The sequence below is a fragment of the Macrotis lagotis genome, chromosome X, assembly GCF_037893015.1.
Source record: "Macrotis lagotis isolate mMagLag1 chromosome X, bilby.v1.9.chrom.fasta, whole genome shotgun sequence".
NCBI lineage: Eukaryota > Metazoa > Chordata > Mammalia > Peramelemorphia > Peramelidae > Macrotis > Macrotis lagotis.
In genome coordinates, this window is record NC_133666.1 from 67,209,776 (window position 1) to 67,270,723 (window position 60,948).

Sequence of the window (60,948 nt, forward strand, 5' to 3'; positions counted from 1 at the left end):
GATCTTAGAAGTCATCTAAGTCCCTCATTTTATAGAGGAGAAAACCAAAGCCAAGAAAAGCACAGTGACTTTCCCAAGGTCACAGAGATGGGTAGTAAGGAGCTCTAAGTATTCAATCAGGTGATTCAGTGGATGTTACCCTGGATTTGGAGTAAGGAAGATCTGGATTCAACTCCTGCCTCAGACAATGACTAGTTGTGTGTCTTTGCATAAGTAATTTCATAGCTGTCAGTCTCAGTTTCCCCATCCTGTAAAGTTAGAGGAATGAAGTCACTCTTGCAGTTCTAAATCTATGATCCTACAAAACCCCAACTTCTTTCTACAGCACCACTCTGTCTCCCATTGTTACCAACCCTACTGCAGAGTCAGCAACTACCAACACGGCAACAGAGTGATGAAGGGAGACAGTCACAGAAGTAGCTCCAACAAAGAATATTCCCAGAGAAACTTTGAAAATCATTGCGATCTGCTGAGCTTAGCACCGTTGCCACTTTCCAATAATATTTATCTGCAAGGTGTCCAAGCAGGGTGCATTGCCAAACATGCCGGAAAACTCATTCTCCAGGAGAATGAAATTCGAAACGTCTCCAGTCCAATTTCAGAGTCTTCCTCCGATGATTGAAAATGCAGCCTGTACTTTCCTGGGGCCCAGGTAGGCAGCCCTCCAACATCCATCCCCTGGTCTCTAACCTCATTTTTCCATGCACCAATCCATCAACAGCGGTACTGATGAAACACCACTCCGGGGCAGTGGCGGTGAAGTTTATCTCAGGGACTGAGAGTATTTCTAACACAAATTCTACCCTGTTGGGAGACCTGACAAGGCTGAATCTGAGCTGGATGCTTCTCCTACCTCCTCCCCCCACCACCCCCCCAGGTCCAGCTGACAGAGAGCTCGATTTGTTACTCTGGGTAGAGGTTTCTCTTTTCTCAAGCTGGCTGTGGAGCTGAAACCAAGGACATATTTATAGCTAGGAGCAAATACCAAGCCTAATGTCACCAACCAGCTCAGACTTCCTTAGTTAACTCCATGCCTGCCATAGATCTTGGACTGCCTTTTTTCTTCCCTTTCTGCCTCCCAGTAGACCTTGCCCATTTGCTTGGGGAAAAAAAAATCTCCTTCTGGTGAGACCAGTCTCACCCCTCCCCAAAGGAGGAGTCATTCCAAGAATGTTTGTGATGCCCTTACTGTGTATGCAGGAAGGCCCCCTGCTAGCCACCATGGAAAGGGAGGGAGAAGGGGAAAGAAAACTGCTTCAGACCCAGGCTCTTGTTTTTTCAACTTCATCAGTCTCTTTTCAGGCTCCAAATAATCCCTGTTATAGCAAACTCTTCCAACTTGTTTCTCTACTTGAGTTGAGGACAAACTGACCGGGTTAAACTAACAGAATGATGCAGACATCTGCAGACACCAAAAAGTCAGGCCAGATCTGGCTGTCATTGAAGAAGATGCCATTCAAAAGTCATGCCGGCCTTCCTGAGGACACATTTTCACAGGTTCAGAAAAGACAAGTGTGCTGAAAGCTGATGGCCAGAGGCCCCATAATAGCACAGTGTAGAGTCAGACTGTAGTCATATTTCTTAACTAGCTCATTCTCGGGAACTGATCATTATAGTGGAAGAAGCATAGCAAGTGGAGTCAAGGAACCTGGGATGAAGGCCCAGATCTGCCATTTATTCCCTGGGAACCATTAGAGAACACCCTTTCCCACTCTAGATCTCACTTTTCTCAACAGTAAAAAGGAGAAGTTGGATTGGATGGCCTCTCATGTTCCATGATCTGTGATCCTGTGAAGGTAAGGGACTTGAGGAAGGCTTCCACAGTAAGGAAAATAGAGCCCAGCAAAGAATTAGGAGTAGCAAAGAAGGCTGAATAGGAACAATCAATAGTTTTCAGGGATTCAAAGGTTTTAGTGGGAATGGGGAATCATTTATTCTCCTTTCTCCCTACTGGAGTCAAAGGAGAGGAAGGAAACTTAGTCTGTGACAAATGAGAAGTTCACTTAGCTCTAAGGAAATTCTTTCAGGCTTCAAGACGCTGAAATAAGTTATCAAGGGACACTGTGAAATCTTGGTTCACTGGAGAGTCTTAAAAAGCGGTAGCTCCCCCTTCAGAAAGCTTTAGGTGATGCCTACCTGGAGGAATTGATCAACTAAATGAACTTGATAGGTCCACCGATCAGGGGAACAATAAATATTCCACAAGGGGGCATCATTTTACAGCCTCATTGGTCTTTTTCAAGGTGTTTTAATATTTAGTCAAGGTCTACAAACAGAGCTCCTGAAACTCAGCTGCCAATTTCTCAGCTTCTAGAGAGCCTGCCATTTAGCTTTATGATCTCAAAGCCCCTCCGTTGGCTTACAGAGTCACAGAATTAGCAGGAGCGAGCTATCAATTATAACTCATCATCACCTGGAGCCTTGGAAGAAACCAAGGAGAAAAGGTAAATGCACCTTAAATGGTATCAAAGTCAAAAAGAGAATGTTCTGAGTATCTCAGAGCTGGTTTTCCTCTGTATTCCCCCAGATCTATGATGTAGAGCATACATTCTTCAGCAATGGGGAGAAGAAAAAGATCTTGATGGAAATTGACCCTATAACCAAGACAGAGATATTCCGAAGTGGAAATGGCAGTGATGAGACATTGGAAATCCATGACTTTAAGAATGTAAGTTGGCTATTCCCCACCACACATAATCCCACCCCACCCCCCCGCCTCCATCCTAGTTTGTCTATTAGAAGCCAGAGTTTTTGAGCTGAAGTAGCAGAGCCTTTGGTGCTACTAATTAATTTTTTAAGCCACAACTTTGAGTTTGAACTAAAGGAAAAAGCTCCCTTTGGTTACCAAGTTCTATCTCAGGGAATGTGATTTTGCCTCTTTTTAGGGCTACACTGGTATCTTCTTTGCTGAGCTCCAAAAATGCTTCCTGAAAACACAGATTAAAGTCATTCCTGATTTCGATGAAACTGAGATGGAAGATGCTGAGGTAAGTGAGCCACTGTTTCTCTCACGCCTGCAGCACGGAAACTTTGACCTCTGTGGTCCAGCTCTGGGCATATGCTGTCATCCCCATATACAAGCCTACTACTTCAGCTGAGCATTTAAGAAAAAAGGGACAAGGCATCGACAGGACCTCAAAGAGATAACTCCTTCCTCTGTGAAGGTTCTCTTCTCCACCAACACAGAGAGCAAACCTGCCATGACACAGAGTGTGATGTAGCAAACAGCACTGGTTTGGGAGTCTGGGGGATTCCATTCTTTTATTTACTACCCCGTAAACCAAGGGCAAGTCATTTACCTTCTCTGCGCCTCAGTTTCCTCATCTGTAAAATGAGGGGCTTGGACTACATGTTACTAATACTTTTAAGAAAACAGGCCCTTATTTGTAGCATTTCCCAAGGTATAAATACTCACAGTGAAAATATCACAATTGGCTGTCCCTCAGAAACTAATTTGTGCTGGCTCCAACCCACTCTTGCTAAAGGTCCTTTCAACTCTAGATCTAGGATACTGTGATCCTGTCTGGGCAAGGGGAACGGATGAGGCACCAAACACCATTATACTTGCAGTCAAGCAAGTGACGACACTCTCTTCCTAGGACTAACTGAGCAAACCCACATATTCAATCCATCCCCAGACCCAAACTGGAAGTCTTTCAAGCTTGGTAGGCTCTGCTGGCAGAGTCCAGGATCTCCTTCATGCCACCATGAGGTATCAGAAAAGACCTTTAGCAGAGAAAATGAGGAATGCTTTCAAGGAAAACCAAGTCATCCCTGCCCCAAAGAAAAGGCCATAGAAAAGTTCAGGCAGTCAAGGGTAACAATTCACTTGCCAATGCCAATCTCTTGCCACATATTGCCTTGCCACTCTGACCTTTATTTCATGCTCTCCATTCCTTTGTACTCTCCTTTTCATGGAATTTCTAATGTCATAGTCAGTCCTACCTGGGCCTCTTGGAGAAGAAAAGGTCAAGACAAAGCAAAGGGAAGTCAGCTCTGATGCAGTAAGAAGACTGAGTAGTTCATCTCTCAAAAGGCTATTTGTTCTTTCCAGCTGCTTTGCTTGCAGCTAGACAAGCACACCTAAGCAGAAATCAACAACCTATGATTACAAAAACTGGCAGACTGTAAAGGGAATGGGCACAGGGTCCCCTTCTCTCCACTCCACCCCAACTCTGCCTTTCATTCCTCACCTTCCCCAGCAACCCAGTCTTTTTCCTGACTATTTTTCCTAACCTGCTGTCTGATTTAATAAACCTTCCAAGGATTCCACTGGCCCCACTGGTCATGCTGGTAGCTCACTGAATTAAAGGTGGTTGATTCCTGTCTGTAAAAAGGATGATTACAGAGAGATAAAAAGATACTGCTTTGACCTTAAGGTCTGTGGCCAGAACATTCTGGAAGTATTTGTAAAGATACAAATCGATACAAAAAAACAGGGTAGTAATTACTAAAGAAAGGACAATCAAAGGGGGAAGAGGCAGCTGAATCAACAGAGATACTAAGCCTCATGCACCAGCCACCAGACCTGTAACTTGTCTGCAATTTCTAGTCTCAGAAAGGTAATGACATCTCAAGCCTCCACAGCCACAGGTAGGTCCACATGACTCTGAGCCAGTCTCCTGTCTGCTAAACACACTGTCTCTTCAGCATTCCCTTCTGTAAGAAAATGATTCTGTGCCCATATAGCTGGGTACAGACAGGTTGCAAGGTATTTTCCTGGTACATCAAGGAGTCAAAAAGGCATAAACCCTCTTTCTGAGATAGAAATCTGCACGTAAAATGTACCAAATATCAATGGGGAAACAGGCTGAGTCTTGCTAATGACTCTATTCAGTATGACAACTTCAGCTTGTTGCAGGCAGCTCCTTTCATGGCATCACAAGGTCCTAATAGACTATGAAGCACAAGACAGCATAGGGTTTAGTTTTATAAATTACTTGGAAAAAACATGCAAAGGCATTCTACAGAGAATAAATTAGAGAGCTAAAATCATAAAGCTTGGGAAAAGAGAAAATGAAATTGAGAGATCTCATCATTGGAAGGGTGAGGAGTAGGGAATGTCTTAAGGCAAGAAGACAAGTCAATAAGGAGGCTTGAATGCAGGAATAACAACCTCCCACAGCCCAAGAAACAGGAATAGTGATCAGGTATCTCCAAAAGCAGCATTGCTTTCCACTGCCCAGTATAGCTATAGCCCTGGGTGTAAGACAACTATTACAAGACTAACCTTACAGATGTTCACTGCCTCCATGATCTGAGTCTGAGGCAGAGCAGAGGGGACCTACCTATCAGGTGGTGACAGAGACCTCCAACACAGAGAAAGAGATCCCTAGTCTACATTTACCCAGGAGCCAGCACTGTGCTGAGTGAGCATGATCCCTACAATGTACTAAGGACAGGGACCAGATTGGCCATAGGTCTTTGAAAAGGTGGCTAAGAGCATTATTCTTAGATATCCAGATGCCTCTAAGTCCCAGGGTAATAAAATGAAGGCATCAAAAGCCTGTTATTGGGTTTCATGTGGTATTAAAAACCTTACTCTGAACCTCTCTTGGTTTCCTTCTCTGTAAAACAAGGGATTTGAATTAAATGACCTCAAAGTTTCTTTCCAGTTCTAAATCTGTGACTCCTTGGAATAAGCTCTAACATCCTCAAATCTTCCTAAGTACCTAGCTGGGCCAATTTGTAGAAGGCTAGTGTTAGAAGCAGGAAGACATGAGTTCAAACTTGCCTTAGACACTATCTATGTGACCCTGGGCAAGTCATTTAATCTCATTCACTCTGAATTCTCTCATTCGTGAAAAAGAGGAATAATAATAGCACTGATGTTAACAGATTGTTGTGAGGCTCAAATGAGATAACATACATTAAAGTGTTTTGCAAACTTTAAAATGCTATATTGAAGGGGCAGCTAGGTGGCATAGTGGATAAAGCACCGGCCTTGGAGTCAGAAGTACCTGGGTTCAAATCTGGTCTCAGACACTTACTAATTACCTAGCTGTGTGGCTTTGGGCAAGCCACTTAACCCCATTTGCCTTGCAAAAACCTAAAAGAAATGCTATATTGATGCTAGGTGGTGTGGTTGTTGGCTCAACCTAGATCTTGCTGAAATATCAAAGGTCCCTGCAAGGTTATTGGATTTTGGTTTCTCTCCCCCACCTTCCACTCATCCCAACTACATTCTCTTCTAGAATGATGAAATCACAACAACCTACTTTGAGCAATCTATGGTTTGGATTCCTGGAGAAAAACCTATTGAAAACAAAGACTTCCTGAAAGGTTCCAAAATCTTTGAAGTCTGCCAGAATGTGAGCATACATTGGATCCATCCCACACTACTAACAGGTATGAAGTTACCCTCCCTCAACATACTGGGTTAACAAACTCAGGATCTGGAGGCAGTCTTTCTTGTAAAGTGAATTCTATCTTCCTAAATGAGACAGGATATGCTAACTGCCAGCAAAGAGGGGATTTTCATAGCCAAGTGATAAATCAGATAAATTTATGCTGACAGGCTCTTAAATATACCAGTAAGGGTAACACCACCCTAATGTGACTAGTGATAGCAAAGAGGCAATCTGTCTTTCATTACACATCTGTATTCATTCCACCTGACAAATCAGCTCATTGCTCAAAGCTCTGTAGGTCCAATGTTAGATCAAAGACCAGGCCAAAAATGGGCCTCCACAGTGGGGCACAGGCTCATGGCCGATGAGGAGATACCTGCTGCATGTCTGCTTCTCCAGTGGCAGAGTGGAGAAGGTCAAGAAGATAGCTTGGCAAAGCTAAGGATCATGGACACCTCCTATCAACTATGGTCAGACCAGGTTGTCAGATGCCTTGGTAACCCCATTTCAAGACATCCCAGAATAAAGTTATAACTAGGAATGTTTTATCCCCTAGGGCAAAAATAGTTTGGGGAAGAATATTTTCTAGTGACTATATCAGTAACAACATCTGTGCTTGGGTAAGCTGGTAGACTCCTAGCTTTGAAAATATCTTTTTAGTATATCAGCTAAAGGATGTAAGTAATTTACCCCTAATCTCCAAGCAGACCCTTCTACTGCTGAGACCCCATTGAGCTTGTATATAGAAATTGAGAATGTGACTTTGGCACAATACTAATATTTGTTGTCTTAGCTTCTGAATTTCAGGATTTTGAGGGAGGAAATGAAAATGTCCACTTTCTCACAAATCGAAAAAGTGGGATTGACCTCAATGAGCAGTGGATGGACCCAGAAGTGAAACCTGGGAAGAAACGCCAGAGTCGCCAGCTAGCTGAAGAGGATCTCCCAGTGAACGACTATGTAAATTTGGGGGTTAGGTAACGACCAGCTCTTTCATGATGTGCTCAGACCTTAGATCTGGACTTTCTAAAATGGTTCCAACAATCCATGTGGTTTAGTTCATCCCAAAGCTTTCCCACCACAGTTCTGATAAATGGCTCTTAACCACTCGATTTTGGGGTAACCTATTCATAGACCTCCCCCACTAAATCTTTTGTTAGAAGGAAAGAAAAGGGAATAACTACAAAGTCATGGGGAGCCTCCAAAAATATCCCTATTTTAACACCATTTCAAGTCTCATTCATTAGAATGGAAATGACAACAAAATAGATTGTCTTATAAACTTAGATGGTACCATAGAGAGAAACTAATTTTATAGCTCACTATTGGCTTAAGAAAATTACCAATGATGCTGTTGACCAGGGAACTTAATTACCTATCTAATTTTCCCTCCAAGTAACCTGTAGCTCTCTCATGTTGGGTGGGACTTCTGTATAGTAGGCCTAACCTCTTCAAGACAACTTCTTTATTTTTCTTACAGACGGAAAATGGAGTCGAATTTGACCCCATGCTGGATGAAAGAGGTTATTGTTGTATTTACTGTCGTCGGGGTAACCGCTATTGCCGCCGGGTGTGTGAGCCTTTACTGGGCTTCTATCCCTACCCGTACTGCTACCAAGGAGGGAGGGTCATCTGTCGGGTTATCATGCCTTGTAACTGGTGGGTGGCACGCATGTTGGGGAGGGTCTAGTGCCAAACTTAGGCACCATGCAAGTAAGCCAATCCATGATATCCATGTGTAAACCAGTGAATTTATGCCTGTGAGGCTCTTGGCTACTTGCCCTCTCTGGCTATTATGGAGTTACTTTCTTATTACTCTTACGTAAATGCATGTGTCACCAGTGGCCTGGTTCTTGCCAAACACTTCCCATGCATCAAGGCAACACGATCTCTCTGACCACTTTCTCATCCCAAATGGTTCAAGTTCAGCAGAACCCCTGCAGATAAGATGGAACTTGCAACCAACTGAGGAGAGGAGGGAGGGCAGGCAGAATGCCCAAATATTGCCTTTTATGATGCTGTATAGAGAACGTGGAAATGAAAAGCTGATAATAAAATATTACTGTAGCTGACTTCATAAAAACGTTCATTCTCCTTCATAATGAATTATCTGAAAGTTAGACTATAGATTCATCTGAACAGCTAAGAAAACCTTGGTCTGGCAGGGAGACTCTCAACAATTTTCTACTAACAGACTCAACAAAGTAGAAAGTGAGACCACATAGAGTGTCAAGTGTTGTCCTCATCTTGCAAGTGTGAACTTCCCTCCTCTTGGTCAAAGAACTGATCTTTTTTTTAAATGAGCACTTACTTAGGGACTGTTCACAATTGTCTGGGGAATTGGGATCATAAGTATCATTCAACCTGAACACAGGGGCTTTTATAAGTTCTGAAGTGAGACAGGAAAACAGTGTGGTTCCCTAAATTTTAGGGGACTAGCACTCTTTACCTTCTGAAAGGGAGGCCCAGGCCAAGTTTCTGGTTACCTGGTACTTTAGCCAAGAATGATGAGGAAAGGGACAGTTTACCTTCTGATTTCAGTAATTGTAGTGTACTAATCTAAGTGACCCCTCTACTTCCATTTGGAAAGAGGCCTATCTGCTCCATAACCTCAAAGTTATTGTGTCATGAAAATAACTAGCATTTTCCATCTTCAAAGCATTTATAAATACTAAATAGCTACCAAGATACCTGGCAGACAGGAATCATTTTCTCTTTTTCATGAATGAAAATGAAAAAGCAAAGATTTGAGGATTTACAAGCTGAATTAAAATCAATCAGCCAATCCTTGTTTCTTGAGCACTGGAGGATAAAATAAGTGCAAAGATGTCTGCCCTACCAATCAGTCATTTATACATCCAGTCATTCATTCAAGCAGGTGTTTCTAAAGCCCCTCCTTTGGACCAGGAGTTCTACTAGGGCCTTTTGTTAGTGTTGAGTTGTATTTTAGTCATGTCCAAGTCTTTATGACCCCCTTTGGAGATTTCTTAGCAAAGATATTGGAGTGATTGACCATTTCCTTCTCCAGCTCACTTTACAGGTGAGGAACTAAGGCAAACAGGATAAAGTGACTTGCCCAGGGTCACACAGCTAGGAAGTGTCTGAACCCAGATTTGAACTCATGAAGATAAGTCTTCCCAACTTTAAGCCCAGTGCTTTATCCACTGCACCACCTAGCCAACACTACTAGGGGCTGGGAATACAGAAATAAAGTCTCTGCACTCGAGGAAGTTACATTTTGTGGGAAACAGCATGAATGTATATAGTAAATACAAAAAGGGGAACTGGGGGGTATCAAGAAAAGGCCAAAAGTAAATAGCAGTACTGAAAGGTAGCTTTATAGCAAGTTAGGGGTAGGGACGTTATTATCCTAAGTGAGGAATAAGGCACAAGCACACACATGACAAACCTCAGTTGTACAGCTATGCTATATACACAGACATACATATTAATATATGTATACACACATGTCTGCTTATACATTTAGGCAAGCATACATGAACATAGACATGAATGATGATTAAGATCATAAATTCCCAGGTGCCATTCAAGGTTGATTTTCTACCTACATTTTTCTTAGTCACAGAGTGCTCTTGGCTCAAATGAAATACTCCTGTCTAAATCCTAAAGAGGCTTTTACACTGGAAGACAGTGAATCTCTTCAATCCCTCTGAACTCAGAAGAAAATATAAGTGCTTGTCCAGCAACCTCTGATGCCTCTTAAAAAGGTATCACAATGCTCTTGGACATAGCAAAAAACACAACAAAACTTTTCAGGGCAGATACATCATTGGTTCACCTAAGATGAAATCTAGAGCAAGGGGAGAAAGTGGAAAGGATGGTATCTCCCACCATCTTTCTACCCATTTAAGGAAGAAGAGAACTTTGTCTCTCTAATTTTTCCTATATTGAGTCTTTATAAGTTATCTGTGCTCAGATGTCCCCAGAAGCCAACCAGACCCAACCGCATTGATGAACAATGTTTATTTTCTTTCCATCATCCTTCCCCAGGTTGGCTTCCCCACACAAGAGAATTTCTGTTCTGTCATACAAGAGAGCTCCAACGACCTCTAGCCCATCCCCATTTTGCATTCTAAATTATTTCCAAATCCCACCACTTTAACTGTCACCAAAAAACTCCTTAGTTCATCATTAATGAGCTCAACTTTCATTAAGTACCCATTACCTGTAGAAGCCCTGGGAGAGATACAAAGCTTAATTATCCAATTCCTACCTTCATATCTACTAGGAAAAAAAGACACAAATACAATCAAGTTGTTATTTTACAGAACATACTATATATGCAGGCATAGACAAAAACCCCTGCCCTCAAGGACATACCTTCTATAGGAGACAACAGCCTGTATACATATGAAAGGATATATTTCTTAAACCACAAGGAAATTGATGGGTGGCAGGGGAAATGGCAGCTGTTAATCTATTGATTGGAATAAAACTTCACACACAGATGGTGCTTAATCTTTGGAGGAAACTACATATTCTAAGAGATAGAGGTGAGGAATATGTTCATTCTAGACATGAGCTACAGCCTCTGCAAAGGCATGGAGATAGAAAATGGAATATCATTTGTGAGGAGCAACAAGAAACCCAGTTTGGCTGAACCAAAGAGTACAAGAAAGAGTAATACATAATCAGGTCAGAAAGGTAGATGGGGTCAAGTTGAATGTCAAACAGAAATGTCAAACAGAAGAATTAGTGTTTGGTCACAGAGAGAGTTGAGAGCCATCAGAGTTTACTGAAAAGGAAAGTACCATGGTCAGATCTGTGCTTTAGGAATATCACTTGGCAGTTGTGTAGAGAATAGGCTAGAAAGGGTAGAGATTTGAGATAGGGAGACAAATTAGGAGACTATCATAATAATCCAGGCAAGGAGGGATAAGGTAACAATTTAAGTAAAGAGAACAGGCTTGCTATGGTGGTAGAAATCACAAGACTTGGCAACTGCTAAAATGAAGGAGAGTCGGGAGTCAAAACTAGAAAGATGATGCCTTCAACTGAAACTGGAAAGGTAAAAAGAGAAGAGGAGGGGCAGCTAGGTGGTGCAGTGGATAGAGCACCAGCCCTGGAGTCAGGAGTACCTGAGTTCAAATCTGGTCTCAGACACTTAATAATTACCTAGCTGTGTGGCCTTGGGCAAGCCACTTAACCCCCATTGCCTTGCAAAAAACAAAAAAAAGAGAAGAGGATTTGGAAGAAAGATAATGAATTCTGTTTGGGACATGCACCAGGCAGTTGATGGGCATGATGGGCACTTAGGATAAAGTCATCTACATGGAGAGCCACAAGGGATCTCTAAGAGAGTATCAGGAGAGAAGAGGGCCTGGTACAGAATCTGTCTCTAAGTGAAAGCAGGATATGAAAGAAGATCCAGCAAAGAAGCCTGAGGAGGTGTACTCAGAATGGAAGGAAGAGAACCAACTGAGAGCAGTGTTGTGAAGGGAAAAAGAAAAACATTTCTCTAACACCTACAATGTGCCAGGCACTGTGCTATGCTCTCATTTGATCATGAAGACCCAAAGAGGAGAGTATCAAAGAAGGATACCCAAGGAATGGGTGGTTAGCAGCTGCAAGAGCTGCAGATAGTACAAGAAGGGTGAGGACTGAGGAAAAGTCATCGGGTTTAGCAAATAAGAGGTCACTAGAAACTTTGGAGGAAGTAGTTTCTATTGAGTGATGAGATCAGAAGCCATATTGCAATGGGTTATGAAATGAGTGAGAAGAAAGGAAATGGGGGCACTAAGCTTAGACAGATAGCTTTTCCTCAGAGTTTAGTTATTAAAAGGAAAAGAGTTATAAAATGATAGTTTGCAGAGATGTCAGTGTCAAGTGAGAGATTTTTAAGCATAGAAAAGAATGTATTTGTAGGCCTCAAGGAAGAGGGTCAAGGAAGAGATTAGAGAGAAAGGAAGCGATAGGATAGAATGAGATCAAGGGTCTAATGTCAACAAGCATGACTTTTATACAAGAAATGACAGAATGAAAATGTCTAATAGGCAGTCACTTGGTCCAAATGAACTACATCCTTGGGTCCTACAGAAGCAGGAGGGGCTGTGATGGCTGAGCCACTGGAATGACATCTGAAAGATCATGGAAAATGGGAGAGGTGCCATGAGATTGGAGAAGGAGAAATGTCCTCATTTTCAAAAAAGGGATGAGAATGGAGCAAATAATTGTGCCCCCTGGACTAAGAATGCAGCATCCCTGAATCTCCTCCTCAAAATAATAAGAGCTCAAATATATATTATATTTGAAGTTTTCAAAGCACTTTGCATGGATTGCTTCATTTGACTGGACCAACAACTTTGTGAGGTAGATGCTCTCACTATTCTTATTTTACTGGTGAAGACAATAAAGGTCGGGGGGGGGGAGATTGTACAATTCAGAGCCTTGCAAAAAATGATGGGTACATATTACTACTATACATAATTGGAAAATAAATAAAATTTAAAAATTTAAAAAAAATTCCAAAAAAAGACAATAAAGGTCAGAGAAGTGCCATGATCTACTTGTGTTGGCAAAGCAGGATTTGGGCTTGCACTTGCTGTCCCCAGATCCAACACTTTCATCACGTTGCATTGCCTCTTGCCCCTAATGTGAATAGACTTCTGGGCTTCTACCTAGCATTAATACCTGCCTTAATTCTAGTGTCCATTCAATTGCTTGTGCATCCTTCACATTTACTCATCAGTGGCATCTTAACTTGGCAGGGATGACCTCATTTAAACCCACTTTGTGGGGGCAGCTAGGTGGCACAGTGGAGAAAGCACTGGTCCTGGAGTCAGGAGTACCTGGGTTCAAATCCAGTCTCAGACACTTAATAATTACCTAGCTGTGTGGCCTTGGGCAAGCCACTTAATCCTGTTTGCCTTGCAAAAGCCTAAAAAAACCCACTTTGTTCAGTCTCTGAAAAGAGCAGGTGAGGAGAAGGAAGAAGTTATACAGTTAAGTTTTAAGAAAAATTCAAGACCTTTGGTAGAACCACTAGTAGAAGGCTAGGCTCATGCTTTGTTTGAACCTGGGATAAAAAGTTTCTATTCTACTCATGAATCATTTAAGCTGCTGCCATCATATTTCTCCAGTTGATTTCTGAGTATGTGAGCAGTTCCTCTCACCCCAGAAGGATCAAAAGCATTGATGAGTGCCTGTAGCCTGATTATCTATTTCCATTATACAAATGCAAGGCTTTTTCATCTCAATTTCTAATAACTCTGGTTGGAAGAGGAGGGGAAAACCAACAGTACATCTGCCATGAAATCACAAGAAATATTCTATTACTGTTCAAACTCATTTTTGATATACCTATGCAAGAAAACCCTGACGGGGCTGAGCCATCCTTTGTTCCCACTCTGCATTAGTCTGTTCATCCCCTTCTGGCCACACACCTTCAAATGGCTCTTTGGCATTACTAGGGGCAAAGGAAATCTATTTTTGAATTTTTATATATAAGGCACAGTGTCTGGCTACATCCTCCAGTCTAATGCTGAAAGCTTACATGGATAAATATGGATCACTAATTGTCAGGAAAAATGGCAGGCTATTTTATTTATACCCTGAAAAAATCATTTAATTTGGCCTTTCTTTAAAAATATAGAATCATTGTGAGGCTCAGTTTTGCTGCCAATAGAGTCATCACTTAGCAAGCAATCAAGATAGGTCTGGATGTACAAAAATCTATCTCATGGTATCTTCCAAGGGCCAACTCCTATGACTATCAGGTATGTGGGAATCTGAAATCAGTTTGCCTGAAAGCTACTTCCACTGATTGCATTGATTGCTTATTTATATTGCTGTTCAATTGTGGCACTCCCAGAAACCCTTACAGAGAGCCAGTCTGCTCACTGTCTGCTTGCCTGCCCAGTTCAATCTCATTGTATCAAGACCTCACCTTTCCCTCCATGCCTCCTTCTGGTTCACTTGACTCTTGGTAGTTCCTGTACTTACCAAGACATCACAGGAAGAAAAGGACAGAAGCAAGGGAAACAAATCCAAGCCACAATAAAAGCCTAAATGGCAACAAGATGGTAACAGCCTCAGGATGTCGACATGATGACTGTCAGACAAGGAGGGATATTAATATATTCAGTATATATTTATCTTTCCTTGCTGATGTTATCATTTCTCATTTGGCACTTTTCACTGACAATAACACTTATGTTTGCTTTGTTTCCAGAAGTGAAGGCTTGTGTGACACCATTCACACTCATATCTATAGCTCCCATGGGCAAGTGAACACTAAGACACCTGCCCTAGAATGGGGTGCATTCGTCAGAAACACATCAGTTCTAGAAGCAGAGAGAAAACAGAAACAGTGTGCAGTGGCAAAGGTCTGTCTTCCTGATTTTGGGGTCCAGTAGAAGATGATGATGACAATCAAGATGGAGTAATTTTTTATAGGAATTGCTTCCATAGAAGGCAAAGACATTTTCTTCTTTGAGCATCAGGCCAAACCTGTGACAGAAGAAGTACGGCACAATGCCCCCATTAAAACCTCTAGGCAGGACTGGTCAATATTTAACTTTACATCTCCAGCACCTAACACAATGCCTACCACAGTGCCTGGGGCAGAGCAGATAGGTGCTTAGTAAATGCATAGTGAATGAAGAGAGCCCAGATTCTCTGGAGACCTTGGACAGCAGCTAGACTGGGATACTCACATCCAGATTCAAATCTGCATCTAGCACAGGCTATCTGGGAGATCTGAGGAAAGTCACTTCTGACCCCTAGACCTCCTCTATAAAGAAGAAGACTTGGATCAGGTAGTCTCTGCCTTCCTTCTAGATCTTGATCCCAATGATCTGGCATCTCGATGCTGTGGGACAGAACCCCTGCATCTATAACTGTTAATTATGCCACTATGGTCTATTAAGGGTACCACCACCACTAGCCTGCCAATCAGTCACATTATCAGCTCTTCCTTATCTATTTCCAAGTTTCATCAATTCTGGAGCAATAACAACTCTCAGCTATATTCCCTTGTGTCCCCTGACATGGCCACCACCCTGGGGCAGGACCTTGTTACCTCTCACCTGAACTACTACAATAGCCTCCCCATATGTCTCCCTGCCTCCAATCTTTCCATGACACTACACCTAAAATAATCTTCTCAAAGAATGGGTTTAACCATTTCACTCCCCTGTTTAGGAATCTGCAGTGGTTCCCTATGGTCCCAAAAAGAAAATTCTGACTCCTGCATTGAGAGCCCTTCCCAGTCTGATCCCAACTCACCTTTCCAACCTTTTTATCACTTGTCTTTAGAGAGTGTCTCTGCCTGGATTCAATTCTATTCCTGGAATGCACTACCTTCTCCACTCCACCTCCCAGAATACTTAGCTCCCTTCCAGGTTCACATGTTTCCTACCCTCCAACCTCTTCCCATTATCATGTATTTCCCTATCTGTGTGCACTTGTCATTTCCACAATTTTTCACTTTGCCTTTGGATCCTCAAACATGTAGCCGTGGGCCCTGCACAGCAGGTCCATTTTGCCTGTTGAATGCTTGTTGGGGACCTCTGTCCCCAGATAAACCCTCAAGTTCTTCCCAAAGTGCACTGATGCTCTCTTGGAGGATTTCCTTCTACCAGGAGGTGTCAATCTCTACACTTTGATATATCTATTACACTAATGCTGTCAAATCCTCAAGTATTTGAACCCCTAAGAAGCTGAGCCATCCCAAAGTAAAATGGGCTAGCAAGGGAGGTGGCAGGCTCATGCTCTGCAGAGGCCCAGATGGCCTCTGTGGTCCCTATGATCTCTGTGCCAACCCAAATAACTGAGCTCATCTAGCAACTTTGGAAGACAATCCAACTGATTATTGTTTTTTCTTTCCCCAGTAAAGAATGAAATGGCAACAAGCAATTTACAACTGGAAAAAACACTGCCTATCCCCTTTCCCCCCAGACCAAGTGTGTCCAACTCCAGGCAGCATGGATTGGGGGGGGGGGGGAGCAGGGGAAGAGGAGCATTCAGACAGTACTGGGTTGCATTTGTTGTTATGCTCCTTGGTGGTTTGGGTTGCACTGTAGTCATGAATGGTTTTGAATTCTGAATGCTACCCTTGAGGGGTTTTTGTTGGGCAACTGGAGTTAAGAGGTTGGACACCCCTGCCCTAGATCACAAGTGGCAGTAAAAGCAACCATGCCTTGCTGTTACCCCATTTCAATCCCCTAACCTTGGAATAAAAACATCATGCACAGCAGACTAGCTACAAAGACCTAAGGCCAAAAAGGGTTATTTATATCTTACTGTCATCCAGGGAAATTACCCTTTTCTTTCAAATAGCAAATAACACACATTCATTTTTCTAAATCTCCATTTTTGTAACAACAGTGAATACCATGAATCACATCAATGAATATAGCTTTGGAGACATATAGGTTGTAACCAATTTAAAACCAAATCCCAAGAGCATAAATCTTTACACTCAGAGAAACCGAGATGACGATTTAGACTATCAGAGGACAAATAAGGAAGAAATCTATTAGTTCCCAACTTGTTCACAGTCTTCAGGCCAACACAAATTTCTTCCCTCCAGCACACTCATTGTGGGTACTCAATAAATATTAAATAACATTCCCCAGTGTTTTGGCCCAGGATTAGATTCAAGCATCTTAGGAATGAAGTCCACTGTGTGTTAGGCAACTAAAGCACAGAAATCACACTTGTCCTAGAATCCTGTCCAGTTTTTCATCCAAAAATCTCGTTTCCCAATATCAAGGCCACATGGCATCATTGACAAAAAAATAGAGATGGAAGTCAAAGGTTCTAAGAACACCAGATTTGGGATCAAAGGACTGAACTGGAACCCTAGTCCTGCCACTTATGCTAGCTCCACAAGTCCTTTCCCCAATATGATTCTGGCTTCCTTCTTCATAATGTGAGGAGGGTGAACTACATGATACCTAAGGTCTTTTGTAGCATTAAATCTAAGATTGCATGAACTTGAGTTCCTGACTTGGCTATGTGCTTTATCACAAGGACCAAGACACAGTAAGTAGTTAATAAAAATGCTTATTGTTTAATAACTTTGGTTGCCTCCTCTATAAAATAGACTATCGATAATTTTTGGCATTCAAAGTCAAAGAATTCCATGTCAACATATGCATGATGACAAGATTTACACATTATACTTATTATTGTGAGAGACTTCCTTTTGACTTGTCTTTACCAAAATCATTTCACTCCATGGTCTGATTTGGTAGGAAATACGACTTCTGGTGATGGTCTGTTGCTTTGGGAGTTCTTGGTCCTTGAGTACAATCTTTTTTCTTCCCATATCATGAGGTACCCTGGCGCTCCAGTTCTGGATATAAGATATCTGGCAATGAACTGGCAACTCACAGCATGAGGCACCACAATACCTCAGCAATATCCAGGTTGTGCCGACACAGCCAATCCGACTCTCTGGATGGACTACTCGTCAGTACAGCCTCTCCTCTCACACCTTTTAATCAGTTATGGTTCCTTCCCTCCTACCTAGAAAACGGTGGTTATTCTTTTGGGGAGTGTACCAGCAGAACAGAGCAACATAAAATGACCTATTAGAGTTTGCCTATCTCTCTCACAGAGTTGGTACAGAAATTCTAGAATTCCGTTTAAATCTTCCCAGCAAATTTCTCTGGTTAAAGGTCTCATGTGCAAGATATAAAAAAGAACTGAAATAAATTTCTAACAAGAGTCATTTCTCAGTTGGTCAAAGGATATGTGAACAGGAAGTGGTTAAAGGAAGGAATCCAAGTCATTGACAACAATATGAAAGAACATTTCAAATCAATGATAATTGGAGAAATGAAAAAAAAAAACTCCAAGGTTCTATTTCACACCTAACAGATTAGAAAACGTCAAATATTGCAGAGGTTATAGAAAATCAAGCACACTGATGTGATATTGGGGAAACTGGTGGTTCATGGTCCCATGGCCCCAAAGTCACAAAACTGTGCTTAGTTTTTGACCCTGCAATAATTCTATGCCTCAAGGAGAACAAAGGAAGACAAAAAAAGACTTAGCAGTTAAAAACTGGATATCAAGAGAACATCCACCTATTAGGGAATGGCTGAACAAACTACATTATAGAAATGTTACTAAGTTGGTTGGTTGTTGTCCTTTTTCTCAAAAAAGACTCATGATACCATGAGAGTCTCTCAGTGTGTTCAACTGGGGCTGAGAGTATTGGGCTATAAGAAATGGTTTGAAAGGATCTAGGAAGAAAGAAATCTAGGAAGATTCTTATGAACAGATGAAGAATAACAGAAGCAGAACCAAGAGAATAATTAATACAATAACAACAGCATTGTAAAAGGAAACAACTTTGAAAGACTAAAGGATTTTGTTCAATCAAATAACCAACCAGGATTCCAGGGGCCAAGTGATGAAGCAAAGAATGCTACCCACCTTCTGAAAGGGAAGTGAGAGACTCAAGATATAGAAATAGACTTATATTTTCCAATAGGGCTAAGGTGGGAATTTATTTTGCTTGAATGGTTGGAACTCTATTCACAGCTCCCCCAACGTTGCAGTCCCTCCAACACCTGACATTTTCTCATCTGCTGGGTGTGAGGTAGAACCTCACAAATACCCATTTATTTGAAAGGTGTTTTTTTTTTCAGTGAAGGAAGGTGGGGTCAGGAATGGGATAGTAAAGAGAAAGAAAAGAGGGTCACTGAAGCATTTTAAAAAAGCAGACAGGAAGGCCAGAAAAAATCAAAGACAAGTAAGTCAGTTTTGAAAGTGACAGGCTGACCTTATATATATTTTAAAAGAAAAATAAGTTGCATGCACCAGAAGTTCAGTTTCATTTGAGGCTCTTTTTTTTCTGTTTTACTATGTATATGGAGATGTCCGTTTTATTTTGCATTTAAATTCAAATTAAAAAAATTGATAATAAATGAAATAAGATGTTAGCCTTTTGGCCCAGCCTGAACAAATACAGCAGTCATTTCCTTACCAACTTGGAAAGTCCTTAAAAGATAAACATTTTAGGACACTGCTATTATTGTCTCCCTTAAGCTAACACTTGCTAAAGTCCTCTTCCTGTTCAAGAAAGGGCATGTAGGAGGAATTAAGTTCAAAGGGGGGGGGGGTGGCTAAGTGGCATAGTGGATAAAAGCACCAGCCTTGGAGTCAGGAGTACCTGGGTTCAAATCTGGTCTCAGACACTTAATAATTACCTAGCTGTGTGGCCTTGGGCAAGCCACTTAACTCCATTTGCCTTGCAAAAACCTAAAAACAAACAAACAAACAAAAAAGATCAAAGGGAAGCAGTAGAGTCTGTCAAATCACACCTGTGATATTCACTACCTGTGTGACCTTGGGCAGGTTATTTCTCACTTCCCTGACCCTCAGTTTCCTCATCTGTAAAAAGAAGGGATTGAATTAGAAGATTTCAATAGATCCTTCCAGGTCTAAGTCTATGAGCTCTGAAAAGTGTCAGTCAAGCTTCAAACCTAGGTCTTCAGATTCTAAATCAATAATCTAGTCTCACTACACCATCCTTCCTCCTCACAAAAATTAAAGCATTTTATCAGTGGAGAGATGCCCTTCTCAAAGTGGTTTCATATTCACTTTGCAGTCAATGAGAAACCCCTATAGAACTACAGAGCCACCCCATTGTTCTCCAGATGTCCCATCTCCCATAGGCCAGCACAGAATTTCGGAAATCACACAATTCAACCTTTCACAAAATGTTCCCCATTTTCTCCCTATCATTCCTCTCCATTTTATGCTGGGCTCCCAAGCACCCCACTGAAATGCAAGTGATCTGTTTGTTGTCCTTCTATAGACTAGATAGGTTTCATTCTGTGTCATCTTTGAAAAATGAGTTATCCTACCCATAGGTGACATTGCCACCCCACACATGAGTGACCGTTATCTTTTATGATCAAGCCCCCAAGACCAGATTTCTATATTCAAAGATAGAAAGAACAGTCTGACTGGTTCTAGTGTCACAAGATCTGGAATCCACAGGCTGCCTGTGCTCCCTGCTGGCAAAAAGTAGAACAGCAGTCACTTCCCCCAAAAAAAAAGGATTTAGAGGTTGAAACTAGGTGGTACTAGACATCCAGATTGGGAAATGGGGGGTGAGGGCACCACTAGATCCAGAAAAAAGGGCATTTTCAGTAAGGGCATTCTTACCACCCAGCCTCCAAAGGAGAAGAAAAGATCATTTCTCCTCCTGAACAGACCAAGGAAAATCAAAGAGGCTGCCATCCCCAACTCAGCAGGGATTCCTAAGTGGAATAATAACAAGAGTAATCAATTTTTGATCCCTTAAAGGCTTGCAAATTTTAAGCATATCATCTTATTTGATTCTTACAACAATCCTATGGGAAAGGTGATTTTATTATAGACATTTAAAGACGATGATGATGATGGATGATGATGATAGCTGCCTTTTCTATAGTGCCTACTATTTGCTGGGCATAGTACTAAAAATCTTTACAAACGTTATCTCATTTGATCCTCACAACAACTGGAGGAGGCAGGGATTGTTATTATCTCCATTTTATAGTTGAGGAAACTGAGGCAGACAGAGACCAAGTGACTTATCCAGAGTCATGTACCTAGTAAGTGTCTGAGTATAATTTGAACCCAGGGCTTTCTGCCTCTCAGATTCAACCTCTCATATTACTGATGCCTCAGTAATCTGCCATCATCATTAGTTATTAACCAATGTCTTAGGATAACAAGATTCTACTTCAAGAGTTGAAAGGGCCTTTAGAAGCCAATTAGTTCAACCCCATCATTTCATAAAAGAGGAAACGGAGGCTCAGGAAGACGATGTGACTTGCTCAGGTCACACAAGTAAGCATCCAATGTCATCAAAATCACAAAACTCAATCCAGCTCCGACCTCACACAAGTCACTATCACACAGTCAGCACAATGGTCTCCTTGGTGAACTGAGGGAAGATAGAACTACCAGTACATCGGCCTTCCCTTTCTAGCTCATCCAAACTACACCCACACCTGATTTTCCAGTCACTTCTCACTCTATTTCCTGGATCTACCTTATTGTTATAGCAGGAAGTGAAAAAGGAAATCAACCACTGGGTATGCATTTAGAATGATGGTATATATTTAAGGGTTCAAGTTGGGGTTACGGTTGGAGTTAAGGGGGAATGGAAAGGGTTACAGTTAGTGTAAAGGTTTAGGTTTGGATGAAAGGGGGGAAGCAGTCTTGTGTGTCCCTTGTTATTTTTTTCCTTTATGTTATTTGTGCTGTTCTCCCCAGAGCACACTGGGCCTAATGAAAAAACTACAGATGCTTCCTTCCATGCCCATCTACACCAAGAGTAACCCATCAAGGGGTGCTGACTGCATTGCTTTTCCTTCAGTTGTCCAGTATGTTAGGCCTTATTTTGGAGGCTTGGGAAGAGAATAAGCAACTTTTCAACAATCACTGAAGGAATCACAGAATCTAGGCATTTTAGAGCTCAAAAGGGGACCTTAAATCTAATCTAGTCTAAGCCTCTTTCAATCTTCAGATAAGAAAACCAGGGCCTAGAAAGGTGAGTCAGGGGTATCAACATTAAAGTCCCCATTCAATCTAATCATCATCTTCATCTTCATTCTTGACTGTATTTGGCCACTAAAGGATTTTCCAAGTATTTTTTGCCTGCCTTCTTTCATTTGGTCCATGTTTCTCAGTCACTCCTCTTCACACTTCTGATTGTGGGGAACACAATGCTCTCTATGGGATTGGAAAGGACTGTGCATTCTAGATGGAAAAGGACATTGCATCGAGCAAGCTGTCAGGGCTTAGAAAGAGGACACGAGCCCAAAGGACAAGCCAAAGAATGAAGTGCATCAGCTCAGTCAGAGGAGGCACTTTCTTGGCAGCAGACACAATAAATCTCCCCCACAACTGTCACCTAGCATTTCTATCCAGTCAATATCTGCCTTTGATGCCAGCAAAGTCTTTCTTAATTCCACTTTTCACATCACCATGTGTGTTTCAAGGAAACTGGACACTAAGGCAGTCTTCTCCTGAACTTTGTAACCTGTTGGAGATCTCCAAAGCAAACACAATTTATTTCTGGTCTACAATGGTGCAAAAGTCAATGCCAGCTCACAGCTATTATGCTTAATGCAGCCTCTAAGCACTTGAGGAGAAAGGGGATGCCCATTGCTGAGGTGTCAGAACAAATCCAAAGGTGGCAGAAATCCATTCTCCTAATATCACCAACCCTTCACACACCATGATTCATGGGGATGTAGAACCACCAAGTCCATGAAGTTGTGAGAACTGCAAGGTATCCACCTCACCCTCATTTTGCAAGCAAGGACTATTCTCTGAGGCTTCCAGCTCCCTGCAATTTTCAGTTAGTTCCTTGTTTAACAAAGCTCCAGGCCTGGGTTTGTGTGTAAGAGGGCCAAATGCAATCTGGAGATGGATGGACTATCATTCGGGGTTGGACCCAGATGCCCAGTTGTGGGGAGATGATTCAAAGTATTTTAAAAGCATCAATAAGACTGAAGTTTTGATATATATATATATGTAGCTAGCTAGGTGCATAGATTTACTACATTCATTATGGCACTTTTCATTATGGGAAAACTAGATATACCCTTTCATTAAAATTTCATCTTTAAAAGCATGGTGATGCCTTAAGTGGACTACTGCATATTTCCAATGATGACTTACCTTGCATTAAAGAAGAGGTATTAAGGCCATGTAGCCCTAGAAAAGAGAAATGGCCCAGTTACATAGGGAGAGGTAGGGAGAGATGGCCCAAACGTTACACAGGCAGTCACAAAAGTATAATAGACTCAGAGTACATTGGTGAGATGCTCTGAGAAGAATTTCTAGGACCTGAGTTCAGGCCCTATTTTGGCTTTTATTTGTAGTAGAGCCTCCATTTAGTAACAGAGTACCTGGCAAATAGTAGGTACTTAAAAATGCTTGTCCACTAACTGATCTGAACAATACCAGGAGTCCCCATGGATCTACTAAGGAATTAAATCATAAAATTCAACATGGAGAAAGAATAAAGTGTAATATAGTACTGTGGTACAGGGGATGTAGAGGGCGGGGTGCTTGGGAGGACTCCCAAAGTCATTTTTGCTTCTGCCTCTGTGGTAATGCCCTCCTTTCTCTAGTAGCTATGGGGGAGAAACTGATGGATCTGGAAAGAATTTAAAAAGGAATACACCTTTATGTACTAGTTCAGTATTCCCAGAATTCCATGGCTTTCTCATTATCTACTCACTCTCATTAATTCTTATACACAGATGTGCTATAGCCTTTAGTTGTACCTCAATACTCCAATGAATATGTAACCTCATTTATATGGGAGCCCTCTCCAGGTGAACAAATCATAACCCACTCATGCCTTCCTCCTTCCTTACTCTATGAGATAATTATCAATGTCTTCCAAAGGTTCATCCAGAAAAAGGTCTACCCAATGCAACCCGTGGCTTTTGATGATTGTTGCTTTATCATATAGTGTGAAAATGGAAAGTGCTATTCACTGACCTTAAAACTATGTTATACAAAAACAGTCTTCTCTACCATTTGTATTGGTTCAAAAATAGAAAGGAAATGAATGGAATAAACTAGACAAGGATGAATAAGAAATAATGGAACTCAAAAATCCAGTATTCTAAAAATCCCCAAACAAAAGTTTCTAGAAAAGAATTTCCTGTTTAATAAGAACTATTAAGAAAACTGAAATTACTCTGGCAGAAATTAGGTTTATACTACTATACTGCACAATGGATTAAAAATGAGTATGTGACCTAAATATCAAAGATCATACTTTTAAAAATTACAAGAGAAGCGGATCTTATCTATACCTTTTACAGCTATGAGTAGTGGGTAAATTCTTAGCCAAACAAGAGCTAGAGGTTGTATTACAAATGATAAAACAGATCATTTTGTTCAGGTGAACTTGAAAAGTTTCTGCAGAAAACTAAAGCATCTAGAATAAGAAGAAACTATTTCAACTGGGGGAAAAAAACCTTTTTTAATCAGATTTCTCCAGTAAAGGTTTGGTATCTAAGATATAAAGACAATTAAGAAATATATATGAAACCAAAAACTAGTACCTTACTTAATAAATGATCAAAGGTTATAATTAAGCAGTTCTCAAAAGAACTGCAAACCATTAACAACTATACAAAAGAATAATCTAATTCATTAATAATAATATAAATGTGATTCCAAACCAACCCAAGGTTGGCAAAGATGACAAAAGATGAGAATATTTCATATTGGAGGGGTTGTGGAAAGACAGGCACACTAATACATCATTTGTAGAACTGTGAATTTAACACTTTGCAATTATGCAAATAAAGTGGCTAAAATGTTCCTACCCTTGACCCAGAGATTTCAATGCTAAGCATATGCCTCAAGGAGGTCAATGAAATGCATGTGATCTTATTCTATGGACTGGCACACCTAGGGGAACATGTGCTATAATGACAACAAATAATAATAATAATAATAATAATAATAATAATAATAATAATAGTAATAGCTAGCATTTATATGTCACTTTAAGCTTTGGGAGGCAGCTGCTATTATAATCTCCATTTTATAGATGAGGAAACTGAGTCAGAGAGAGAAGTGACTTGCCCAGGATCACATACCAGTAAATGTTTGAAACTTACTTTGAACTCAGGTCTTCCTGAGTCCAGGTCCATTGTTCTAGACACTGTGCCGTCCTTAAAAAAAGATAGGCTCCCTGTACATCACAAGATTTATAGCAGCACTTTTTATGGTAGGGAAGAACTAGAAACAAAGGAGATGTCTATCAATTGGAGCACAGCCAAACAAATTGTGATACATGAATGTTGTGGGCCATTGCTATGTTGTAAGAAATGATGATTATGAAGAAATAGGCAAGACTAACATGAACAGATGCAGCATTAAACAGGTCTGGGAAAACGAGAGATATTAAACAACAGTATAAATGACAGAACCACCACCACAAAACAATTGAGCCTGAATGTTACAAACTGATAAAAAAAAACAAGCTTGGCATCGACAAAGAGCTATGAGAACATCTCCCCCTCCTGTCACCCTCTCCACTCCTTTGCAGAGGTTCAGAGATGTGGAACGTTGCATATAATATCATGTGGGGGAAGATAGGAATGGATAGACCAAATGGTGCCCAGACTCTGGTTTTGCTGAATGTTTTCTCGTTCCTCTTTTTAAAGCATTCTTTGTTAAAAAGCATGGCTCTCTGGAAGTGGGGAGAGGAAGGGATTTAGGGAGAAATCTAGGTGATGTAAAAACAAATGATAGCAATAAAAATCTATTCCCAAAAAGTCTCCTGGATACTAGTGGGTATAACATGTGAGCTGCCCATGTGATATCCCTCGCTCTCACCCTATGTCTAGCCCACATCTTTTTCCAATCATACATTTCCTGGACAATATCTTTTAGGTCTCTCATTGCATACAATAACATGCTGCGATTGGCTTCTATCTCTCTCCATTGGCCTTTGAGTCACCTGCAATTTTGAGTCCTCAGAGATTGTGATGTTCTGTGAGTCATAGCCAGATATCATCGCCAGAATACTGATGTTAAAAAAAAGATTTTTTTTTTATTTCAAGGAGCAAGTTGAGATCTTTGAAAATGTTGTGCAATTTTCCAGCTGCAGAGCAACCCATTCTCTCCAACCAATTCAATTCCAAACTCAGCTTCTTCCCCATCAGCAGGGCTTGTCCAAGATACCTCTCCTGTAAAGCTAACCCCACAGGCTGCCCATCCAACTGCCTGGTCTAATATAGGCAATATCTTTTTCCAGTCACTTAGTATTTCCCCTGAATAAGTATCAAACATTCCCAATTGTAATCCTACATGTAAATTAATCAAATAGCCCATTTGTCAACTGGTCTTGCAAATCATCTTTGGATGGCAAATACCAGGAAAGCAAGGATCACGTCTCTTTAATGGCTTTTTTGGGTACCCCCTTTACTGAACATAATTTGCTAATGATAGCTATCAGTCTTGCAGCTTTCAAGAACAGGTGATAGGAAATGTTAAAGAGAGGAAAAAATAGCCCCATTTCAGTAGCTCTTGAAAAGAAAAGAGTTTCGAAAGGCAGATATGGGAATATTGCCATAATGTGAGTCCACACATGTTAAAGAACTCCCACTCACCTAATAAATGTACAATGGCTTTCTAGAACTCTCTGAGGCTAAATACTCTGCTCTGCCCCAGGCTTGATGACCTCCCTGCCAAGGGAGACGGCCAACTAGGCATCTGGTCAATAATACTGACTGTCACTTCTGGATAGCATTGCAACAAGTGCTCTGGTTGTCTAACAGTGGCTTGGAGGCTAGACTTGAAGTCTTGAAGACCTGTACTCAAACTCAACCTCTAATGTCTATTAACTATGACCTTGGGCAAGTCACTTCACCTCTGAGCCTCAATTTCCTTTGTAAAATGGGAATAATAAGACCTACAACCAGTACCCAGAATATTGTTATAAAGCTCAAATTAAAATAGAGTCATAAGTGCTTTGCAAACTTGGAGATATCATAGAAATATCATTACCATTATTATTAGAGGAATACAAAAAAAAATTTAGTGGTCTATGTGCTCAGTTCAGATGTTGCAAGACCATTCAAATAGAGGAGTCCTTTCACAACTCAAAGAAATAATGACATTAATGACAAAAGTTCCATCATCGCCATGACTTTCCACACTAGCACATTTGATCTTCACAAGTGAAGTAAGGACTACAAGCAAGTTTACACCTATTTTACTAACTGAGGAAACTGAGCCTCAGAGGCAGTGTGATACAGTGAAAAGGGGTACTAGGTCCTGAGTCACATCAAGTCATGCAATTAGTGAAAGAATCTCAGTTAACTCATGTGTAAAATGGGAGAAATAATAATAGCATCTGTCTCATAGGGTTATTGTATAGATCAAATGAAATGACATATTTTAGGTACTTTCCAAACCTTAAAATTTTGGCAAAAAAAATTCAGGCTTTCCTTGATTCCAAATCTCCTACAGTAAAGCAGACTTCTCCAGAGTGGGCCTGAACCAGAGTCAACTGCATTTGGGAAATGTTGAAAAAAAGGAATAAAAATCCATCATAGATGATGTGAATTTGTAGTCTTCTAAGTCAAGGTGAGGCCAGACCATGTTTCTATATGATGTGGACTCACTGTGTGATACTCCCCTCACAGGAGAAGTCAAGTTTTAGGCTAAGAGAAGATCTAGGAGTTGTTATTGTCATTGTGAACCCCATCTGGGTAGCAGATAAGCTAGCTCCTAGATGGTGAGAACAGGAGGCAGTTCTAACTCTGGAGACCATGCACAGTGGCAGAACCAGTGGAAGAATCACAGGGATGGGGTGCTAGAAAGACAAGTTCAAGTGAGAAGACTACACACCACCAGGATCACACCGATAAGACAAAAATCAAGGAGAGAATTCCAAGGAGTTGGCACAAATGAGGGGCATCAAAGGCAGCTGAGGTAACTCCAGAAGGGTCAAAAAAAAAAAAAGAAGAGAGGGGCGGCTAGGTGGCGCAGTGGATAAAGCACCAGCCCTGGAGTCAGGAGTACCTGGGTTCAAATTCGGTCTCAAACACTTAATAATTACCTAGCTGTGTGGCCCTGGGCAAGTCACTTAACCCCATTTGCCTTGCAAAAACCTAAAAAAAAAGAGAGAGAGATTTGGTCACAAGGATTCCTTTAAAGAAGTTGCAATGGAGGAAGGAGGCAAGGAGTGCTGGGAAGGGGGGGGTATATATAAGTGCCCACATGTCATGAAAGAGTCATAAAATTAGTCACTTGCTCACTCATTCATTCACACTACTATCTCTCACAAGCCTCTTTGGTCACACTGACCCTGACAGCAATAGCTCTTAAAGGGCCCCCTAGAGCAGCTAGGTGGCACAGTGGATAGAGCACCGGCCCTGGAGTCAGAAGTACCTGAGTTCAAATCTGACATCAGACACTTAATAATTACCTAGCTATGTGGCCCTGGGCAAGTCACTTAACCCCATTGCCATGCAAAATCTAAAAAAAAGGGGGCCCCTAGTGGGGGGAATTTTCTGGGAGTCTGCAAGGTCAAAACAATTCTTATACCATACTGAGGCATTCTAAGGTCTAATACAGTAAATAAGAATAGAAAAAACCCACATAAACAAAAGCTTTTTATAAGGCAGGTGTGATGCAATAATTTTTAAGAGTATAAAGAGGTAAAGAGGTGGGCAGCTCAGTGGCACAGAGAACAGTGCACCAGTCCTGCAGTTAGAAGGGCCTAGGTTCAAATCCAGCCTCTGACACTAGCTATATGACCCTGGGCAAGTCACTTAATTACTATTATTTTGGGGGTGGGGAAGAGTGCAAAGGAATCCTAAGACAAAAAAGTTTGAGAGCTGCTCCTCTAAGGAACAGCTGGCATACTGAATAAAGAAGTGAAGCTGGAGTCAGGAGTTCAAATCCAGCCTCAGATATTTAACAGCAGTGTGATCTTGGGTTAATCACTTAACCTCTGTCAGCCTCAATTCTCTCATCTATAAGATGAGGATAGTAATAGCGACGACCTCCAGGATTGAAGACAAAACGAGGAAATGTTTGTAAAAGCTATTGCTATGATCATAGGGGTAGAAAGCAGAAGAGACAATTAGATAATGCCAGCTTCTCCCCTCACTAACAATCAAGGCTGATCAAAGTGGTCCCTTTATTTTCCTTTTGTACATCATCTATTATTTTCTGATGCCTATTATCTTCTGATTTCTAAAGCAAGGAAGAGAAGGGTGTGTAACTCTAGTACCTGATCTTGGCCACAGCCTACTGTGATTCTTTTTGAAGATGAAAGCAAATATGGGCACCGAACAGGTCAGCTGGTTTTGTTTAACATTAAGGCCTACTGAATTTCATGGGATAGATCCAAAAATGACTGTTATAAAAAGCAAGAAGGTATGAGTGAAACAAATTTGAAAAATCTGCCACATGACCAAGAAAATCTCTATCTGTGATGGCCACAGCCTAAGAGATCAATTCTCAGAGTTTTTGATATATTACTGGAGGGGAGAGTGGAGCAGTGCCACTGAGAAGGGGTTTCCTGTTACAGGAAGCACTTTCAACCTCCACAGAAAACCACAGAAACCGGAGATTGAAATTTTCAAAAGCTCCAACCAACCCAGCACCCTGGGCAAACTGGTATTTAATGGCCATGCTCATCATCCCATTACTTTCTAATGAGCTCATTTAGTTATAAATTACAGAGACAAATGAATACTTTTTTCCTCCTTTCCCTTTCTAACTCAGGCTTATCCAACTGGGCCACTCTCTCCTTTGCAAACTGCCAAGGTTTCTGAATGGGCTTGTCCAGAAGCACTATAACCTGTGCCTCCCCAGCAAAGGGCCAACCAGGGACTGATTCTCAAGGGGACTCCCTCTGAAGCAAACCTCTGGAAGTGAACACACTGGAATCAGAGAGTTCAAATTGGAAGCAACCCAAGAATTCCATGGGCCAGTCTCCAGATCTCAAAGATAGAATTCCAAGGGCAGCAAAGTTGCCACTGCCCTCCCTGAGGGTGTCCTGGCCAAGAACATCCTATAGACCTTGCTGCAGTTATTTAGGAATCAGAGACTAGCATGGAAATCACAGAAAGAGCTGAAAGGACCGTTAAAGGTTACCCAGTGTAACCTCCTTTTTACAAATGGGGAAACTGAGGCCCAGAGAAGAACCCAATATTCCAAATCTAGTGAAGAGCCAATCTGATTCTGGTACCCAACTCCCTTGACTCCTAGACAATCCTTAAATAAGACCCATATCTACAGTTCCAAGAGAATATTTGAAAGTGTTCTCTACACACTGTGTGAATAACTGGCTGCCTCAACTTATCGCCCCACCCCCAAAGTATGAAGCTGAATCCATCCAAGAACAGATGGGCTGGCATCTCCAAAAGTGATGTGTAATCCCAGAGTAAGCAACAAAGAAGCCCTCCCCTGTGCCTGTTTCAGGTGGAAAACAACTGAATCATTTATTTCCACTGACTTAAATTTTTATAAATTATTTCCTGAAGTCATCAAGCAGCTTGGGAGCATAGCAGATAGGGCCCTGGGCTGGAGTCTTCGGGAAGCTGCAAATTCAAATCTGATCCCAGACACAGCATCTGTGGGACCCTGGGTAAGTCACCTAACTCCTGGTGGACTCTGTTTCCTCCATGTAAAATGGGTACCAGCTGTCTTAGATGTTGTGAGGATCAAGTGAGATCACATTTGGAAAGTGCTCTCAACACAAGGACTGGCATGTAGTAGGTGCTTGCCAAGATGAGTCCAGTCAGCAGAGAAAGGGTTGATGGGAAAGCAGCTGAGGGCAGATCAGAGTGGCTCAGATAGAACTGGCAACATATAAATGGGGGGGGGGGGAGATAGCTCCTCCTGGTATGAGGCCAGTCTCAATCCAGGGAAGTGGGAGGGGCCCAGGGGCTTGGGACAAATGAAGGATCCTGAGAAAAGCAGGCCTAGAGGATGGACAGACTCCGAAATGACAAATGGAAACAGCAGAGAGACAGAGAGGGAGGGAAGGACAGAGACAGAAGGAGAGAGACAGACAGAGACAGAGAGAAAGAGAGACAGACAAACACAAAGAGAAAGATGGAGATAGAAAGAGAAACAGAGAGAGACAGAGAGAGATAGACAGACAGACAGACAGAGCCAGAGCCAGAAAGACAGAGACAGAGAAAAAGAGGAAAAGAGAGAGAGAGAGGGAATCAGGGAGGGGAGAGAGAAACAGAATGAGCAAGACAGAAGGAGAAAGAGATATACAGATACAGAGAAACAGAGACAGAGAGATGGGAAAAGACAGAGAAATGGAGAGGCAGTGACAGAGACAAAGAGAGAAAGAGAGAAAAAGAGAAAAAGAGACACAGGGACAGAAAGAAAGAGATTTGCAGAAAGAGAAAAGAGAGAGACAGACACAGTCAGATGGTGACAAAGAGAAAGAAATAGAGATACAGACAGAGTTATAGAGTGATGGACAGAGAGAGAGAGAGACAGAGACAGAGAGAGACACAGAGAGAGACAAAGGGAGAGACAAAAACAGAGACAGATAGAAGAGATAGAGATGCACAGATACAAAGAAACAGAGATAGATAGACAGAGACAGCGAGAGAAACAGAGACAAGAATAAAAAAACAGAGAAGAGACAAACAGAAAAGGAAAGAAACAGAGAGGGAGTGAGAGACAGAGATACAGAGAAAAAGAATGGCAGACAATAAGAGAAAGAGACAGACAGAGGAGAGGAGAGGAGAGGAGAGGAGAGGAGAGGAGAGGAGAGGAGAGGAGAGGAGAGGAGAGGAGAGGAGAGGAAAGATAAAGAGAGAAAGAGAGAAAGAGAGACAGAGAGACAGATGGACAAAGACAAGGGAAAAGAAAGAGAAAGAAGCACAGAGACAAAGATCAAGAAAAGAGAGAGACACAGACAGAAACAGAGACCAAGAGAGAGAAAGAGAAGGAGAGAAAAAAGGGCAAGAGACAGAGAGATGGACAGAGACAGGGACAAAAAGAGACAGAAACAGAGAGACAGACAAAGACAGAGGGATAGAAATAAAGAGAGTCAGAGAGCTAAAGAGACAGAGAAAGAGAGAGACCGTGAGTGATAAAGAGAGACAGAAAAAGACAGAGTCAGAGAAAGAAAAAGAAAAAGAGAAGAGACAGACAGGCAGACAAAGAGAGACAAAGACCAAGATAGAGACAGGGAAGGACACAGACAGAAAGAGAGAGGTAAAAAGAGACAGAGGGAGAGACAAGATGAAAAGAAAGAGACACAGAGAGAATTAGAGATAGGAAAGAGACACAGAGATAGGGGAAGGGACAGACAAAAGATAGACAGAGTCAGAGATAGAAAGACATAAAGACACAGTGATAGAGACACAGATAGAGACAGAGGAAGGGAAAGAGACAGAGAGAGGTAGACATAAAGAGAGAGGGAATGAGAGACAGACAGACAGACAGGCAAGAGATAGAGGATATATCAAGAGGGAGAGAGATACACACAGAGATAGCGATGAAAAGAGACAAAGAAAAAACAAAGACATAGACAGAGAGAGACAGAAAGGAAGAGAAAAAGAGGAAGGGAGAGATTAGAGACAGGGAGAAAAAGAGACAGAGACAAAAAAAGAGATGGAGACAAAGAATCAGAGAGAAACAGAAAGAGGGCGAGATAGAGGAGGAAGAAACAGAGACAGAGACAAAAAGACTGAGATGAAGAGAGACAGAGACAGAGAAAGTCACATAGAGACAAAGAGAGAGACACAAAGAGAGAAACTGAGAGACCAAGAGACAGAAAGGGAGAGATAGAGACAGACAAAGACAGAGAGGGAGGAACAGAGATAAGGAGAGAGGAACAGAGCGGAGGAGACAGAGAGAGAAGGAGAAACAGAGAAAGAAGAGAGACAGAGTCTGAGAGGAATGGAAGACAGAGACAGAGAGACAAAGATGTAGACAGAAAGGGGGAGAGAGAGTTAAAGACAGAGAAGAGAGAGAAGGCTGGAAAGACCTAGAGGAGAAAGAGACAGACTCATAGAATCCGAAAGACTGAAACAGGGAGAGGGAGAGACAGAGAAAGAGAAGGGAAGTGACAGGAAACAGAGAAATAGAGAAAGTGAGAAGGGAGGGAGAAAAAGAGAGATAGAGACAGCAACAGAGGGGGGAAGAGTCAGAGCGAGAAAGAGAGAGAGAGAGATGGAGGGATGGAGAGACAGAGAGAGGAGAGACAGTTACAGAGAAGGAGAGACAGAAAATGACAGAGGCAAAGCGTGACTAGGTGAATTACACCCACCTCCCCTGGCAGATTTCTTCTTATGTTCAATAAAACACATATCCAACACAGCTAGTATTTTTGCGGACAAGAGTCAACCATTTATTGGCTATTGAGACAGCGGAATTTCTATTTATTGGCCCCAAACACAAATCAATACACAAGAACACAAGGTAAAGGAGTACGTAATACTGACCATTAAATCATGCCAACCTGGTTGGGAAATACTAGCAGCTAAGGCTCCTGGGAACAATCACTACCCTACAAGTTCCTCAGGGAAAACCAAATCACTACAGCATAATTCAGAACAAAGTAAGGCCTTTCTAAGAACAAAAAGGGAGAGAAAACCTACAAACCAGATACAACACGTTGATTTAGGAAAGGAAAGAGAAGGGGCAGCCCCCAAGCCCTGGTCCAGCACAGAACACGAGTGTCTCTAGTGTGAGTAGATCAGGTCAGAGATCCAGAAGCACCAGTTGGCAGCCTTGATGACGTAGGTGTCCACGGGCAGCCCGGTGGCTGCACACTGCAAACCCCACAGCCAAACAAGAGAAGCTCTGCTGGGCACAAAAGACAGCATGGCACCAAAGAAGAGGAAGGCTGCAGCCAGGGCCAGCAGGCCCACAGAGCCCATCCTGTAGGAAAGAGACACAAAGAGAAACACCAGGCAGGCCCGAAGGTGCCCACCATACACACTGTTAGCTTAAGGTGACTTGCAATGGACCCACAGCCTCGAACAACTCAGTTGGGGGCTGGCGAGTGATGGTGCTCTCCTAACTGCCAGGTCTTGATCGGCTCAATCTGTTCATACAATTTTTCAGCACTTTGCGTACAGAAGGCCATGAAGTATTTTCCAAGGAAGGGGACTGAGAATAATGTCCTAAAGCTAATGAAAAGAAAAGAAGGAGAAATGAATGTTACTTGCCTCCCCACTCCAGCTGTGTCCAGTTCCACTCTTTATGACCCCTCTCTATTCCGGTCCACCCGGCCTCCCAGAGCTCTCCAAGTTTGGATTACATCTCTGGTCTCCATGCCTTCAAATCAGTTGTGTCCTATGCACACAACTCCTCTGTCTCCTTGGCTTCCCTCCATCAGAGCCCTCTTCACAGAAGTTGCAGTCTTCTAAGAGTTCTTTCCTGAGCTGGCAGTGGCCTCACTCTCCTTCTGCTCCAATTAGCATGGATATAACCTATATGTTTTGCAACCCCAGAGAACATAAGGTCCCGAAGTACAGGCCTACTCCAGTTCTGTCTGTCCCCGTCTGGCACATGGTAGGGGCTTAATAAGGGTTGAAAGGAATGAATTCCAAAGTGGCTGCTTTCTCTACCTGATCTCATCATCAAAAAGTTTTACGAAACACCTAATGAGCCATGCCATAGCCAACTGGCTGCCTAGCCACAGTCCCTGCCTTCTGGAGGCTTAGGATCTAACACATAAAGGACAGATCCAAACACAAGGAATGAACCAATGAAAATCTAAAGAGTTAAAGTTCAGTCAATGTTCATTATCACATAGCTATTGGGGACAGTAGCAAAACAAACTATAATGGGCCAGAATAAAAGATCCCCTTGGTGAACAGAAAATAGAGAAAAACAAAGAACTCTTATCCCTGCCTCACAGCCCTCCTGCTCTCAACCCCCCAAGGCAGGCCACAAGTGACTTACCATGGCTCCAAGGGCTAATATGGACAATCAAAGGGGCTTAAGGAATTGGGGGGAACTCAAACCCTGGAGAGGCTTGGCTGGGAGAAGGATCTCTGGCTGTAGCAGCCAATAGCAACCATGCTCATTCCTCCAGCTGTGGCTGTGACCATGATCTTGGCCCAGGTGGCCTTGCCCTGGCCCAGCTCCTCTTCTGCCTTCAGAGAGGCATCTTTTGGGGAAAGGCTAGGAGGGGAGGAGTTTCCCAAGTGATAGCCCTGGATCTACTGCCAGAGACATGAGGAGGCCCAGACATATGAAAACTGTGGCCTCCCACAGTAAATTTTCCATGTATGTGAGCATGAGGGGTGGCTGTAAGAGGAGAAGCACAGACCCCAGTAGGCCCCTAGAGGGGAAACCAGCTTGTACCATAACTAGAGGAAAATGAAGCATGGCCCAGTTACTACAAGGACGCTTTTGTTGGTTCTCTGGAGCAGGAAGACAGAAGATTCTCTGCCAGTGCTCCTGTCTGGTTAGCAGAAGAATCTCTACTTTCCAAGCTTAGGAGGACAAGAGGTAGCATTTTCAGGGCTGAGAGTGCAACCTTTATCACCTGCTTCCAGAGCCTGAGGCAGGTAGGTCACTTAGCTACTCTAGGCCAGATTCCAAACAAGACACCCTTTAGGGGCCCTTTCAGTTCCCAAAATCCTACAGTGGAACTTGTGGCTCTCCTTCTGGTCCAGCAAAAAAGCCCCTTAATCATTTCCTCATCTAATTATTAAGTTTAGTTCAATGGGCCCACCTCTCTTTCAGAGAAAGTGATCAACAGGACACCAAAATACAAGCAATGAACCAATATAAACGTACAATAAACTAGCAGAGCTGGGCTCAGGGGGAGACCAATGACACTCAAGACCCCACTAAGAGGTCAGGGTTCAGAGTCAGTTTCCTACAGCCAAGGACTTAACAGCAGGATTATTTTCTTAAACGGGGGGTTATTTAATTCAAAGCTTTATTTCTTTCAGCTCTCCACAACAAGACTATCAGGTACAAACAAAAGGCCCACTATGTTGTGCATAAATGGACAGGTCTAACAACCAAAGTCTGCACCCATAAGGCAAGACTCTAAAGAGAGAAGACTGTCTTTACAAACTATTCAGCAAATTCAAGTTGGTTGATTTAAAGTCACAACTTATCCAGGAAGAATTTCAATAAACTCCACTGGCAGCTTGGCTGGCAGACAAACCCAAGATCCTAGTACCCCAGGGGTGGGTAGGCTCCAAAGCACTTATAGCAAAGAGCACAAACAATGATACTAGAAGAGGCCCCAGGACTGAAGAGACCTACCTTAGTCAGAGAGGCGAAGAACATCAAGCACCAGTTTACACAATCTCATATTGGTTATTTGTGATGGAACGTGAGAGACAGCAGGCCAGAAATATGCCAATCAACTGGTAAGAGAGCAAGAAGGGAATCAGACCAAGAAAAACAAGGAGCCCCAGGAATCTAAGAGGCATCTGAGGTCACATAGTCCTCCTTTCCTGTGGGCAGTTCTGACTTATGGGTATTGACTTCTGATGGATAATCTGGGTAAGGCCTCACTAATCCAAAGAGCAATGAGATTGAATCACTAAAACCCAATCCTGCAGGTGAAAGCTTCTCGACTTCCTGACCCTGGCAACAATCATTCAAGGAGAAGCCCTCCCAAGTCAATAAAGTTTTCAGAAAAAAAGAGGTCAGTGGTGCCTTTTTTCTCAGTCCAAGAAGTAAAAAAGACCCAGGATCCAAAGTCAAAAATTCAAAACAAACACACCTCTCTAGAGATTAAAGTGGAACCAAAAAACTGGAAATAAAGTGGGCACCCACTGATTAGGAAATGGCAGAACATATCATCAGTGTAATTGGGTGATAAGAAATTATGAAGGCAAGACATTCAGAAAAAAAAACATGAGAAGATCTAGACAAATTGATGAAATAAAGAGAATTAGAACAATTTATGGAACAATGAAAAAGATCGGAATGCAAAGATCAGTAAAAGAAGGCTAAATTCTGAGTAAATGTACAATACAGGTCCTGGAGAAAAGAGAATGTCACTTATTTCCATCCTCTCAGCAGAATATTGGGCCAGTTATTGTAAACAGAGACAGACAAGGTCACTCACTTTGATAAAGCAAACTTCACTTCTGTGAGAACTTTCCAGAAAGGACTTTGAGGTTAAAATATAAATCTACTCAATATCTCAGACACTTAATAATTACCTAGCTGTGTGGCCTTGGGCAAGCCACTTAACTCCATTTGCCTTGCAAAAAAAAAAACTAAAAAAAAAAATCTACTCAATACAGAAGGAAGATGAGCCACACTTGGAAGGGTCTGTGATGACAGTCAGATATAGGAAGTCACAAGGAAACAGAGCAAAATGCAAAGCTGGGAAGTGGCCCTTGGTTGGCATACAGCTACCTCAGCTTATTGTACTGTCAAAAAGGTATACTGTTTTACCAAAAAAAAAAACCTCTGAACCTACTAGAGAATGTAATAAAAATGTATTATTATTATTGTTATTATTAATAATGATAAGGGGTAGCACTTATATAGTGCTTTAAGTTCACAAAGGATCCCAAAACTATGATCTCATTTGATCCTCACAACAACCCTAGGAGATGGGAGCTGTCATTATTCCCATTTCACAGATAAGAAAGCTCAGGTCGTCAAAAGTTAAGTGAGGGGTGGCTAGGTGGCACAGTGGATAAAGCACCAGCCCTGGAGTCAGGAGTACCTGGGTTCAAATCCGGTCTCAGACACTTAATAATTACCTAGCCGTGTGGCCTTGGGCAAGCCACTTAACCCCATTGCCTTGCAAAAAAAAAAAAAAAAAAAACTAAATAAAAGTTAAGTGAATTGCCCAGGATCACATAGCTAATATGTGTCTGAGACTAAATTTGAATTCAGGTCTTCTTGCCACCTGGCCCAGTACTCTGCCCACCACAATGCCTCCTATAAATGACTGCAATGCAATATTATTGCACTATAAGAAGTCTTGACTGATGAATCTAGAGGAACCCCAGAAAGATTTGTAGGAACTGATACTGAGGGGAGTGTTCAGAGTCAGAACACTTTGCATAGGAGCACAATAATATCAAGGAAAACAACACTGAAAGATATTGGAGCCAGCCAGAAAATCAACATCTGCAGTTCTCCTATCTCTTGGTGGCCTTTGAGTGTGGAATAAAGCTTTGTCATCAGATGTGGCTAATGTGCAGGTCTGTTTTTCTTGAATTTCCTTCTTAATTACAAGGAAGTGGAGAGAGGCATGGGTGGGGAGGAGAAATCAAAGGTATGCAAGAACAATGCTTTTTTTGGGGGGGTGGAAGATATGAACTAACAATAAAGAAAAAAAGAAAAAGGAAAATCATCAGATGGAAAAATTAGGACCCTAGCCTTGAGCAAATGATGAGAAAAGGGTTCCACCATTTGGGTACTGGTTCGTGTAGATGCACGACTCCCTGGGAAGTTAGTGTCAAGGAACAAAGACAAGTCACATTTCAGGTTTTCTTGAAGTTAAGTGTACAAATCAGTGTTCTGATCACAACCACCCTCCAATGCTATGATGGGAACTTCAGGACAAACAAAAGAGAGCAGTAGCATGGACCAAGGGAGCCAGAAGCCATGGCTTCCAACCCTAGCCCTGAAATTCACATGTTTGGAACCCTAGTACAAGTCACCCAACCAGGAGCCACTGCCAGTGACTTGTATTAGTGGCAGAGACCTGAAAAACCCTACCTATGTTTCTGGAAGAAGTCCCTACTCCAGGAATAACCTGGGCTGAGAAAATCATACCTTCTTTATAATCTCCATATAATCAAGTCCCTGGTAGAATAATAACTATAGTTCTTCATGTTCAGGGATAATTCTTATCTTAACTCCTGGATTTGGACTTGTGGCTGCACTTGGAGAAAGTGTCTGAGTAGACAAAAGAGAGCTCTAATTATGTTTTGGAATTGTGTCTGATTACAAGTACAGACTAAAGCCAAGGTTCTGGAGCATCCCGTGTTTTGCAGGGTGCCAAAAGGCTGCCCTAACCAAGAGGCGCCAATTCTTGGCACCACAAACTCCTTCCCAAAGATGCATGCAGGTGAAGATGGTTCCAATCTAGGGGTTCTGATCATGGTCTGTTGTTTTTGAAAGATTAGCCATGGGGGAAAAGAATGATTCAAAATAGAAGAGGGATTCAGAGAACAGTAAGCTGTTTCCTCTAGGCTTTCAGTAGCATACGTATGTCACCCATGTTGGAAAGACAGAAAGATAAGACTTAAGACATCTAAAGACTGCAATGGGGGAGAGGGGAATCTACATTTGCTTGTTTTTTCTTTGTCTTTTTAAACATCTAGAAATCAGAATCTCAGACCAAATGGCTCTAACTACATTTAAAACTGAATCCACAAACTCGACCTGAAAAGTTGTGTCTAACCATCCTGTGTGTCAAAAAGAGACTATGTCACTTTTGAAGGAAAGGAAGACCTGCCCCTGCTCATTCCTTGAATCATAAGCCATAGGCTTCCCAGGAAAAGTATTTCAGCTTACTATAAAAGCTACTGAAGCCCCAAGGAGGTCAAATTAAGAAGGGAATATAGAATGGATCTTCATAAAGAAATGAAAGGAAAAGGGGGTGTACATCGATTGGAGAACAACTGAGGTATAAAAAGACAGTGGAATATAATAAGAATTGGGAAAAATTACAAGGAACTTGGGAAGATATATATTAACTGACACAGAATCCAGTCAAAAGAAGCTGAAGAATAATTTGCACAATAGTCACAATAAAAGAAAACAATCCAAAAGGTTTCAGAATGCAGATCAAAGTCATGATCAGTCATGAGTCCAGAGGACTCATGGGGTTAGCAATAAGCATTTATAAATGCCTACTGTTTGTGAGGCACCATGCTAAGCTCTTGACAGTTATCTCACTTGATCCTCACAAACTCTGGAGGCTAGGTGTTGTTATTAGTTCTATTTTGACAAATGAGGAAACCAAGGCAAACAGAAGTGAAGTGACTTGCCCAGGGTCACATGGCTAGTGAAGTATCTAAGGCAAATTTGTACTCCGGCCTTTCTGACTACGGGCCCCACACTCTGCACTCCAAACACAAAAGGAGGTCTATACAGGAGCGAGGTGCTGAGGATATTTCTTTTTACATTATTATATTTGTTACAAAATAGAGGTTGGAGGGAAAGGAGGAGTCATTGAGAAGTTACAGTGACCAAAAAAAGAGCATGAATAAAAAGGATTATTTTAAAAACTAAACTCCACTGTGGACAGGAAGAAAAAAAATAGGCAAAAGTCACTTGAATCTAAGGACTTACCTGGAAACAAGCAACTCCAAAGGAAATGCCTGCTACAACACCCATTTCCGATTGAATAACAGTTGTTACTTTTACAAAACAGCCCTAGGAGGGAAAAACAAATCAGGTTGAACACAGGCCTCAGGGAGATCAGATGCAGGTTTTCTTTGTAGGAAAGAAATGAGAATTCTGACACCAGTTACTAATGTCATTGGTCCAGATGAGAGCCACAACTTTCTAGTGAATCTCTCAAGGAAAAACTCAGATCTCCCATTGGAATGGAGTTTCCATTCCCCAGAAGAAAAACAAGATACCTGCCAGTCACCTTCCCCAAACTGCTCTTCCCATCATCCTCAGATGATTACCCACCTCCTGATTCTGCTTCTTCAGATCTTTCCTATCGGCCCAAACACAGCTGTGGAACCTGCAGCAGCTCCGGGGAAAGCCTTTCTCTGCATAGTAGGAAGTGGTTTCCCAGTCTGTGGCACTGTCCACACCACAGCAGTGCAACTGAAAAAGTCAGTCAAGGGGTTGATGCATTTCAGGGCATGTCACATCATTTCAAGCACGCGAATGGACAATTCTTGGGGTGGACTTCGACCTCAGCCTCTAATTTATACCAGACCATCCACTCACTGATGCCTGCAAAGTGAGCCTCCCCCTTCCAGAGCACCCTCAAGCCACAGCATATTCCACGGTCAGTGAGCCTACAAGGGCAGCACCTAGGCCTCAGTGTGAAGCAGGTACCCCAACCCCCAAGGATGAGAGAAAAATAAATTCTGTGGCAGTGAAACCCAACTGGGCCAGCTGAGCACAGCCCCAAGTATAGCCCCAATGTTGCTAATTAACAGTATTTCTACACTCTTTGTTCTTTGAATGTTCTATAACTCTACATGGCATGGAGTATGGAACAGGAAGAGGGTGAGCTAGATGGTCTCTGGGAAGCCATGCAATTCTTCTGATGACGCCCAAGTCCAAGCTCCCTGCCTGAAACGACTCATCTTTTTAACACCAATATCTCCCTGATGATATTGTATGCTGGTGAGTCACAGGATCTGAGTCTGTAAGAACTAAAGTAAGGATGATTCAGAGGGCAATGGAAAAATGCCTGCTGGGCTGGAGAAGGCTTGGATATATCCCAAACAAGGAATTATAAAGGAGAAATGGAGTTTAGAATAATCTCTAAAGACATGGACAAGTAAAAAAGATGGACTGGTACCCAAAACCTGGCAAGGGCTGAGGCTGGCCACCAGAGAGCCCTGAGACTCCACCGCTGTTATAACAATGTTGGGGAAAGGGGGAAGTGCAAGAAGGCAAGGCCCATGTGGCCAGTTTAGTCCTGGGTTAGCTTGAATATAAGAGGGAATCTGTATCATTGGGGGCAATCAAGGAGCTCACCAATTCACTGAAGCACCTGACTAGGAGTGGGTAATGAAGGAGAAAGGCTGGTTGAAAAAAAAAAGTAGGCCTGCTGCTAGAAGGGCATGTGTGCATGGGGGCAGGGCAGGGGATAAAGCTGATAAGAGAGAGGGTAAGACAATTCAGTTCTGAAGCATTTTTACAAACTTACCCCAGAAGTTCTTGTCTTTTCCTTGTCCCCTCCCCCATAATAGCACATTACAGCAGCTGTCTTTTACTCTAGATAAAGACCAATGACATCAGCAGAGTGATGTCTTGACTTCACTTATCAGCTGTATATTTGACAGTGGTTGTCTCAGCACTCTGACAGTCTTGGTTAGAGAAATGAAAGCCCACTTCAACTCTTCCACTCCTCAGTTTCCCAAAACCTTAGTGGTCAACTCTCATCTAACCACCCACTCAGAAAACACTGGAGGTCAGATTACAAAGAAATTAGTTATGATTACCCTTTTAGCCTAGGGTGTGCTAGCAGTTCCCTACCCTTTGACCCTCTGCTACAAGAAGAAATCTGGGACCTTCTGTCCCAGTCACCATTTCAAGAAGGCCATCTCAGGGCAGAGAGGAAGAACTCATCCTCCTGTCAGAGGATATACAAAGTGTACACACTTACAGTTCTCTGGATGGTGTCCACTGCCTCACTTTTCTGAAAGTCTGTATCATTATAGAGCTTCAAGGAAGACTCATAATTCATCTTAAAGCTGTTCTTAATCTGCAAGAAAGGGAAAAAGAATTCCACTGAACAAAACTGAAGGGAAACTTTTACAATGAAAAGTTAGCAACTCAGGGAGGACAAAGTCACCTGGACACAGCCAGTAATCCATCCAGCTCGGGATCCTGTCTTTGACAGGAGCACCAAGAGGTGGCTTATGGGACAGGAAGACCTTCTTGAGATCAACCTCCAAAGTTTAGGGATGCACTCCAACTAGCCCTAACTTGCTTTTAATGTTGTTTCTGATACCAAAGAAATGGTAATGTCCCAATAAAATATACCTTATACCATGGACAGAGTCATATTCTAGATGAAACCATGGGTCCTCCCTGTGAATGAGCTAGAGAGGGTTCATTTCTGATAGCAACATGGAAAGTCTGTAAATGGACTAAATAGAAGGCATGTATATTCCCACCAGGTTCTACTGTGTATGAAAAGAACAAGAGATCATAGATTGAGAGCTGGCAGAGAGCCCAGAAATCATGCCTAATAATCACAGACCCATAAAGTTGGAGTTGAAAGGGAGGCCAGAGGTCATATGACTCACAGGATCATAAAGTCTTAACTCATCTCCTTAGTGGCCACTCAGAAGACAAACCCCAAACCTTAGGGCAGATAAGAATGAAGAGAGGCCTGGTTCTGCTTCTGTCCCCTGGGGTCTGCTGGCTTCCCCTTTGAGCCTCTGCTACAAGAAGAATCAGGGACTTTATGTCTTAAACACCCATCAAGAAAGCAGAGAGGAAGCAGACATCCTGCTTTCAGAGTCATTATATTCCATGAGAATTAGCATCAGAGGTTTGGAGCTGGACAGGACCTCAGAGATCATCTGGCTCATAGGAACACAGATTTGGAGATTTAGGTGGGCATATTTCCACCAGGACATCCTCTTGGTAGATCACCAGTGTACTTCTTTGATCATGTGACTTTAGTTTCTGGACCTAATGCTTGAATGTAACCAACATCTTCCTTGAATTAACTAACCCACTGGTACCAACCGAGGACCTAGCGTGACCTCACTGGGAACTGGGAGCCAAAGCATATACAAATATCTAAGTAGAAACATGCTCCAATCTAGGTAGAAGAGATGATAAACAGAACTGACTCTAGAATCCCAGACTTCATTCCCTAATCTCACCATTTGTTTTACTTCCCCTTCCTGGGCCTCAGCTTCCTCCTCTGTAAAATCAGGGGCTGAGACTACTTAGACACTGACATCCCTTCCAGTTTGAGATCTCAGATCCTATGAGCCTAGAGAATTCCATGCCTGAGCAATTCTTTCACAATGGAAAGCTCTCTTTTGGGGCCCATGGACTAAAACCTCTTAAAAGAGGAGCTTGCCTATCCAGAAACTGAACACATTCATAACTGGCCCTGAGGAATGCTGAGAAGGAAAGGGAATTAGTACCTACCATGGCCCATGCACTATGCTAAGTACTTTTTATAAATATGAACTATTAGCTCTATTTTATAGTGTAGGAAACTGAGGCAATTAGCAGTGAAGTCAATGGTGCATGGTCACATAGTTATAGTATATATTGGAATGACAAAGACAACAATGACAGTCCCTGCCCTCAGGAGCTTTCATACTACTGGATCAAAAACCTATCATCTGAATGCATTCCCATTAAGAAAAAAAAAGTGAACTTAAAATCTAGGTCCAGAGAAATCTAAAATAGTGTTGCCCACCAAGGGGCATATTTCATTTCTTTAAATGTCCTTAAATCAGCACACTTATAAATTGAGTTGTCCTCATCCAAAAATAAGATGTATTAAACTCTCAGTAGAGTGACAAAAAGTCAAGATTGCGAGCAGAGGACACCATAGCAGAAAGTGAACCAGACCTGGAGTCGGGAAGACCTGAGTTCAAATGTGACCTGAGACCCTTATTAACTGTGTGACTCTGGGCAAGTGTGTCTCAGTTCCTTATCTGTAAATGGGCTAGAGAAGGAAATGGCAAGAATCTTTGCCAAGAAAACTCCAAATGTGGTCAAAGAGTCAGACACAATTGAAAAATATGTGTCAGTTTGAGACCCTGAGCAAGTTAATTTTTCCAGGCCTCAATTTTGTCTTCTGTAAGGTGTGGGGGTTAGATGGACGAGATGGTCTTTAAAGTAATTCCTTTTGAGTTTCAGTTCAGGAGTCTACCTTTCTTTAGTTATTGAAAGTCTTAAGTTGTGATATGGTGATAAAGTCAATTATGTGCTTAAGTGTTCTAACAAGTGGGGTCCTTCTCAAGGCCAAACTAGCTCACCCCAGGTCCTGGATTCAGCCTTACCTCATGCCTAAAGACAAATCCTACAATGGCTGCCACCAACTCCACCAAGAAGATAATGGTCAGGAACATGGAATACTGGAGAAAGGAAAAACCAAGAGTGGGTCAAGACAAACTGGGAACATCTCATAATCAACAGCCTCAATGGGTCCATTTTCATCTTTGACAACTAAGGATGCAGGGGAAGGCAGCAGGGAACATTGTGCATCTTGGAAAGTGAACTGTCAATTCAACTTATACATTTGGAAATTTGGTGTAAACATTAGGAAGGGAGACTGCTCCTCCAACAGGAGATTGGAAAAGGTGGGACAAGTTGTAGGGCAATATTCTTCCCCACCCCACCCCCCAGCACTAGAGAAGGCAAAATGGTGGCTGAGACCTGGGAGCAGCAAGAAGCAATCCCCTTGCCTGTGAAAACAAGAACTCACCAGTTTCAGCATCCAGGCTGAAGCCCGACAGGTAGCAAAGCAGCCAAAGGTGCCCAAGAGGATGATGACGGTGCCGGTGCCAATCAGTACAAAGGGGACGTTGGTGGCTTTCTCATTTAAGAGGGAGAAATAGACCTCCAGGCTTACCTTGCCCCATATGCCAACTGTTAGGAGGATCACACCTGTGAACTGAGGGGAAATCAGAAAACTGAGAACCACTTGTGGGGGGGGGCTCCCCAAGGAGCCCCAGGGAAAAGGGGAGGCCTGGGGGAGGGCCAGAGCCTGGCAGCGCTGTTCCTTAGGAGGCTGCTAAAGGGGAGGGGAGAGGGAAGATTTTCTTTGCCCCCCCCCAAAACACCTCAGGCCTGGTTTGTCCAGCGCCGGGCCCAGGCAGGTGGGTAGCGAACACCTGGGCAAGAAAGCGCCTCCCCAGAGCCCCCAGCCTCCCTCTCCGGCAGGGGTCCTCCACGATCCGGGCCGTCCCGCCCCTCCCCCGGAGTTCAGGGTCTCGGGGCAGGGACGGCCGCGGAGGGGGCAGCGCGCCCGCCGTGCCCGGCTCCCTCTGGCTGCTTTACCTCCGGGCGCCCCCCCGCCCCCCCCCCCCCCGCTTAGAAGGCGGAGCAAAAAGGCGAGATCCCCGGGGCCAGGCCCCACCCGGCCAGGCCCCCCTCACCCAAAAGATGAAGGTGTAGGTGAGCAGGACGCTCTTCAGGCACGTAATGACCGGCTTGGTCTGCAGCCTCCTAGACGGGGACGCCATGGCTCCAGGGGCGGTGGGCGCCGCCGCTCCGGCTCCGGCCCCGGCCCCGGCCCCGGCCCCGGCCCCGGCTCCGGCTCTGGCTCCGGCTCCGGCTCCGGCCCCGGCTCCGGCTCCGGCTCCGGCTCCGACTCCGGCCGGCCCCGGCCTCTCCGGAAAGGGGCCAGGAAATGACAGGGGAGGGCCGGCCGCAAGCAGCTCGGGCCAGCCCAGCCAGGCCGGAAAGTCCCGCCCGGCCTCTGTGCGCCCCCTAGCGGCCTCCCGGGCAAGCACACGGCCCGCCCCCGCGGGGTCTGGGAGAAGCCAGTCCCCTAGCAACGGAGCCCCCCCAAATCAGGGGGCTGGACCTGCCCCAGGAAGGAGGCCCTCGGCCTGCTCTCGGCCTGCTGGCCGGAGGAGGCCCAGGGCAGCCCACGGCGGGCCCTGATTGGCAAGCTATTCCCAGCTTCCGGCTGGCACCAAGACCTTCCACTCGGGGTCGGAAGGAGGCAGCGGCTCAGCGGCTTCTTTCAAAGTGTTTAGCCGCCCAGAACCCCTGCGCTTTCCCACCCACCGGGGCTCTCCCCATTCGCTTTCTCAGCCACATTACAAGTCGGAAACATTTGAGTAAGATGATATGGTTTCTTTTACCAAATATTCCAATAATCCCTTGACAAGCCTCTTATGCCCCCCCCAGGTATCAGGATAATTCATACCCCCAAGTCAGAGACCCCGAGTCTAATGGAAATAACTCAGCTTTGCCACTAGACATCCCAGGTTCCCTGGTCATTCAAATGTCAGAGCAACATGTGACCTTAGATTGGAATCTAACAGACAAGAATCCAAGGTGCAGAGACACAAAGTGATTACTCAGGGTCACACAACCAGTGAGCCATAGGCCTGGACTTTCTCCCCTGGATCTGGGACTAGAAATCCACTCCCTTGCTACAGCCTTGGCATGTGCATTTCTTCTAGCATCTCATGTGTGACTCAGATAAAAGACTACAATTATTATTGCCCCCATTTTAAGGTAAAGAAATGGAGGTTCAGAAATATCACATGCCCCTTAAAAAATATAAGCTTTCATTTCTGTCCCTGTTATATCTAACAGTAACTGGGGCTGTTAGACATTTAACACATGCTCATTGATGGATCAATTAACTAATTAATTGTCTTCTATGGCAGTGATTTACTCTGGAATGTTCAATGGATCCCTTGAAGCTGGAGTTCTCTGAGGAAAATGAGGGTAGCAGATACTCCCAACCTCCACTTAAACGAAGACATCAGATGCCCAGATGACAGAATATCCCTCCTCAAGATCCTAAGAGAAGCCTTGAATACTTTGGAATTGTTTTTCTAATGCTATAGCACATAATCCCCAACTAGTCTGTTTCTCCCCAACATTATTACTGATGAGACAGCCAGGCTTAATTAGCTTTTCTAAATAAGACTTTAGTATAGTAATAAGTTGGTACAAAACACTTTCCCAAAAAGTCAGTAGCATGCTTTCCTACAAAGAGTACCAAGTTGATACAGAACCCAAGGAAAAGAGGGCTCAAGTTTAGAGTGCATGTGACAAAGGGGTTAACTCACCAGTTCCTAGAAGTCCTTTTGTTGGGGACCTCAACATGTTTCCCTTAGGTAGCACACAGATTTTTTACTATACTCCTTATAGCAACTGGAATCTCCATTTTTTTAGGTTTTTGCAAGTCAAATGGGGTTAAGTGGCTTGCCCAAGGCCACACAACTAGGTAATTATTAAGTGTCTGAGACCGGATTTGAACCCAAGTACTCCTGACTCCAAGGCCCATGCTTCATCCACTACACCACCTAACCGCCCCCAGGAATCTCCATTTTCTTAACTACTTCTATTCTCTCCTTGACTCCCAATGCAGACAATTGATGTTGGCTGCTAGGATGTCAATGGTAAGTCCAAAATCCTCCAAACCCTTTGAAACTCACAACATCCTCCTCCACACAAAAGAGGCATTGGACCAGGATACTGGAATGGAGAAGACTAACATTGAGGCCCAGGATAATCTTCCTCCCCCAAACTCAAGCAATTCCTTCTCAGGGAGTTAGCTAAAAGGCATCTCAAATCACCTGCTTTCCCAACTGCTCTATTATTTTATACAAAATACACCAACCTCTTCAGTCCATGAGAACACACTTCCTCCACAGCAATGTTTCACATCATTTAATGGCTTTCAAAGATTTCTCAATTGATCAAGGACTTTTAACACAGTCTAAAGCTCATAATTGATTTATTGATCATGATTCACAACTAGTTCATACCACTGATTGATTTTTTTATCTAATTTTTTTGTCACTTACTTAGATTGGGGTAATTTTTGATTGACTAAATAAATCCCCATCTTTACATGAAGATAATGACTCATGTGATTATTGTGAAAATAAGGGTTAATATAGGATGTTAGGTTGCTACATAAAAGACTCCCAAATAGTCTTGGTACAGCCTGAGAAAATCACTTGGTAAAAAACAAGATCCCTTTCCATAGAAGAGAGATCTCTTTTTTTTAGTTTATTTACTTTATATTAGTAAAATAATCATGTTGTGAGAATAAACATAAACCCCCTCCCCCCAAGAAGATGAGAAACCCCAAGAATAGTGAGAGAGAAAAAAAATGGACTTGTCTGTGTTCAGATTCCAATGGCTCTGTCTCTGAGGTGGGTTGTCTTCTTTATCATAAGTCCACCAGAGAGGTTGCTTCAATATTTTCCCCATAGTTGCTATTACTACTTGTATTTCCCCCCCCCCATTCTATTCCTTCCCAATCTCATTGATTCTATTCTCTCTCTCCTTTTACCCTGTCCCTGTTCAAAAGCTTGTTGTATCTGAGTACCTTCTCCCACGATCTTCCCTCTCTTCTATCACCTGCTCCTCCCTTCCTTCCCCCCATTCTCCTTTATCCCATCCCTTTCTTCTCATTTTCCTCTAGGGTAAGATAGATTTCCTCTCCCTATTAAGTGTGTTTGTTATTTCCTCTCTGAGCTATTTCTGATGAGAATGAAGGCTCACTCATTCCCCCTCGCCTGCCCCCATTCCACTCTATTGAAAAAACTTTTCCTTGTCTCTTATGTGAAATATCTTAGCCCTTTCTTCCTCTCCTTTCTCTTCCTCCCAGTACTTTCCTTTATCACCCATTGATTCCATCTTCTTACTATAATATTATATTCTGCTCCTTCCTATGTCCTGTCTATATATGCTCCTTCTAAGAGCTCTTATAAATGAGAAAGTTCATATGAGTTATCAGTATCTTCTTCCCGTGCAGGAATACAAACAGTTCAATATAATTAGGTTCCTCATAGTTAGTCCTTCCTATCCACCCCCTCTATGGTTTACCAGAGTCCTGTACTTGGACATCAAACTTTCTGTTCAGCTCTGGTTGTTTCAGTAAGAAAGTTTGAAAGTTCCCTGTTTCACTGAAAGTCCATCTTTTCCCCTGAAAGATGTTCAGTTTTGTTGGATAGTTGATTCTCAGTTGTAAACTAAGATCTTTTGCCTTCTGGAATATCATATTCCAAGTCCTATGAGTACCCTTAATGTAGATGCTGTCAGATCCTGTGTAATCCTGACTATAGAGTCATGGTAGTTGAATTGTTTGTTTCTAGCAGCTTTTAGTATTTTCTCTTTGACTTAGGAGTTTTGGAATTTGGCTATAATATTCCTGGAAGTTTTTCTTTTGGGATCTCTTTCAGGAGGTGACTGGTGAATTCTGCCAATTTCTATTTTATCCTCTGCTTCTAGGATCTCAGGGCATGCTAATGTCTCTCCCAAATTCCAGTTCTGTTTCTCTAAGGGCACATGGATTGGTCATCTGCATGTCAGACTCAGTGGGCACAATAGAAAGAACACTAGAGTGTGAGGTCAAGGATCCAAGTTCAAATCTTGATTCTCCTACTTACTACTTAGGGGACCACTGAGGCAAGGCCATTCTTGGTCTGTTTCCATAACTGAGAAAAAAGGGTAAGACCAGATGACTTCTACATTCCTTTCCAGCTCTATGTCCAGAATGGAACTTGCTAACTCCTCACCTTCTCTCTGGACTCTTCTATTCCTATCAAGGGTCCCAACCATCCTCCACATCACCTAGGTGAGTAAGTTCTGAGTCATTCCGGACTTCTTCCTCTTCCCCACCTCCCATATCAGTTGCCAAGTCCTATCTATTCTACCTTCACAATATCTCTGAAATCTAACTGCTTCTCTCCACTCACATGACCACCACTATAGTTCAAACCCTCAGCCTCTCTTCCTTGAACTATTATATCTGTCTCCTGATTGGTGTTTAATAAATGTTTATTGAATTAATATGAAAAACTGTCATTTCTTTGTGTTGTTCTTATGTCATTATGCATTTGTGACTTGTTTCCCCAACTAAAAGTACTGAATTGTAAACTCTTTGATGTCCAGGACTTGCCCTCAAGGTGTTTTCATTCTAGTACAGTTATACAGACTCCCACTCCTGAATGGGCCTACAACCCAGAGAGGTCCCATACAAACTAAAATAGTTGCTTTTTATGATGACAAAACCAAGAAACACAACAGGAGCCCACTGATTAGAGAAATGACTAAATGAATTGTGGTCTATGGATGTAGGAGGATATTAGAATACTGTTAGCGACAATGAATATGAAGAATTCAGGGAAACCCAGGAAGATTTATATGAACTGATAATATGGTGAAGTACAGAATTACTAGGACAACACACAATGACAACAATAATGTAAAGGTAAACAATACTAAAAACACTAGAACTCAAATCATCAATACAAGGACCAAATTTGACTCTAGAAGACTTATGATAAAACATGTTTCATTCTTTTGGCAGAGAGATGGAAGAATGCAGGTACAGAATGAAGCCTGCACTGTCAGATATGGCAATGCTTCAGCTTGTTTTGTTTAACTACAGTAGTAATAGTAATAACAATGATAAAATAATAATATAGCTGTAGCTAACATATATAACACCTTCTCTGAGCTGATCTCTGTGCTAAGTGCTTTGCAAGTATTATCTCTTTTGATCCTCATAATAAGCCTGGGAGGTAAAATGAGGTACTATTCCCATTTTACAGTTGTGGAAACTAAGACAGATAGAGATTATGACTTGCCCAGGGCCATGCAGCCAATAAGAGTCTGAGGTTAGGGGCGACTAGGTGGTGTAGTGGATAGAGCACTGGCCCTGGAGTCAAGAGTGTGTCCCGCCTCAGACACGTAAAAATTACCTAGCTGTGTGGCCTTGGGCAAGCCACTTAAACCCATTGCCTTGCAAAAACCTAAAAAAAAAGAGTCTGAGGTTAGATTTGAACTCAGATTTTTCTGACTTCTTTATTCACTGTAATACCACCTACTGCCTAATGTACTATATATATGGGTCCCAATTAATACAAATGGATCACCTAAAATAGTTGCATTATTTTAATTCACACTGCATACTTCCACTAGGCTATAACCTAAAATATTACCATATTTTACATAATTAGAGGTGCAAATTTGAATACATGACCATTTCAGAGGATTTATTATTCATACTAATATTAAATTCACACTGATTGTACTTCTTTGAGGAAGGTTCTACTGGGAACTATACAAGAAAATGGCAGAGATTTTTTAAGACATCAATGAAGCATTATTTTAAAAGAAAGCTCTTAGGCTCAGAAGTCTTATCTAGGTAGGCCATTTGTTTCAGGGAATGAGACCAAAGTCTCAAAGCTTCTGTCTCACTGGGATATAAGAGGGGTCCTATAGCAAAGAGCTCTCCCAAAGATGTATTGCCATCTAATGAAAGGATCTTCTTTAAAGCTTAAGTTTATTTTGGGAGCTTTATTTAGGAACTTTATTTGGGAACTTTGGAAGGAATGTTTGGGGTGTGCCCTAGAGCAAAGAAATATTTTGTTGGTTCAAGAGAAAAAAATGTAATGAAATAACTAAAGCAAATCTAAACTCTCATGCCCAAGAACTCTTGTAATTTTCCTGAGCTCCCTGCCTGTGTCCCTCACAACCCTACTCTGTTTGAACAGCTCTTCAGGCCAAATCCAACTCATTTCACATGGAAATGAATATTCTTCTAGGAGCACATCAGGAGAGAGGCCTGTCTGGTTCATACCTAGACACAAGCTCAGAGTCTAGACTGAAGAGACTTGTGAGGAAACACCTGGACAAAGAAGTCCAGACAATGGAGTGAGGAAGGAACCTTTTGCCATTCAGGACAATTTCAGGAAATCAGATCTTCAGGGTCTTGTACCAGGACAGATGAAAAGTCTTTTCCAACAATAGTCCTGGGGGCATGTGTCCAAGAAATCACTCAACCATGTCTATTCTCCTCCATAGTCAACTTCCCAATCAAAGAACACAAGTGTAGGGGCAGGAACAGCTAGGGGGCACAGTGGCCTTGGAGTCAAAAGGACCTGATAAATCCAGCCTCAGACAGTTAATAATTACCTAGCTGTATGATCAAGTCACTTAAACCCATTGTCTTACCAAAAAAAGTGTAGTGGTAGTCCATTAGACTGAGCTCCTTGATAGAAGAGATTTTTATTTTTTGGTCTTTCTTTGGATCCTCAATTCTTAACACAGTAGGTTCTAGTTGACTGACAGTCTCCAGGTCACCAGAAGAGGAGAAGGACCTCAAAGACGACTCACTGGCCCAGCTTAATGGATCACTTGGCTTACTATCAACCAAAGTTATTATTAGGATGGGACAGCTAAGACTTTGTCCCATGACAGGAAATGTAGAGGGTGCAGAAAGCACTGTCCTGGAGTACACCTTCACAGCCTTCAGCAGCCTTTAAAGCTTATAGGATCCCAGAAATGCCTTCTCAACCTTGGGGAAGCTTCCCTTTCCCCCACTTACTCCACTCACCCATCCATTGCCACTTTCCCCGGGTATAAAACCTACTACTTATAATTCTGCTTTCAGTCTAACACTAGTTAGCTTATGTATGTGACAGCTCCCAGCTGGGAGACTTTGGCAAATGGGCAGCTAGGTGGCAGACTGGATACAGCGCTGGGTCTAGACTCAGGACAGCCTCAATTGAAGTGATGCTGGAAATAATGACTGGCTGGGCAACTGAATTAACTTTTCATAGTTTCAGTGTCTTCATCTGGAAAATGAGAATAATAATAGTAGCTACTTCCCATTAATTGTTTGCAGAATCATATGTAAAGTGCTTTGCAAACCAATGAAGATTTTTGAATTAGGAGAGTGGCATGATCAGACCTGTGTTTTTAGAGGATTAATATGGCAAGTTAATATATCAACTGTGTGGAGGCTGGATTGGAGAAGGGAGAGACAAAAAGCAGGGAGATCATTTAGGTGATTTCAATGGTCTAAGAAGTCTGAATTAGGGTGGTGGATGAATGGACAAGAGTAGAATTGCAAAGGCAGCCAGTGGCTATAAGGTCAGTAAAGTGACAAAGATGGTAATACCCTTGATGATGCTTGTCCTTCATTTTCAGAGAAGACCATGACATTAGGGAGGTGATGCCAACACAAGCACATGGATTGGATTTGAGTGAGGGGGGGCTTTCTAAGTCACCAGCCTCACTTTCTCCTCCAGAGCCACCTGGGTTCAGTGACCAGATATGAATCAGGATGATTGGAGATGACCCTGGATGCAAAGCAGTCAGGTTGAAGTGACTTGCCCAAGGTCACAAAGCTAGTAAGAGTCAAGTGTCTGAGGCTGGATCCAAACCCCTGTCCTCCTTTCCTTAATAGAAAAGGGAAAGCTTAGAGGAAGAGAAGTATGTATTGGGGAAAAGACAATGCATTATATTTGGAGCACATTAGTGATATGCTGGTAAATTTTTAACAACCAGCTCTCCCCTAAAAACAAAAAGTATCCAAGACACATTTTTTTTTCAGTTACATCTGTATTCTTAAAATTTTTCCCAAAACTTTCTTAAGTCTAGACAATAAGTGAAACAATAAATCAGGTACTTATTTGTAATATTTCCAATCTCAGGGATGTAAATGTTCTTTCTGAAATCACTCCACTGAGTATATTGCACCTGAGGTGCCTTTAGGACCCCAACAAGGAGGTGTTCAACAGAGAGATAGTGGGACTGGAGGTCTAGAAGGACTAGCTATCCTGCCATTGTGAATCAAACACTAGAATATGATCTTTCTCTCCAAAGAGTCTTTCAAAACAAGTTCAAGGCTTATCTTTTGATGACTAGTTCTCCTTCCATCCCTTTTCTCCCATATTAGAGTGCTCATAGCCCCATGAGCATCATCTTTCTGGCCTGCCCTAGCCAGAAAACCACAGAAGCCTTTTTGCAATTCTATCACCCTGTTATTCTACCCTGAAACCTATGGAAAGATTTAACCTAGGGAAATTTAGCACAGTAAGATAGTACCTGCATTCTAGAGAGAGTTGAATTCTGTATAGATAATGCAATTGCACTAAACAAAAGGGAAAAAGTTATAAACCCCCTTCCTTCTCTCCATATGTACATACAGGGGATTTCACCAGTATGGGGGAATCCCTGGTATGGGGACTTTCTCCTCCCATGCAGACCCTCTGGAGTTCCTTGGGGAACATTTAGGCAGTCATTCAGTCAATAAGAATCAAAGGCAACACTTGAACCCAGGTCTTCCTGATTCCATGGAATACACTATTCTGCTTTTCATGTATGCTTGAAACCCTCCTTTGAGTGGGAACTCCCATTTCAGTCAGTCCTGCACAGGATTCATTTCAACAAGGTTTTTAAGCCTAAATCTGGCTCTCTGAGACTTGTAACCACAGCTCTTAGTTCTTGGGGCCAAATCAAGAAAGAATGAAGAAAGAGGGAAAGAAGGAGGAAGAGGAAGAGGAGAAAAGATGCTAACGAGGATGAACTCCTATGCAAGAACAAATTGTCCAATTTTCAGTCTGAGTACTTACAGCTCAGTAATCAAGACAAACATTACAAATCAGGGTTTGCTTTATGGTTATATCACTAGTAAGACTTTAGAAAGTGACAGAAAAATGTCAGTGTAGATTAAACCTAAGAGCTGGTTACACTCCAACATTTTCCAGCATCTCCCCCCAGGCTCTTTGCTCAAAGTGGAGCCTTCTACCATGGTTCCTGGAGGTCACATGAAAAAACACAGCCCCTTCCCCCCATCAGATAAGGGGGAAACTACAGGAGACAATTATTGCATACACTGATCTTTATGACCTTTGTAGAAGCTTATTTTACTTTTTAAAAAATCCATTCAGCACTTAAGCATTAAAACACCTCATTTCCACATACACAAAAGAGGATTCTCTATGAAACCATGAATCTCCATTTCATGCCACTTGCTTTTTAAAAGTACACAATAAAGTCTATATATCGTGTTTGTATTTGTCTGGCTCATTTATGCTGCCTTCTTACCTCTTCTCTTCTTAACTTTTTTGAAATGTAGCAACGACCCTAATTTTTTCAATGATCATGATAGCACTCATTTAAATAGGATTTTGAGGTTTGCAATGCAATTCTCAAATTTCATCCTCAGATAACCCTGGGAGGGAGGTGCTATTTTTAACCTCCAGTATTCAGATGAGAAACTGAGTATGAAAAAGGGGAAGTGGCAAAGTGGAGAGAGTATCCAACTTGGAATCAGACAGTTGTTCAATTGTTCAGTGTGGACTGTAGCAAACCAATGCTGTCCATGGGGTATTTATTCTTGGGAAAAAAATTCTGGAGCGGTTTGCCATTCCCTTCAGTAGATTAAGTCAAACAGAGGTTAAGTGACTTATCCAGGGTCACATAGCTAGTAAGTGCCTAAGGTCATTCTTGAAATCAAGTCTTCCTGACTCCCAGCTCAGTGTTCTGTCCACTGTGCCATCGAGCTGCCTCTAGGAAGTGCTGAGTTCAAATCTATCCTCATAACCTTATGTTAGGATTGGGAAAACACAAATTGTTTTCCTGGTTTCGTTCACTTCACTTTGCATCATTTCATGCTACCCAGGATTCTCAGAAACTTTCCATTTCTTATGATGAAATAATATTCTATGACATTCATATACCATGATCTGTGGGCCATTCCTCAATTGTTGAAAAAGCAAACTAAGGAACCTCCTCAAATTCCAGTTTCCTGATTTTCTTTTTTTAACCTGATTTTAATGCCCCCCTTCAGGGTCAGGAAGCTTGTTTAGTCTGTGACTATACCCTCCCCTGTATTAGCCTCCCTTTTTATTTTTTTAATCTTTTTTTAAATATTTATTTATTTTCTTTTTGTACAAATAATGCTTTTTATACATTAATAAAATGTTCTTGTTCAAGAGTAAACAGAATACCCCCTCCCCCCACAAAATATAGACTCTCTTGAGCGATAAAGTAAAGGGGAAAGAAAAAAATTAAAATTAAAAAAGTAATAGTAATAATTGTAGGTATGGCCAGGTGGCACAATGGACGGAGACCCAGCCCTGGAACCAGGAGCACCCAAGCCCATATCCGGCCCCATACACCCAACAATCACCCAGCCGTGTGACATGCAAGCCACGCCAACCCCACTGCCCTGCAAAAACCAAAAAAAGAAAAAAAAGATCCAAAATAAAATAAAATAGTAGTAATAATAGTAGGGGTGGCTGGGTGGCAGACAGAGCATTGGCCCTTGAACCAGGAGCACCCGGGTTCAAATCCGGCCTCAGACACCCAACAACTACCCTGCTATGAGGCCCTAGGCAGGCCACCCAGCCCCATTTGCTCTGCACCTCCCCAATATAACAATAATAATAATAATAATAAATGTGCTTCAGTCTTTGTTCCAACACCAACAACTCTGTCATAGGTGGATCACATTCTTTATGATAAGTCCATCACAAAAGTTACTTCCATATTTTTCCAACATTGCCATTATTTCTCCCTCCTTTCGGATTTCTCCACTACCATGTACTATATTTTCTCTCTCCTTTCACTCTGACTCTGCTGTAGGGTAGCTGAGTGGCGCAGCAGACAGATCCCTGGTCCTGGGGCCAAGAGGCCCTGAGCCCCCATACCACCCCTTAGGCCCAGCATCCACCTGGCCCTATGGTCCCGGACAGGCCATCCAATCCCAGCCCCCTTGCAAGAAGTAAAAAGGAAAATGTGTTATATCTGACCACTCTCCCCCCATGGTCCAACCTCTCTTCCATCAATCACGTCCCCCCTTCCTCCTGACCACCCCCTTTTCTTCTTACTCCAGATGCCTATACCCTATTGAGTATATATGCTGCTTCCTCTCCTAGCCACCTCTGATGAGAGCAAAGATTCCCTCATTCCCCCTTGCCTTCTCCCCCTTCCATATCATTGCAATAGCTCATTGTCATAAAGAAAAAACTCATTATATGAGTTATCTTGGCCTATTCCCCCTCTCCTTTTTCTTGATCCCATTACATTTCCCTTTTTTTCTATTGACTCCATTTTTACACCATATTTTATCTTCAAATTCAGCTTTCTCCTGTGCTTCAACTATAAAAGCTCCCTCTACCTGCTCTATGAACTGAGAAGGTTCATATGAGTATTATCAGTGTCATTTTTCTATGCAGGAATACATGCAGTTCATCATCATTAAGTCCCTCATATTTTCCCCTTCTCCTCCAATCTCTATGCTTCACCTGAGTCCTGTATCTAAAGATCAAACCTTCTGTTCAGCTCTGGCCATTCCAACAGGAACATTTGAAATTCCCCTGGTTCACTGAAAGTCCATCTTTTACCCTGGAAGAAGACATTCAGCCTTGCTGGGTAGTTGATTCTCGGTTTCATTCTAAGCTCTTTTGCCTTCCAGTATATTATATTCCAAACCCTACGAGCTTTTAATGTAGTTGCTGCTAAGTCCTGTGTGATCCTGACTGCAGTTCCATGATATTTGAACTGTGTCCTTCTGGCTGCTTGTAATATTTTCTCTTTGACTTGGGAGTTCTGGAACTTGGCTATAATATTCCTAGAGGTTGGTTTTTGGGGATTTCTTTCTCGGGGGGGGGATCGGTGGATTCTCTCCATTTCTATTTTGCCCTCTGCTTCTAGAATATCAGGGCAATTTTCCTGTAGTAATTCTTTGAAAATGATGTCAAGGCTCTTTTCCTGATCATGACTTTCAGGTATTCCGATAATTTTTAAATTATCTTTCCTAAGTCTGTTTTCCATATCAGTTGCTTTTTCAATGAGATGTTTCACATTTTCTTCTAATTTTTCATTTTTTTGGTTTTGAAGTAATAAATCCTGGTTTCTCGTAAATTCATCAATCTCCCTGAGTTCTATTCTTTGTCTGAAGGATTTGTTTTCCTCAGAGAGTTTTCTTATCTCTTTTTCCATCTGGTCAATTTTGTTTTTTAAAGCATTCTTCTCCTCAATAACTTTTTGAACTGTTTTATCTATTTGACCTAAGCAGGTTTTTAGCATGCTATTTTCCTCAGCATTTTTTTGGATTTCCTTGACTAGGCTGCTGACTTCATTTTCATGTTTTTTTCTGCATCTCTCTCATTGCTTTTCCCAGTTTTTCTTCTAACTCCCTCATTTGATTTTCAAAGTCTTTTTTGAGCTCTGTCATAGCCTGAGCCCAATTTCTGTTTTTCTTGGAGTCTTTAGATGCAGGAGCGTGTGCTTCCTCATCTTCAGACTGAGTATTTTGATCCTTCTTGGGCTCATATGCAAAATATTTCTCAATGGTGTTCCCCTTATTTCTCTGCTTGCTCATTTTTCCAGCCTGAGCCTGGTTTTGGGGTGCTTCCTGAGCTTTTGGGACACTCCCACAAGGGTCTCAGTGTGTGAGGCTCTGTCCTCCCTCCTGGTCTGTGAATGACCATATGCTCCCCCTTCTGCCATGGGGCTGAGGTGGAGGGGGCCCTGCTATTCTATGGGGGGGGGGGCCTAGATTGCGATCAGGATCTGAATGTGGTCAGAACCCCAGAGTCCTGTTCCAGGGACAGAGCTCTGCAGTCTCTCTCTCTTCACTCCCCTCCCTAGGTTCAATGGGTTCATGCCCTGGGGGCTCCAGCTTACTGGCTCTGCCTGCTTATGTTTCCTGGATCTGGGCTGGGGAAAGACCACATTGCTCTCTGTGTGCCCTGAGGGCTGGGGTTCAAGTGCTCACTCTGGCAGAGGTCCCTGCTGTTCCCCCACTTTGTGCCTGGTGCTCCCCAGGGGTGTAGCTCAGGAGACTCCCCCGCTGCTGTGAGCCGAGGCTCCCAGTGCCCTGGGGCTTCCTCCAGGAGGCTGAAATTCTTTCACCCTGGGGAACAAAGCCTTTCTGCTCTTTTCCAGGTTACCTTGAATAGGAGAACTGCCTCACTGGGTCCCTCTGTGGGTTCTGTCTCTCAAAAGTTTGGTTAGAGTCCTTAGTTTCGAAGTTTTATGAGAGAGCTTCTAAGAGACGTTCCTCTCTTGTCCCCATCTTGGCTCCATAGCCTCCCTTTTTATTTTTTCACTCCTGATTCTCCTTTGAGCTTGAAATATTTCTATGCCAAACTATTTGAAACGCTCTGTGTGTGCATGTGTGTGCATGTGTATATGTGTTCAACACTGACCCCTTCTGCAGTTTTGTGGTGGAAGAAGTCATTTACTCTCCTCTCTCATTTGAATTCTTGATTAATTTTCAGGCTGATTTTGTCAAAGCAGAAAAGAGGGACCTAAGTGGTCTGCCTCTCCTTGAGGCTGCCATCTTGGCAGGAAATCTGTTTTTCATTATCACAAGAGATGATATAGCAGCAAATGACTGGTATAAAAACCCCAAAGCATCTGCTTATACCACAGCTACCCTAGCAGCTGAGCCTAACTCACTGTGGCTTGTGTTTAGTTACTGTGGTGTAGTTTCATGGAGAGAAGACCAGACTCTCAGAGCTGGGAGGGACCTTAGAGGTCATTTGTCCAACTTGAACCTAAAAAACAACACAATAAGGGCTGACTCAGCCTTTGTATGAAGACTAGCAATGAGATGAGAGGTTTTCTCAGCTCTATTCAATAAGTTGCAGAGGCTCCCTATTACCTCCAGGATACAGTTGTCTGTCATTTAAAGTCCTTCATAACCAGACTATTTTCTAATTTACCAGTCTGCTCCACACATAAAACACTTATCTCCCAACTCTATGCGTACATTTGCACTGACTATTCCCCTCATACCTGAAATGTTCTCTCTCTCCTTACCTCTTAGTTTCCCAGGCTTCATTCAAACCAACTCAGATCCTGCCTTCTACCCAAGGTCTGTCCTGATTCCCAGAGCTACTAATACCTTTCCATCTGAGATTATCTTCCATCTACAATCTGTACATTTTGCATGTGTCAGCCTACATGCTGTCTCTTCTATTAGGATATGAGGTTCTTGAAGGCAGGGACTAGTTTTGCTTTTCTTTGTATCACTAACATTTAGTATGGTATCTGGCACACAGGTGTTTCTATTCACTCATTTCAATTGTGTGGCTCCATTTGCTAGTTTCTTAGCAAAAATCTTGGAGTAGTTTGCCATTTCGTTCTCCAGCTAATTTTGTCAATGAGGAAACTGAGGCAAACAGGGTCACATGACATGCCCAGGGTCACATATTTAGAAGAGTCTGAGGTCAGATTTGAACTCAGAAAAATAACTCTTCCTGACTCCAAAGCCACCATTCTATCTACTGCAAAGTGACTTTGAAGTTGTTTTTCTTCACTGGGAGGGGATAAGCTAGAAACCTTCCCAATAAGTTCAGGGCTGAAATAAGGATCTCTATTATCAACACTATTATTCAATATCACATTAAAAATGTTAGCTTTGGCAATAAAAGGAAAAAACTAAAGGAATTAGGTTAGGTAATGAAGAAACAAAACTAGCACTCTTTGCAGAAGACATGATAGTGTATTCGGAGCATCCTAGAGAATCAACTAAAAACTACTAGAAACAATTAGCAAAGTTGCAGGATATAAAATAAACCCACATAAATTATCAGTGTTTCCATATATTACCAATGAAGTCCAGCAGTAAGGGGTAGAAAGAGAAATTTCTTTTAAATTCACTGTAGACAATATAAAATATTTGGGAGTCTACCTGCCAAAACAAACCCAGGAACTGTATGAACACAATTACAAAACACTTTTCACATAAATAAAGTCAGATCTAAACAACTGAGAAAATATCAACTGCTCATAGGTAGGCCAAGCTAATATAATAAAACTGACAATGCTACCTAAAGTAATTTACTCATTCAGCGCCATTCCAAATTACCAAAAAATTATTTTATAGAGCTAGAAAGACTAAAAAAATTCATGTGGAAGGAAAAAAGGTCAAGGGAATAAAATTTAAAAATGAAAATGAAGATAGTCTAGCAGTGCCAAATCTCAAACTATATTATCAAGTGACAATCATTAAGAC

The 60,948-nt window shown here is 42.4% G+C and overlaps 2 protein-coding genes across 6 annotated transcripts in view; one reads left to right on the forward strand and one right to left on the reverse strand.

Moving 5' to 3' along the window:
• Window positions 1–8,417, forward strand: part of TNMD (tenomodulin) — a 17,402-nt gene extending 8,985 nt beyond the window's left edge. Inside the window, exons 1-7 of one of the 4 annotated variants that reach the window (XM_074201706.1) lie at window positions 1,590–1,796; window positions 2,366–2,444; window positions 2,528–2,668; window positions 2,886–2,987; window positions 6,195–6,348; window positions 7,144–7,327; window positions 7,831–8,417. In XM_074201706.1, coding sequence (XP_074057807.1) covers window positions 2,582–2,668; window positions 2,886–2,987; window positions 6,195–6,348; window positions 7,144–7,327; window positions 7,831–8,092 — 789 coding nt within the window. In that variant the 5' untranslated portion in view covers window positions 1,590–1,796; window positions 2,366–2,444; window positions 2,528–2,581 and the 3' untranslated portion in view covers window positions 8,093–8,417. Of the gene's footprint in view, window positions 1–1,589; window positions 1,797–2,365; window positions 2,445–2,527; window positions 2,669–2,885; window positions 2,988–6,194; window positions 6,349–7,143; window positions 7,328–7,830 lie in introns of those variants that run through there. The other 3 variants (XM_074201705.1, XM_074201702.1, XM_074201704.1) reach the window with 3 other exon arrangements.
• Window positions 8,418–33,178: 24,761 nt separating this feature from the next.
• Window positions 33,179–45,739, reverse strand: TSPAN6 (tetraspanin 6). Of its 2 annotated transcripts, none has more exons than XM_074200591.1 (8): window positions 45,581–45,739; window positions 44,908–45,096; window positions 44,483–44,557; window positions 42,109–42,207; window positions 40,449–40,589; window positions 40,101–40,184; window positions 36,090–36,193; window positions 33,179–33,737 (listed from the first exon to the last, which is right to left on the reverse strand). In XM_074200591.1, exons 1-7 carry the CDS (start codon window positions 45,665–45,667, stop codon window positions 36,125–36,127), a joined length of 744 nt encoding a protein of 247 aa, XP_074056692.1. In that variant the 5' UTR covers window positions 45,668–45,739; the 3' UTR covers window positions 33,179–33,737; window positions 36,090–36,124. The 2 variants fall into 2 exon arrangements, with proteins under 2 accessions (XP_074056692.1, XP_074056691.1); XM_074200590.1 differs by having other exon boundaries at window positions 33,179–33,988; window positions 45,581–45,738.
• Between the last annotated feature and the right edge of the window lie 15,209 nt (window positions 45,740–60,948).

Bases quoted from the DNA above. Each gene is read 5' to 3' on its own strand.
- TSPAN6 (XM_074200591.1), bottom strand. From the start codon at position 45,667: ATGGCGTCCCCGTCTAGGAGGCTGCAGACCAAGCCGGTCATTACGTGC. The intron at 45,097-45,580 runs GTGAGGGGGGCC...ATTTCCCCTCAG, and splicing joins CCTACACCTTCATCTTTTGG to TTCACAGGTGTGATCCTCCT. The intron at 40,590-42,108 runs GTAAGTGTGTAC...TGACTTTTTCAG, and splicing joins TGGACACCATCCAGAGAACT to TTGCACTGCTGTGGTGTGGA.